General features: G+C 38.6%; 3 protein-coding genes across 6 annotated transcripts in view; 1 reads left to right on the top strand and 2 right to left on the bottom strand.

The window, feature by feature from the left end:
- The window catches only part of slc25a42 (solute carrier family 25 member 42), a 19,043-nt gene extending 5,311 nt beyond the window's left edge, over positions 1–13,732 (bottom strand). Inside the window, exons 1-7 of the mRNA XM_084410985.1 lie at positions 13,517–13,732; positions 13,348–13,376; positions 6,151–6,304; positions 2,632–2,743; positions 1,639–1,664; positions 753–919; positions 123–239 (exon numbers count right to left, since the gene is read on the bottom strand). Of these exons, the coding sequence (XP_084267111.1) occupies positions 123–239; positions 753–919; positions 1,639–1,664; positions 2,632–2,743; positions 6,151–6,246 (518 nt within the window). The 5' untranslated portion in view covers positions 6,247–6,304; positions 13,348–13,376; positions 13,517–13,732. The remainder of the gene's footprint in view (positions 1–122; positions 240–752; positions 920–1,638; positions 1,665–2,631; positions 2,744–6,150; positions 6,305–13,347; positions 13,377–13,516) is intronic.
- A 4,016-nt stretch (positions 13,733–17,748) lies between these two features.
- Positions 17,749–29,540, bottom strand: armc6 (armadillo repeat containing 6). 4 transcript variants are annotated; one of them, XM_084411875.1, is made up of 8 exons: positions 29,351–29,540; positions 25,478–25,610; positions 24,690–24,775; positions 23,990–24,557; positions 23,422–23,567; positions 23,201–23,332; positions 20,683–20,820; positions 17,749–18,671 (listed from the first exon to the last, which is right to left on the bottom strand). In XM_084411875.1, exons 2-8 carry the CDS (start codon positions 25,596–25,598, stop codon positions 18,459–18,461), a joined length of 1,404 nt encoding a protein of 467 aa, XP_084268001.1. In that variant the 5' UTR covers positions 25,599–25,610; positions 29,351–29,540; the 3' UTR covers positions 17,749–18,458. The 4 variants fall into 4 exon arrangements, with proteins under 4 accessions (XP_084268001.1, XP_084267999.1, XP_084268002.1 ...); XM_084411873.1 differs by lacking the exon at positions 29,351–29,540 and adding an exon at positions 25,960–26,037; XM_084411876.1 differs by lacking the exon at positions 29,351–29,540 and adding an exon at positions 25,802–25,960.
- On the top strand, positions 27,822–47,458 carry eef2b (eukaryotic translation elongation factor 2b). Its single transcript, XM_084411871.1, has 13 exons — positions 27,822–27,967; positions 29,887–30,101; positions 30,895–31,076; positions 32,766–32,977; positions 34,191–34,369; positions 34,900–35,005; positions 36,130–36,382; positions 36,740–36,935; positions 40,573–40,939; positions 41,932–42,285; positions 43,578–43,760; positions 46,612–46,744; positions 47,050–47,458. The coding sequence occupies exons 1-13, from the start codon at positions 27,965–27,967 to the stop codon at positions 47,241–47,243; spliced, it is 2,577 nt and encodes an 858-aa protein (XP_084267997.1). The 5' UTR covers positions 27,822–27,964; the 3' UTR covers positions 47,244–47,458.
- Positions 47,459–72,089: the final 24,631 nt, after the last annotated feature.

Below are 72,089 nucleotides of genomic sequence, written 5' to 3'. Positions count from 1 at the left end.
AGAAAGTCATATACATCGGGGATGGCATGAGGGCGAGTAAATGATGAGAAAATTTCATTTCATTTTTTTTAAAAAGTTCATTTTTATCCCTTTTTCCCCTTAAGATAGATGGATAGTCTTACATTTCCTTGGGTGTGACGGCCATGCGTGCGCGGACCATGTCCAGTGGGTACGTGATCATGGCAGCCGTTGTTCCCGCCATTGAACCCGCCAGCAGCCGCGGCACCGGCGGCAGAGCTCTGGAAAACAGGACACTTTCACCATTAAATATAATTCATCCAAAAAACGGCTTGTTTGGATATTGTGGGATCTGTGGAATCATTTGCATATGACTGCCTCCAGAGCAAGACATCAACCAATAGATTTACATCATTGTACCATAGGCCCCGCCCACCCTTGCGTAACATCTGTAATTTGCGTACACTGGATATGAGCGTTGAGTCATGTCAAAAGCATTATAATGAATGTCTACACTGGATACAGATGCGCGCTCACTTTCTGTCCACACACTCGAGTCTGTCGATAACAGGACAAATGGAAGAGCAAATGAAACATTCGCTTTGCTCGTCCAGCTCATTTCTGTAGACTCCAGAAGGATCCCAGCATCAAAAACGTGGATGGTTTATTTTAATGGCGTCCTGGATCGTGTTGGAGGATTGCATGTTTGTTTAACTTCTCATTTGTAAGTCGCTTTGGATTAATAAATGTAAATGCCCATGTAAATGTGCCGTGGTGAAGCACCAGTGACTCACTTGCCCTGGAAGCCGTAATGCTGTCCCAGAATCCTCTTGTATTGTTCATGTGCGCAGAACTGGATGGCAGCGTATGGAATAACGCGCACCATAGTGGCCGAGTTTCCCCTCCACAGACTGAAGAAGCCATCCTTGAGATATGTGCGGTAAATTAACCTGTACGCCTCCTGGAAATGACAAAATTGATATATTTGTGACCCTGGATCACAAAACCGAAGTCACGAGTCGCACGGGTATATTTGTGGCAATAGCCAACAATACATTACAAGGGTCAAAATTATTGATTTTTCTTTTATGCCAAAAATCATTAGGATATTAATTGAAGATCATGTTCCATGAAGATATTTTCTACCGTAAATATATAAAACATTTATTTTTGTGAGTGAATGCAGCACAATCGCCAACATTAATGAACAACTTTAAAGGAGATTTTCCTCAATGTTTCGATTTTTTTTGCACCCTCAGATTCCAGATTTTCATAGTCGGACAAATATTGTCCTATCCTAGCAAACCACACATCAATGGAAAGCTTATTTATTCAGCTTACAGATGATGTATAAATCTCAATTTCAAAAAAATTACCCATGTGACTGGTTTTGTGGTCCAGGGTCACATATATGCATTTTATTCAAAGTGACTTACAAGTATTATTCATCAAGTATATCAGTTCATACATTCCTAGGAAATCGAACCCATGACGTTGGTGTTGCAAGCGGCCTGATCTACTGTTTGAGCTACAGGAATACAAACATGGCATTCATCACAAAATACATGAAGTCATCTGCAGACTGACAGATATATCAAACTTTTAAATGTATATGCAAAACCACTGACAATGTTAGCGCAGAAAAAAAAGTTGATTCACATTGAAAAGTAAAACACTCACCTTAGCGGAGAATCTATTCGACGACACTGAAATGAGGAGATGAAGAGGAATATTTAGTTTCACTTGTTATTTCAGCAAAAAAAATATGAATAAACAAGAAATAAAGTACAAATATGAATTCCTTTGAAACATTTATTGTGCAACTACAAGGTTTATCTACAAAACTAGGGGATTATTCTTCAAAATGTCTGAATTTCAACTTTAAAATGTGGATTTACGTTTATAGTATAAAGATAAAAGGGTAAAAAAATAACCTTTTAGAGTTTAAAAAATATATATATTTTTATTTAGTTGTTTTTAAGGAACCCATTCAATATGACTATGCAATAATAATAATAATTTCTATTATTATTTTATGATTATTGTTGTTATTAAATATTATTTATAAGTTATAAAAATTAAACAAAACAATAAAGAAATACATTACTATAGTAATAATATCATTGCACTGTAAAATATATTATTTAATCAAATCATTTTACAGTAAAATGACACTAATATACATTGTTTTCAAATAAAGCTTTTATTTTGGCGGAATTTGTGGATTTTTTGGGGGAATTTTCAAGCTTCATTTTTGCTGACAACAGATTTATAAACAATTCTCATTACAAATTTGGGAAGTTGGTTGGCGCGTCGCATTTTCAATTGCACGTTATAATTGACCCGAACTCATCGGACCAACGTGAATCACACAAATGACCTATTTTTGGTGAAAGGTGACAAGTTTGCACCCCTGTTAGGTGGATGATGTATAAAATCAGTTCTCCTCAAGTTCACACAGGTGACATTAATGATAATTGAGATCTTATAGTGTGACATTAATAACAGCTGAGATCTTACAGTGTGACATGGCTTAGAGAGAGGATCTTGTTCGCACAGTCTGACAAGCAACAATCGTAAAGGATGATAATAAATCGCCCGGCTTAAGTGTATTTAGTGCCCTGCTAATGTGTAGTCAGTCCCTCAAGGAAGGTTAATAAGAGTTGTTCTTGCCTTGGAAGATAATCTTGGTTCTATCCAGTGGGGCGACAGCGGTTTTAGCCACGGCTCCTGCAAACGCCCCCGAGAGCAGAGAGTTCAAGACCGACCGGCCCTGTTTAAAACCCTACACACACACACACACACACACACACACACACACACACACACACACACACACACACACACACACACACACACACACACACACACACACACACACACACACACACATTAGTTATGATTCATGAATATTTTCACATATAACCAAATAAATACCTTAATCCACATCTTCTAATAGTTAGACACACCCAGTGTTAATCAGTAAGAATGTGATGGAGTAATAAACATGTCCAGGCATGACCACATACTGAGGCTTCTGGGAAGGACTCAAGCCTTTCCTCTAATCTTTATAAAGCAGAACAGGTTTATATTCACGCTCTTAATCCGTTTCCACACACAAACCCATGACCTGAATAATTGCCTGAATACCAAGTTTTATCAAGCCTCAAGTCCCAGCATGCCGAACGACTACAGACTACAGATTCATCCGCCCTGTTCATCATAATATGAAGGATCCAACATTATCCTGAACCTTATATAAAAGGTTCTCCACATGCAACAGTCAAAATTATTAACAAATGCATGCTTTATAAATATTGCACATGTATCTTATAAAGCTCATGGATAATTGTGCATGCATTTGTTAATAATTTTGAGACGAATTTCATCCCATTCTATGGCAATTTTGGCAAAATGGGGTTGTAATCGTGTTTAGGGCTGTACAATTGGCCAAAGGTTTGTGATTATATATCAATATGGCTAAAAAATTATTATTATTATTACTTAAAAAAATATAAAACTGTCTAAAAGGTCATATTTGATAATTGCACTAAGCCATAATGTGATTTTGGTTTAATCCAGACCTGTGAACCCTTGTAAAACACTGATGGCTGATGGGATTTACTGTAAACGAGACGATCAGCAGCCCACATGGAAATAAAAACAAAAATATCATGCAAAATAATGAATGATGGTCATGATAATGACTATAATAACAGCTAACTGAAATAGAAACTGACTCTTAATCTAAATATAAAAGTGTATGACATTATTTTGAGCATGAAATCGTCCCACATTTCTGGATAATCGTAGATTAAATAAAAATAGAATCACAATATTCTCTCTCAACACTTCAGATTCACATGTCTTATTGTTATTATAAAACATTCATAACATGATACAAATATTAAAGTGCATTACAAATGTTACTTTATTGCATTACACATGAAGCTGGTGCTACATCACTACTGGAACACTGGATTGACCAATCAGAAGACAGGAACACAGGACTACATTAAACATTAAAGCACACAGCAGTGACTCTACAGGACCCGAGAGAGAAGAGTCACCGGTTAAAGAAAACACTGGAAAACACTACGGTTATCTAGAGATGGAGACGACGAGGAACTTTCTTCCAACAGACATCTGATCCCAAGATCACTGATGGAAAGCTGAACTCATGACTGAAGCTCTCAGTCAGCTTGTAAATAGATGATGAGGTCACACACTTTCCACTGATATAATGGACAATCCGTCCAATTCAACGGGTATTAGGTGTGCCATCTTAACTCTACTGCGTCATATCTGATATGCAAATTTCGAAGGCCTCTAAATGATCAAAACTTTGATTAAAAACCGGTTGCACACAATCTACTACAGTCCTTCTGATTGACAGCTCATACTTTTCAAGTAAAAGCCTTTTAGTATAATTGTAAAAACGTCCACCTTCAGCTCGTGGTTCACGTGTCCTTTTTTCTGTCAAATCTTTAATGATTTAATAGAGTAGACGTAAAAACTTTGATATTGTCAGTAATGTTTTTAAGATGAACACTTACTGGACTGAAGCAACTTCGGTTTACTTGATTATCCATACATCATTTATTAAATATCATGTTCAAATGTGAGTCTCAAATATGATCATCAGGCTTTTGAGGAAGGTTTATTTTGTTCATCTCTCAATCATTATTGTATTGCATTGCATTATATGCTTTAAAAATACAGAGCTTTGATCATAAAACTAAGCATTTAAATATCATCTGACTAAGACACTGGGAGATATCGAGTGACGACTGATATTTATATGCATTTTATGCAAGTATTTTGTCATGATGTTTTAAAGACCTCATTGATGAATTTCATCTTACGTTTTGTACATATAAATATCACTATCTGCACTAAATTGAATATTTTTGCTAAGTTTTGGGCCTGTGAATAAAACTGAGCTGTTTTTTCCTCCATATTCTCACTATATCAGACTATATGAGCCATAAAAGCTGATGTATCAACAAAAAAAAAACACACACAAGCAATAGATTGTTTTCATATTTTGTCTAAAGTTGCAATAGACTATTATTTCATTTGTCAGGCTTTACAGGGTTAATCTCAACTATGAGTAATTCATTTGTGGTTTGACTTCCTGTAGACTGTAAACACTGCGACTCTTTCAATATAATCTTCTGTTCTTCCTGTTGCACAAATAAAGGCCAGCCTGAAACACCTCACAAACCGGTTTTTACTTCTGCATTCTTTAACAACACAATGAATGTGGATTGATATGGTTAATGTGCAATTATTTCTACAGAAATACAACGGTTCTGTCATCATTTACAGGCCCGAATCCTCACGGATAAAGTCATACGGCTTCAGAATGACATGAGGACGAGTCAATACATTTATAATGTAAACGTAACCCTTGTGTTGAAAACCCTGCGACACCTTTGGTGTTCCCGGTCAAAAATGACCAGCCTTTCTTGTAAATCTCTCGTTATGCTTTATCATCACCAAATATTGCATTCAGTCTTCGTCAAATTATTTTCATTCAATTAGCACAGGTTTTGTATTCATTTTTTTAAACTGACTGATCGTGGGCCTCACTGATCTGAGCTTATGCACCTCAGTTTTTGAGTGAAAAAGGCATTATTTGTGGATAAATGTGTCAATATTTGACAACATATGGGAAAAATGTCCAGTTTATCACACTACTGTGGCTTTATTTATGTTTAACCAGGAATTTTGTTTTTAAATACTTTTATTTTGCACAAAATGGAACTGTAATTCCAAAAATCTGATACATTTTATTAAATATTGCCAAAATAACCCACAAATAATGTTTTTTTTTTGGTCAAAGATTTAGGCTCATAAGCGCAAATAAAGGAGGCCTACGATCAACAAGAGCCAAAAAGAAATACAAAACCTGTGATAATTGAAAGAAAACAAGTTGACAAAAAAGACTGGATCCAATATTTGGTGATAATATAGAGTAATGAGAGATTTATACAAAAAATAATAATTGTAGGCCGGTCATTTTTGACCCGGAACACCAAAGTGTAACAAGGTGAGGGGGACAAAAAAAGTATAAAATTCTCAGTACAAGTACAAAAGTATAAAATGGTCAGAATCAGTCGGAACCAAATGGTGCAATCTTACTGGCAGTTCTCTGCTGTGGGCGTGTTCAGAAGTGAGTGTTCTTACCTCTGATTGGCTGGAGGCGGGGCGTGGCAGCACTTCACCCGGTGCCAGCGTCCCCTGGCGTTCCTGAACTGCATTACCCATGCCAACCTGATCCATTCATACACGCCAGCACACCGGGGGCTCGCCGGCCGACACGCTGACACTCACACCACAGCTGGAGAGACACGAGATTAATATTAGAATGTAGCATCACATCATATCCACCTTCTTCCTAACAAGCCTACTGCGTTTTAGATGATCTGTCAACTCAAATATTAAGTTCAACTCAAAAAGACTGAAACAAATCATTTCAAAACATAAGGTTGCGCAACAAATAATCCTGATCCGTCAGCGGTGAAACTTCCTTCATGTTCTCGTGTTCAGACTTCCAGAGAATAACGTAACGCTTGGTATTTTAATGCGATGTGTAATGAATGCAATCGCTGAAATCTATTCCTCCTGATTATTTTCTCTTTTTTCCCCTTTGTATTCCACTGTAACAGTATGAAGAAAGACAACACAACATATACTAGGCATTAGTGATGCACGATATATTCTTTTTTAATGTTATCGGCTCGATAAGAAAATTTGGCCGATATCTTAAAGCTGATTAATAATGTATTATTTCCTTCAGATGCGCACAGTTCAACATGATGGTTTTAAATGCTTGAAATAAGTTTGTCATATGTGACCCTGGACCACAAAACCAGTCACATGGGTAAATTTTTTTAAATTGAGATTTACACATCATTTGTAAGCTGAATAAATAAGCTTTCCATTGATGTGTGGTTTGTTAGGATAGGACAATATTTGTCCGCCTATGAAAATCTGGAATCTGAGGGTGCAAAAAAAAAATCTAAACATTGAGAAAATCTCCTTTAAAGTTGTTCATTTATGTTCTCGATTGTGCTGCATTCACTCACAGAAATACATGTTTTATATATTTACGGTAGGAAATTTACAAAATATCTTCTTGGAACATGATCTTTTCTTAAAGGAGCTGTATGTGAGAAATGTATTTCAATTAATCATAAAATGGTCACTGATATGTCACTAGACATTAAGAAATCATGTTCATTTCAAATACTTATATCACTGACAACAGTAGACCGGCCAGGATATTGTCATTTAAAAAGTGAAGTTGCAGTCCTCAACTGATGTTGATGTTGTCATCTTGTGTTTTGGCCTGATGCCCCACCCTCCACCTATCTACCAATCACGAAGTCAGTAGTGTTTCGGCATCGGGGTTGCCAGCTCTGCTCTAGTTACCACAGCTACGTAGCAGCCTACTTTCCTGCTGGATCCTGAAGCCTATCTGGCAACCTCGAGTCAGGGGGGAGGGGGAGGGGATACACCGCTCTACAGTAATTTGAAAGTGATTGCAGTACCGGTTTTGGCCACAATCTTACATACAGCTCCTTTAATATCCTAATGATTTTTGGCATAAAAGAAAAATGGATCATTTTGACCCATACAATGTATTGTTGGCTATTGCCACAAATATACCCGTGCGACTCGTGACTGGTGACGTCATCCAGGGTCACATATAGGCTACATAAAATTATAATGAGAACATCATTATAATTGTGTGTTTGGGACATGGTGAGACTTTTTGTTTTTGTAATCAGGCTCTCAAAAATTATATAAAATTTGGATTTAGATTTAGATTTATCGGCCAATCTGCAAATTATCGGGTATCGGCCAAAACTTTAATATCAGCGCATCCTTACTGGGCATCTGTGTTCTGCTCTGCTTAACTTATATTATATCCCATGAATAATTCACTGCACTAAGTAAGAATCTTTCATTTTTCTCCCCAAATCCTCACGTCTCTTTCCAGGTTTGTTTTTCACACGGATGCTTTTAAAACGTGATCGTCTCCTCTTTCCACTTCTAATATCAGCAGCGTTACTGGAATGTTTCTAAAGCTGGGAAACACAATGTTTATTCTCTGTCAAAATTACGGAAATCATTTTGAAATATTATCAATGATCCAGTTAATGAACATTTTTGATTATGGCAACGTATGTTACATAATACAGACATATATTAATTACACAGTTATATTTAATATTGCTGAAGAAATAAATCAAGCGTTTGGTTATTCATGGTCTAATTTGTGAATGCTTTTACAAGTTTTTTTTTTTTTGCACAAAAAAAAGAAGCAAATCTTGCCAATAATCCTACAAAATGTTTAAGTTTGTTTATGCAAAATATATAATCAGATTTTTTCTTTTGATTTTGAAGTGACACGTCTTTTTATGTGATTATCTATGTGTATTATCAATCATATTCACAAGATTTTCATCACATGACTGATTAAACATAAATGGCAAATACTGAATTATTAATTTGTCTGTGTTCAATGAATATGAAATTCACTCATTCAGCAAATAAAAAGTGAACTGATCTGCAGAAGCAGGTCAGAGGAACTGATATGTGACGTGCCTGAATCCAGAAGTGCCTGGATCAAATCTCATCTGAAAGGGTCACACAGATGGACCTCTAATAATAGCGCGAATGCTGAATTATTCAAGGTCCTGAAAGCCTGTGAGACGAACAAGGCCTGAGCAACACAGCTTAATATAGCATACAACTTCTTCTGAATGTAATCTATGCATGATTTATTCTGCTAATGGTTCTGTGACACTCGTTAGCAGCACAATAATAACAGAAGTGATCAAGAGGACGTTAATAAGGTGTTGTCAAAGACTACTTTTATGATTGATAATGCGCTTTTTGGAGCTACAAAAACTCGGCCACTATTCAAAGCTGGGAAGAGCCAGGATGTTATTAAAGGGGTGGTTGATTATGATTTGACTTTTCTAACTTTAGTTAGTGTGTAATGTTGCTGTTTGAGCATAAACAACATCTGCAAAGTTACGACGCTCAAAGTTCAAAGCAAAGGGAGATATTTGCTTTTACAGAAATCGCTTTTTAAGAACTACAACAAACGGCTGGTAGAGACTACACCACATTCCTTCCGGGTTAGTGACATCACCAACCCTAGAATTTACATAAACTCCGCCCCCGGAACACGATTTATAGATTATCAAGAGAGAATATGCTAATCAATGACTAGAAGATAACTACACATAAGCTACATAAATTCATCAACTAACTATTCAGAAATGTTGTCACTTCTCGAGTCTCTCCATCTTTCTGACTCCGGTTTGAACATAAAAGGCTAAAAGTTTTTTCAATGTTCAGTGCATGTGTGTGTGAGGTAAAAGAACACGAGCTCTTGAAGCTCCGCCCCCTGTGCCGGGAGCAGCAGCTCATTTGCATTTAAAGGGACAGACACAAAAACGGCGCGTTTTTGCTCACCCTCAAAAAGTGACAATTTTAACATGTTATATAAAAATATCTGTGGGCTTCAAAAACTCGGGCACTATTCAATGCCATTACAAAGCTGGGAAGAGCCAGGATATTATGAAAAGAAGAAAATCATACACCTAGGATGGCTTGCGGGCAAGGAAATTATGGGATAATTTACATTTTTGGGTGAACTATCCCTTTAAACAGCATCTGTTAGGGCTCTTAGTCAAAAAGTGCACGTATTTGGAGAAATATTGATTTATCATCACATGTTTGCAAAATATTTAATCATACAGAATACCATTTCTATTCATGTTTCACTGAATTATGCGATCTGAAGAGCGTTACTCTCACATTACTGGTTTGATCGAATGTTTATACAAACACTTGATGGTGGTTTAAAGTGAGTTTTGAGTAAAAGTGTAATATTATTTCAGATAATAAGTGGATTAATGTATAGTGGGATGAAAGTGGTAATAAAGTAGCCTGGGAAAACCCAGACAAACTTCCGGCAAATTTAGATTTGCTCTGCAAGTAGTCTGGCAAAGAGCTCATTCAAGCCCATTTCTAATCCGTCAAAATCGCGGCACCAATCAGAAACGTTGAGGCGGGCTTTACACGATGATGATCGCTCTGATTGGTTGTAGGTCTATCCAGTTGCACCCAGAGGCATTTGAGCGACGTCCACTGGTGAAGCGCACCAACTTTTAAATGCATTATTATATTCAAATTGCAAACACATGAGGACAGTCTCCATGAAAGACCCACTGGCAGATTAACGTGCTGCTCGATTTCTCTGCGAAACGGTAGGAAATTAAATTAGATTTAATAGAGGATTTTAACTGTGACAAGATGATTGACAGGGCAGTTTACGTGACAGGATGCACTCGACAGATCCGTCCGATAAAGATGACGAAGTAGTATGTCCCAAAACCTTTTTGCTACACATTCAAAAGTAAGTACCTTTTCTTCACAAAAAGAGTTCATACTTTTATGGCGTAGTGTAACTTAGGCGAATTGGGACGCAGCATATGGCTTTACACGATGACGATCGCTCTGATTGGTTTTAGGTCTATCCAATTGCGCCCAGAGGCATTTGAGCGACGTCCGTTGGTGACGCCCCTTTGGAAATGAGTTATTAATGAAGCTTTGCCAGACCATAACTCAGTTACTACTGAGAATGGTCTGGTTTTAACCAGGCTAATAATAAAGGCTAATAATGGCTAAAATACAAACAAAAGAATAACGATAAAAGAATAATGAAGATTAAGTCTCATGGCAGAGGAGTGAAAGGTTCGTCGAGTGAGAACAATAGAACGTGAATTGATCAGATATTAGACAATCACTTACAAATGTGTGTTTAAAGGGCAATATAATATTTTATTAGCATCTTATCAGCCTTCATATGCTTCATAAAATGCATAATTTTTGAGATATCATCCTCAGATTTGAAATGAAGCATGAGCAGACTTGTGTCTTCAGCTTAATTGTGGTTATAAGTTGTTATACCACACATACACATGATATTTTTATACATTTAAAAACATATATTAATTCATAATTTAATTTTATGCTTGAGCTTATATATGAAAGAACGAACGAGGCATTTGTATATATCTCCATATTAATAATAGTCTGAGTAATTCTTGAACTGTAAACTCTCAAGTGTTAACTTTCTAAATATATGAGTATGTGTCAACTCAGAATTAATTATGAACAGCAAACCTTTTTATTTTGGGCATGTCATTTACGTCCCACTTGCCAAAACGGGGGGTGTTTGGTAATGGGCTTAAGACAGGAGAAACCCTGCGGTCTATTCTGTGTGTCGAGGTGAACTGGAGCCAGAAGATCAGTGTGTGAAAGGTCCTTCAAGCTGACACACATTCAGTGCACACACACACACTAAACCCCTGCAGACGGCATGTCACATGTGACGCGCTCGATCACACCTGACTATTCAGAGTGACTTTAGTATTTCACGATTAGATCTTTCACGCTACAGATTAACAGCTTTTAAACCCTGGGTTAACCAACATTTCACAATTGAGATTGTCATGCATGAAACTGCCATTTAATCGTCTGCAAATTGTTGAGAAATCTGCAAACAAATTGTTGAGAAATCTGCAAACAAATTGTTGAGAAATCTTAAAAGTCCCCCTGTGGTGGAAATCAAGCTTTTAATATTGTCTATGTGGTGTTTTTAATATGCTTTAAGATAAAAAGTGTGTAAATTCATAAGTCGACAGCATTGCTGAGTATTTCCTCCTTAAAACTGCAGTGAACCAAAGACAGTCTCAAAAACACGCTTTGAAATCACTGGTGTTTCTGACGTCACAAACTACCTTGTAACCAATCAGATCAACGTGTGATCGTCAACCAGTGGATCTCTGAGCTGAGCTGAGTGGAGGCGGGGCTCATTTGCATATTCATAGTACAACGCATACTAAATGAGGCAAGGGTGTCGAGTTACATTCAAGATATTTTAAGGCATGAAGAATTTTTTTTTCAAGGAAAAAACTTTTAAATATGTAATTTTGGTGATCACAGATAAAATTAGGCTAATGACTACAGGGGGACTTGATGTACCTTGACACAAATCTATACAATAACAATAATCCTATAACAGTAACTAATTAAAGTTAAATTTAAAACAACATATGTGGGAATCTGTTAATCTAAAATGGGTTTTTGTATGTAGATTCAATTTATATTTCTTAGTATGTGCATCTCAAAAGTTCCTGTAAGCTGGAAAATGTTGTTATTTATATTTTTTTTTACAGTGCATCACACTAGCAAGATAACCTAGGATTGTTAACCCAGGGTTAAAAATGAATGACACCGGGTTAAAGGATCTCAAGTGTGAAAGGGTTTTTTTAACGATTAGGTCACCAAAGCAACTGATCTGTTTTCTCATTGGGTTGAAGTGTGGGACGGTTTCCAACACCCCTCCCGCTCGCCTCGCTCTATCCCAGTCTTTTATGTTCCCAGAGGATCAGATGACAGACCCACTGAAAGCCTATTGTGATTCGCAAAGAGTGAAAATACAGACAACCAACAAAAATAACGACAGTGTTTAACAAACGGCGACGGTACAAACACAAGAAACATCTGCACACAGTAATGCATGCATAAAAATGGCTTAAAAACTGATGTTTACATGCGAAGATGAATATGATCCTATTCCAAATATGATCATTCTTGTGCATGGAATCCAAAAATTGATACTGCCTTCATTTTCATGTAGTTTTTCTACTGGCTATTTATCATTCCATTTTAAACATTTTAATATTTTATTTTATCACTATTTTTATTATTTATTTGGTTTAATCTTGTTTTTTTACACTGTTTTTCTCACACATTTTGGTTTCCCCCAGTTTGATGTGTTATTTATGACACATTACATAAGATTTCTCTTGTTGGAAAATCAAAACAGATATCAAATATAACACCAACATCAGCCAAATAATACTTATTTATGAAACATATCAATCATTTTACGTTGTCTATTTTGCCAAATCAACCAAGGATTATAATCCTTACCAAGTAAAAGCATCAAATACTAAATACCTGTCATCACCAATGGACCATAAATGCTTGTTTATGAAACGTATCCAGATTCATTTACAACCCCTGAGCATGTAAAGCCATCAAATAAAACACTTGTCAACACCAAAACAGATCATAAATGCCTATTGTCCTCTAACATACCATGATTGTTTACGTTGTTTGTTTAGCAAAATGACGTCAACTGAAAATGGGCCATTGTTAAATATTTACTCGGAGACAGATATGAACTCATGACACAATTCTCAAAGTCAATATCAAAGTGCTTTAGCCTTTTTAGCCAGTTAGCAAAACGACTGTTATTAGCATTACATTTCAATGGAGCTTCTGGCTTACCTGACAGTCTGACAGCACCTGTTGTGGCTCTGCGGAAAGATCGAGAACAAAAACACCAACTTTAATGGAGTCTGATAGCAGTCTTCTCAAACATTCCCATGGTGTTGGACTACTGAACTCATACACAAAAATATGATGAAGTGATAAACTCCAGTCACCATCCACTTACATAAACAGTAACGTTAGCCAGTCACCATCCACTGACATAGAACAACAAGCTCGCGTCAAACCACACGAGTCAGTTCTGCAGGAAAGCTGGTCAAACACATTTTACTCCACTTTTACTGCTGCTGCTGTGACTTTGAGCTGGTTTACTTGCACATTTCACGCGTCTGCTGTGCTGTCACACACTAGCATGCGAGCGTTGAAGGGCGAGTCCGCGTGCATTGTGGGAGTTGTAGTCCAGAACGGGAGCGCGCTTGACGTGGATAGGCTCGCTCGAGGGGCGTCAAAAGCGGGTAAACATTAGAGAGGGTGGGGTTTGAAGTTTGAGCGAGAACAATGCTTCATTTTGCCATAAATAAGATTGTGCCGATAGATAGGGCAAGAATAAACCTGCTGTCATCATGCTTCCCGTTCTTTCCGACAATAAAGCATGCGACGTGCTGGTAATCACGACTTAACAAGTGGGAAAGTAGGAAGTTTCCGATAGCACGTGAATGCAGCGTAAAAGTCTGTAATGCTGAGAAAGGCGTGGACATTTTTTGGACATGATGATACCATGGTATTATCAGGGCGTGGCATATAATTACTATGGTAATCAGAACAGTACCATGGTATACATCAAATACAATCTTATATCAGATCAGATGTACTATAATACAGAGTGCGAATTACCCCACCATAATTGGGGGGTACTGCTCCTTCACTTCTTCTATGACCATCATGGTCCACTACCATATCAATCCCCACCGCGATCGCCAAGTGCAACATGTGTTGTGCAACACACAGTCTTAACATGCGACAAACTGATAATCAGTAAGAATATCTCATTGTTATTATACATCCAAAAGAGAACTGTTTTGATCAACTCCCAAAAGTTAAGTTACGTGCACTGAAATACCTTTCTAATTACTAGTAAAAGTAATACCTTTACAAGAAGCCTATTGCCTATTTCAGGGTTTTTCCTGGCTCAAAAACGAGGCGGAGGTAGTAAAATCATAATAATGTATTTTAATAATAAGCTAAGTAAATGTGTTTTTTTTTTGTAGATCATCATATAGCCTAATGTGTTTCCCACATTTTTTTGTGGGTGGAGCTTGGTATCTCTAGGGGGGTCCGGGGGCATGCCCCCCCTGAAGAAAATTTTGTACATTTTAAAGATAAATTGGTAACAATTTACTTGAAGGGGTGTGCATAAGACTGACATGACACATGTCATAAATATGAAGGAGGTCTTATGCATGTTTATGACAACTGTCATTAAGTGTCATTCGCTCAATTATGACATTTTTAATGCAAATATGACATTGTGTGAGATGTCTTTGTTATGGCAACTTGACATTACTAAGACAACACAACCTGTCATAAATATGTCATAAACATGACATAGCAGATTAATTATCAAACTTCAGAAACCACTTAGCTTTATGGGTTAGCATTTCATTAAACTGTCAGGTGGTTGGTTTTGACATTGGCTGTCATGAAGCCATTATAACATTTTAATGACAAATTAAATTTGTACCACTGTACTTGAGGTCAAGAATGACATTCATGACACAGTTATAATGGCTTCATGACAGCCAATGTCAAAACCAACCACCTAACAGTTTAATGAAATGCTAACCCATAAAGCTAAGTGGTTTCTGAAGTTTGATAATTCATCTGCTATGTCATGTTTATGACAATTTATGTTGTCTTGGTAATGTCAAGTTGTCATGACAAAGACACTGACTGGTTATGATGTATTGGTTTATGTCAAGTTGTCATAACAAAGACATCTCAAACAATGTCATATTTGCATTAAAAATGTCATAATTGAGCAAATGACACTTAATGACAGTTGTCATAAACATGCATAAGACCTCCTTCATATTTATGACATCTGCCATGTCATGATTATGAAGGTGTCATGTCAGTCTTATGCACACCCCTTCAAGTAAAGTGTTACCGATAAATTCATTAATCTGGTGCACTTTGAGTCACCCGAATCCACTGTTAAAAATAAATAATCCACCCACAAACCGCCTATATTCTTTGATTTAGATATCTGCATCTGATCATCATATTACAATTATTCAAATTCTTAGAGTTAAGCATGATAATATGGTAACATATCACACTGAAGTAGGCTGATTTAAAATGAACATTTATTTAAAATAAAAGTTCTTCTTTTGGAAAAAATTACATTTCCTTAATAGCGTAAACAGAGGCTTTACTCCCTTCAAGCTTAAATTGTCAATGTTTCATTACATCACTGTTTGAAAACACTCTGCATAATTTTTTGTACCTTTATAAAGGGCATTTTCCCCTAATTTTATTAAATGTATGCTCCATCTTTCATTTCAAATTCTTAAATTTGATAAATATATTCAATTAAAATAATTAGACACTAGGCTGTTACCAATAAAATTAAATAATTTACATTGAAAAATTATAACTGTATTAAATTAGATTATTTTAAATATTTTTGAATATACAAATAAGGAATGTTGAAAAGAATGATAGGCTACTTCATGAAACTAGCGTTTTGTCATTCAACGTTGACACTTGCTTGAGAAGTTGAAGTCGTTCTCTATCTCCGTTGCTTCTAGCCACGGTGGTTAAAAATGGTACGGTCCACAATAGGGGTGTCTGAAATCGCTTTACATTAAAATGTTCCTACAGTGAAAACAGGAGTTGACTTGTATTGTAACTGTAATTATATTTTTTCACAATATCAGAAAAATGATCTGACCCCCCCCAAAACTGATATTTCTGTCTCTTCATTGGGGGGTATAGTACCCCCCAGTACCCCCTGTAATTCGAACTATGCTATAATAGTGGCACTTTATTTATTTATATGCACTGAAGAAACTATTCTTTTGCAGAAAAGGGTTAGTAGTTTGTTGTATATTTTTTGTCATTTTAATTACTTTAAAAAAAATGTATGTATTTTTTAAGTTTTAGTTATTTTCGTACATCAAGTTAAACTAAATGAAATAAAACTAGCTGAAAAAAAATAATATTTAATTTGAGTTATTTTAGCACATCAAGTTAAATATAGATGAAATAAATATTAAAATAACTTTGATTTTAGCTAGTATTATTTCTAAAATAACTAAGATTACATATTAAAATAGCTTTTTAGTTATTATAGTACAAGTTAAACTACATGAAATCAAACAAATTAAATGAATGAGCTGAAATTGAAGTTATTTTAATATTTAATTTTATTTATAATATATTATTTTTAAGGTGATTTTATTTCAGGTAACAAAAGTTATTTTTGGTTTTGGTTTTAGTTTTAGTTAACTATTAAAAGGTGCTCAAGTGTCTTATATCGTTAGAATCCTTGGCTGAAAATGAACAAAACGTGGATTTAATCGTCACTTTGGCGAAATTTTCCGGTATTTTGGATTTTTCGAAAAACCTACTTTTGCAGTCCTAGTTTTTTTTTTTGCACGATCGGAACCAAACCAACGCAGAAAGATTCTCAGGAATTTGATTGGCAATAGTAAACAAAAAAAGTTGACATTTCGATTCCGCAACGCCAAAATGGTCGAAGTGGGCGTGGCCAATTTTACTACAACGGCTATCCGTCTTGAACGGAATGAGATAACTTCACCAAACTCGGTACACCTATGTACAGACTCGGTCTGAGGTCGCATGGAAAAGGATGCAGCGACTGGCCACTTGATGGCGCTATAAAATGAAAAAAACATAAAAATGGCTAAAGCTATGCAACAGTCAGTCCGATTGACTTGAAAACTGACTGCCGTCGGCCAAAGAAGTTCGAGCGGCTGTCAGAAAAGGTTAATGGAGGCTGATTGTAACGAAACTCATGAGCCTGTTTGACTCGCGGATCTACAGGCCTGTGATACATTTTTTTTGAAGAATCGGCCACCAGGGGGCGCCTTTACATCTTTTTCCACGCAAAGGATTTGCATATCACCTGATTTTTTTGCACATACCTAAAGTAGAACTTATTCTAAGCAATTTTGCCTTTAGAACTACCGCTGTCAATCAAACCGTTCGTTAAATATTGGAGATTATTTCAACAACCCATTTTCGTGAACTGGTCCAAGGTTTTTGGCTCAACCGCAAAAATTTATAAAAAGCTTTAAAACATATATTTCCTAAGTAAATGACCTGATTTGGCTGTAAATGGTCTTTTCCATCTATGATGTAGTGGTTACAGGTTTGCTAAATAAAACATAATACCTTTTTATGCATGAGCTTAAAGGCCTTAAAGCACTTGAACCCTGTTAATTGCTGCTTGCAGCTATATTTTATTTGATTTTGCAGTTGCAACTATAACAACAATAACCTATTTATTTTAGTATACATTTACAATGGTACATTTTTGTAACGGAATATTAAGCTGGCCACTGTAAAATCATAAAGATGTGTAATATAAACATGCCAAAGTGCCTCTAGAGCTGCTTGGTTTAATCAACAAACACAATCGGTTCTAGTACAGAGCAGGTTTAAACAGAGCATCAAGTACTGCAACACATACAACTGAGAACACATAAGTGGCTCTAAATTTAGCTCACCATGTCTTGTTGTGTGCATGAAAGGGTGTTTTGGCATAAGCATCAAATGCACTGCAGTGAACGCACATATGGGATACGGCGCTGGATTGATGGTCTTAACATTAAATATACTAAGGGTTAAATGCAATCCAGAAATGCACTTCTGTTATCGTCAGCTCAAACGAATCCAGACCAAGAACAGTGGTCATTCAAGGTTAAAAAACATTGTACAAACTATAAATAGCTGCAATAACATGTTTAGACACAAAAAAACAACTGTAAATTGTAATGCATCTAATGCACGTGGTCTGATATCACTGGAAGGATGTTTGATCACATACATCTAGCACGACCTCCACAGTTAGGACATGTTTCCACATGACTTAATCGTGATTGTTTGAGTGTAGCAGACGTTTGGTTTGACAACACGTTGGTTCAGTGACTCAGGCTTCCCTTCGTCCCGGTCCAGAGTTCCCGCAGCTCCACCTGGCAGCCGAGGTCTCTGAGAGCGGCTCGACCCACGTCACCACAGTCCCTGTGAGCCGCCAGAGCCTGCGAGATCAGCGCCTCCGCTCCCATCTCCAGAATGGGCTGAGTGTAGTCGCGCGAGCGGGCCACCAGGTTCCTCAACAGCATGCAGGACTGTTTCTGAAACAGCAGGAGACACCACATCACAGCAAACACAGAACAGAGCTTCATAAAACAACACAGCCTGAGGAGAGACACGTCACTACAGCATCTGAAGAACATGTGATCAGTTTTTTGTTTTGGCTTTTTAAGAAAAAGAAAAGAAAGGGAACAGCAGTACTTAGAGAGTAAATATATGGTTCAAATGGGTTCAAAGTATCTGTCAAGAAGCAATGTAATTATATATATATAATTACATTTACATTTATTCATTTAGCTGACGCTTTTATCCAAAAGCGACTTACAATTGCTATATATGTCAGAGGTCGCACGCCTCTGGAGCAACTAGGGGTTAAGTGTCTTGCTCAGGGACACATTGGTGTCTCACAGTGGATTCGAACCCGGGTCTCTCACACCAAAGGCATGTGTCTTATCCATTGCGCCACACCACCCCCCATTTGATATATATATATATCAAATACAGTATATATAGTATATATAGCAAATGTATAGAACAGAAATTGTTATGAAAAAATAGGTTTGATTCAAAATCACTATGAGCCAGTGTTATTTTTGAATTATTGAGATACTATTATAGTTCAGTAATATTTTTAATTACTTTTTATTTAATATTTTTAATTATTAAAATTTTTGTTAAAGTTTTAGTAATTTTGTTGAGATTTCTTTTCATTATGAATTTTTTTTTAAAGTCTATAATTGTATTAATTTTTTGTGATTTGTTCATTTGTTTTGTTTATTGAAGTTAATGTCTATTGTCAGCTCCCGACATTCAACTGTAAAGGCACGACCCTTACTGCTGACTGGAGCTGATTGGATTACTGCCCCTAACTGCATCATGAGTGGACACACCCCTTCCTGCTGATTGGCTCTCTCCCCCTCTCTCCTCCCCCATCATGAGTGGACACACCCCTTCCTGCTGATTGGTTCTCTCCCTCTCTCCTCCCCCATCATGAGTGGACACGCCCCTTCCTGCTGATTGGCTCTCTCCCTCTCTCCTCCCCCATCATGAGTGGACACGCCCCTTCCTGCTGATTGCTCTCTCCCTCTCTCCTCCCCCATCATGAGTGGACACGCCCCTTCCTGCTGATTGGCTCTCTCCCTCTCTGCTCCCCCATCATGAGTGGACACGCCCCTTACTGCTGATTCTGTCTCTCTCTCCTCCCCCATCATGAATGGACACGCCCCTTACTGCTGATTGCTCTCTCCTCCCCCATCATGAGTGGACACGCCCCTTCCTGCTGATTGGCTCTCTCCCTCTCTGCTCTCCCATCATGAGTGGACACACCCCTTACTGCTGATTCTCTCTCTCTCTCTCTCTCTCTCTTTCTGCTCCCCCATCATGAGTGGACACACCCCTTACTGCTGATTGGCTCTCTCTCTCCCTCTCTGCTCCCCCATCATGAGTGGACACACCCCTTACTGCTGATTGGCTCTCTCTCTCTCTCTCTCTGCTCCCCCATCATGAGTGGACACACCCCTTACTGCTGATTGGCTCTCTCTCTCCCTCTCTGCTCCCCCATCATGAGTGGACACACCCCTTACTGCTGATTGGCTCTCTCTCTCTCTCTCTCTGCTCCCCCATCATGAGTGGACACGCCCCTTACTGCTGATTGGCTCTCTCTCTCCCTCTCTGCTCCCCCATCATAAGTGGACACACCCCTTACTGCTGATTGTCTCTCTCTCTCTCTCTCTCTGCTCCCCCATCATGAGTGGACACACCCCTTACTGCTGATTGGCTCTCTCTCTCTCTCTCTGCTCCCCCATCATGAGTGGACACACCCCTTACTGCTGATTGGCTCTCTCTCTCTCTCTCTCTCTGCTCCCCCATCATGAGTGGACACGCCCCTTACTGCTGATTGACTACAAGTGTGTTTTGGTGCTCAGTCTGATCCACTTTTCAACAGTGTTTTTCAAAAATCGTTTACTGCACCTAGATCACAGGCCTTGAATGCAATGCAAGTCTCTTAGGATAAAAGCATCTGCTAAATGCATGAAAGAGGACGTGCTTTACCTGCACATTAACGTTAGATGGGTGATTCTTCATGGCCTGCAGGGCCGCCAGCGCGCCGCCACACTCCATGATGACTTTACAGTTGTTGGGTTTGCGGAGGGCGAGAACACACAGCGCCGCACATCCCTGCTCACACACCTGACCCAGACACAGGAAGAACAGAGCAAAACACATGAGGAACTAACTGGGTTTATGAGGAGCTTCAGAATTAGCTTAGATTAACAAGTGATTTTGAGCTGAATTAGTTTCCCAACACAGTCACACAGAGGAACTGTATTAGTGCAGCACCAAACAAAAACAAAAAAATCATTGCACTATTAATTGTAACGATAGCTGATGATTAGACATTTTTCTCTTCAATACTGTTGAAACAATGAACACAGCCAATAATCTAGACTTTCATTTTGTTGTATAGAAGCGCAAATTGTTTTCAGATTCATTTATAACAATGCACTACTGTTAAACGATTTGGGGTCAGAACACATTTTTTTTATTCAACAAGGATTTATCAATTGATCAAAAGTGACAGTAAAGACATTTATAATGTTACAAAAGATTCTTTCAAATAAATGCTTAATGAATAAATTCAACAAAGAATCCAACACAGCAATATGAACTGTTTTCAACATTGATAATAATCATAAATGTTTCTTGAGCATCAAATCATCATATTAGAGTGATTTGTGAAGGATCATGTGACACTGAAGACTGGAGTAATGATGCTGAAATGATCACAGGAATAACACTTTACTGTATATTCACATAGAAAACAGATGTTTTACATTATAATAATATTTCACTGGTTTTACTGTATTTTTTGTTAATAAAATAAATGTCGCCCTGGTGAGCAGAAGAGACTTTTTTTTTTTTTTTATGTTAATAAACTTCTAACAAACTTTTGAATGGTAGTAACACTGAAAATGTGAATCTATAGATTAGTCTAAACTTCCAGGCCAATTTCCTGGTAATTAGCAGCATTTAATTATATAATTGATCTTCTTTAGGAGGGCATTTTAAATACTGAACATTATTCATTATTATTTTCATCAAATGTTTCTGGAAATAGCCCTTATGTTGAGTGTATGAAGTATTCACACAGTAGTCAACATTTGAAGTGGATCAAAACCTTTCATCAAAGTTATACATGAATTTTAAACAATACCATTCGGTAATACCATATACATTCATTTGAGTTTACCAGACATTCTGGATAATAATTAAAGGGGTGGTTGATTATGATTTGACTTATCTAACTTTAGTTAGTGTGTAATGTTGCTGTTTGAGCATAAACAACATCTGCAAAGTTACAACACTCAAAGCTCAAAGCAAAGGGAGATATTTGCTTTTAAAGAAATCGCTTTTTAAAGGGATAGTTCACTTTGAAATAAAATTTTGGTATGTTTTAGCTTACCTCAAGGGCACCCAAGATGTAGGTGTCTTTTTTTCCGCAGTAGTTTCAATTTTGATATTTTTAGGTCAAACCGTTCTTGTCTGTCAGTCATATAATGCAGGTCTATGGTCACCACCTCAAAGAGCAAGCACAGAGTCCAAATTAAAACAATTCCCCGTCAAGGCGACATCTAGTGTATATATCTATACCCGCCCGCGCCGTCAGATCATTTGGACGTGTGCTGTTTTCAAGAGATAACAACGATATAAATACTGTTCGTTTTCCCACACAAACCGCTCGTTTCGTGTCTTAGGCCATCAATGTGTACTTACGATGGGGAATTGTTTTAATTTGGACGATGGGGAATTGTTTTAATTTGGACTCTGTGCATGCTCTTTGAGACAGTGACCATAGACCTGCATTATATGACTGACAGACAAGAACGGTTTGACCTAAAAATATCAAAATTGAAACTACTGCGGAAAAAAAGACACCTACATCTTGGATGCCCTTGAGGTAAGCTAAAACATACCAAAATTTTATTTCAAAGTGAACTATCCCTTTAAGGACTACAACAAGCGGCTGGTAGAGACTACACGACATTCCTCCCGGGTGAGTGACATCACAACCCTAGAATTTACATAAACTCCGCCCCCGGAACACGATTATCAAGACAGAATATGCTAATCAGTGACTAGAAGAGAACTACACATAAGCTTCATTAATTCATCAACTAACCATTCAGAAATGTTGTCTACATGTTGTCACTTCTTGAGTCTCTCCATCATTGTCTGACTCCGGTTTGAACATAAAAGGCTAAAAGTTTTTGAAATGTTCAGTGCATGTGTGTGTGAGGTAAAAGGACACAAGCTGTGTAGCTCCGCCCCCTGTGCCGGGTGCAGCGGCTCATTTGCATTTAAAGGGACAGACACAAAACTGTGTGTTTTTGCTCACCCTCAAAAAGTGACAATTTTAACATGGTGTATAAAAATATCGATATTTTGATAATTTTGAGCTAAAACTTCACACACACATTCTGGGGACATCAGAGACTTATTTTACATCTTGTGAAAAGGGCATTATACCACCCCTTTAAATAATAATCAGCACTGTTTAAAAGGGACACACCTGTGCATTACCCATGTGCCGGTTCATCGCCATCATGATGAGTTCCCCCCCGCCTGCATTCACGACAGCGTCTTTAACATCATCATTTCCAGCGATGGCCTTCAACGCACTGAGCACCTGCTTCACGAGCTCCTGGAAAACCGTTCCACAAATCAACAGATCACATCAACTGTTCACAGTGCTGAGACTCTCACTGACAAGCTGGAGATGCAGGAGCTCACCTGACTATCCAGACCGTCGGCCAGGAGTGTGATCATGAAGTTCAGGCCTCCGAGGTCCACGATGTCCTGACAGAACTCGTTTCTCACGGCCAGACGGGACAGAGTGGCACAGAGTTCACTGAGAACTGAGGTTTTATCTGAGTGAGCTGAGATCAGCAGAAATAAACATCATCATCATCACCGGTCATAAACTAATACACACTGGGGGTCAATTAAAGGGATACTTCACCGATTCGGTGCTAAGGTTCGTTAGTTAACATTAGCTAACTACATTCGTTAACATGAACTAGTAATGAACTGCATGTATACAGCATTTATTAATCTTTGTTAATGTTAATTTCACCATTTACTAATACTTTATTAAAATCTTGTTAACTTTATTTAATGCACTGAACTAACATGAACAAACTAACGTTAACAAAGATTAACAAATACAGTAACAAATGGATTGCTCATGCTTAGTTCATGTTAGATAATAATACATTAACTAATGAACCTTATTGTAAAGTGTCACCATTTTATTTAATGATTTATTGATTATTGCATGCCTAGTGGCAACTTGGCTCACCTTTAGCAGCTTCAACAATGACTTTCAGTCCGTTCTGCTCAACCACGATCATCCTGGCGTGTTCATGAGCCTGTCCAAAGGGAACACGCACGTCATCGTCAAAGGTCATGACCCTGAGCGCGGCACAGGCCTCCCTCACGACCTCGGGATGTTCGGTGTGGCGTGTGATGCTGCGGGTGAGCAGCGGCAGCACGCCTGCCTTCACCAAAGCCTGCCTGTTGTTCTCGTGCTTCAGACTGAAGTGGCGTACGATACGCACACACAGGCAGGTGAGAGAGGGGTCCGTCTGGTGCGCAGTTAAAGCGCCGATTAAAACCTCTCGGCCTTCGGCGTCCAGGAGATCCGGCTGGCCGTCTGTCAGCGCTGAGAGAGCGGAAAGAGCAACAGAAAGCGCTTCTTTCTCTTCACCGGCTCTCCGGCAGCAAGCGAGGATTGTGGGATACGCCTCCTTCTGAGCTGCCAGGTATCGCTGTGCGAAGCCGAGAGAACACTGTTCGGTGAAGACTCTCAGATCCTCCCGGACACATGCGGACGGGGACACCAGTGCAGTTTTGAGCGACTCTAAAGCCTGCAAATATGGCACCGGTTAAATAGAGGAATAATGAAAAGAATAATGATTTAGATAGAGAACATGCCAGTCTCTGTGGAAGTGAGGTCGTGAGGTTAGTTTAGCTGCTAAACACCTCATATGAAGATATACCTGAAGAACCTCATGAGTTTGAGCTTCTGCGTTTTCTTCAGAACTGACTTTCGGCACCGCTTTAACGATGAAGGTGAGATCCACACCTGTGAGTAATAATCAAACCACTTCAATATCATGCATCATATGCATATGTCTCATATCACACATCTACAAAACAATGCAATAGTGTGAAGTAAAAAAAAAAGTTGTAAAAAAGTACAAATATTCCATGTAGACTCTCAATTTATATGAGCTATATGAGATACCTAAGTAAATGTTGTTTGAACTAGTTTTAGATGGAGTTCAGCATGTTGCACTGCAGTATGTGTGTGTGTGTGTGTATATATATAATTTTTTTTTTTTTTAAATATGCATTCATATACATACATGCATGTATATCTATACATGCATGCATGCATGCATGCATATACATGTTCATATGTCCACATGCATGCATATACATATTCATATATATGTCCACATCCATTCACCTATACATGCATGCATATACATGTTCATATACATGTCCACATGCATGCATAGTATACATGTTCATATATATATATATATATATATATATATATATATATATATATATATATATATATATATATATATATATATCCATGCATTTACATAATATATTCATATATATGGACACATGCATGCATATACATATATATATACACGCAGGGTGTACAAAATAATTAAGCAGACACATGAATTAAAACTAAATGCAGAGATGATTTTTCATTTGTTAAACAAGTTGGGAATTGAACCTCGACTGGAATTATTCCATAACTCACCCTGAGATTCAAACTGCTCGATGGCCTCTTTCAAAGCTTCGCTGCCCTCCATGTCAAACTCCTCAATGTTTTCTCTGACCACAGCATCAAAGGTCTCCTGTGTGATCCTGCGTTTCGCCATGATGAACTGATGCTGAATAAAACATCACAGAAGGGGTGCAGTTTCAGTGCTGCTGTTTGCCTTTTATAGTCTGTTTCTTAGGCATGTACCATGACAATACCATGGTATTCAGTAAAGTACCTTCGAGAAACTTCAAATACGATAGTACATTTGGAAATCGTTCAATATTATAGTATCACAATCTGATAACGTCACTAACGTACCATTATAGAGACGCGGTACACTACAATCAAGCGTGACTAACACAAAAACATTGTTTATTAACGTAAAACACTCGCTGTATGTTACAGTACTTGAAAGTGACATTTATTCGTACCCAAAGCGATTTAAAAACAAAACTGATAATGATCCTGAAACTCACCAACACCCAACCTGGACCCTGATGATAAAAGCCTCCCTGGACTGGAGATGAGAAGACAGTAGGCAGTACGCAAACAGCGCAAGTGTAGAACAGCGGCTGAGCCCAACGGAATTTAAGTGACGTAAATGCTTCGTGAATTACGAGTTACGACAAAAACCTGCGTTGTGTTGTCTTTAATGTGGCTCGGGTGAGATCTGTGAGAGAAATAGGTTCCGCCTCATGTAATAGTGACAAACAATATATTTCTTTAATTTTTCTAAAAGTGTATGCTATATTAACTGCATTTTTTCCCCACGAAGAAATTATATTATTATTTAAACTATTTAAACACACCTCGCATTTAATTCTAAAGGGGCATTTGACCACACATACTTTTCAAAGTTATGTAATTGTTTCACAAGTAAAGCATTAAAACATTAATATACGATTGAATGAATGAATGAATGAATGAATTCACGAATGAATGAATTATAGATTAACATAAAAGTAATACAATAGACACAAAATGTTAAGGAAATTGAAAATTGATAGTGTTTATTTTGTATGTATTTATTTACTTAAACATTATACAAATAAATAACGTCCTATTTAAGCAGTTATATGTGCATGTATTTTACTGTTTATTTATTTATATACTTATTTAACGTACCATTTAATTAATTAATTAATATGTATTTGTTTGTTTGTTAGTTTATTTATTTACTTAAATATTGTACAACTTGCGTCATATTTAAACATTTATATATTCATGGATGTGGCGTTTATTTATTTATTATATAACTAACGCCCCATTTAATGTGCATGGATGTGGCATTTATTTATTTATGTATTTTATGTACATAAATATTGTACAACTAGCGACCCATTTAAGCATTTATGTGTGCATGGATGTGGTCTTTATTTATGTATTTGTTTGTTTGTTTGTTTGCTTGTACAATTAGCGTCATATTTAAACATTTAAATTTTAATGGATGTGGCATTTATTTATTTACTTAAATATTGTACTACAAGCGTCATATTTAAGTATATATATATATATATATATATATATATATATACACACTGCTCAAAAAAAAAAAGGGAACACTTAAACAACACAATGTAACTCCAAGTCAATCACACTTCTGTGAAATCAAACTGTCCACTTAGGAAGCAACACTGATTGACAATCAATTTCACATGCTGTTGTGCAAATGGAATAGACAATAGGTGGAAATCATAGGCAATTAGCAAGACACCCCCAATAAAGGAGTGGTTCTGCAGGTGGTGACCACAGACCACTTCTCAGTTCCTATGCTTTCTGGCTGATGTTTTGGTCACTTTTGAATGCTGGCGGTGCTTTCACTCTAGTGGTAGCATGAGACGGAGTCTACAACCCACACAAGTGGCTCAGGTAGTGCAGCTCATCCAGAATGGCACATCAATGTGAGCTGTGGCAAGAAGGTTTGCTGTGTCTGTCAGCGTAGTGTCCAGAGCATGGAGGCGCTACCAGGAGACAGGCCAGTACATCAGGAGACGTGGAGGAGGCCGGAGGAGGGCAACAACCCAGCAACAGGACATATATATAATGTTATTTATTTAGGCCTACTTAAATATTGTACAACTAGCGTCATATTTAAACATTTACATTTTAATGGATGTGGCATTTATTTATTTATTTACTTAAATATTGTACAACTAGCGTCATATTTAAGCATTTATATATGGATGTGGCATTTAATAATTTGTATGATTTATTTCAGCCATGCCATATGACTGGTAAATGCTGTATTTCAACTATTACTTTGTTTGACACATTGGATTTTGCTTCTGTGTGACGCCGCTAGGAGGAGCTATAAAAGTCAGCGTTGTCTCTGCGTCATGACGCTAGGATGAACGTGTCATCTGAATATAAGCGCGCCCCGCGCGTGACGCGTCCTTCTCCCCTGCCTGTCCCCACCAGCGGAAGGCAGCGTGCTCTCTGTTCCAATATCAGTGCTGAGTGAATCCAGAACCATCTGCCAAAATGGTGCGTATCATATATTTTGCTTGATTAGATACCGCTGTGCGGAGAGCGGATTCAGGTGTTTGATTAATCATTTTTGTGTTAAACGGGATTTTCGGCTCGATGTTTAAGGGAAAAGGCCGGCTAGTTTTCCACAAAACAAAATGGCAGCGGCTGTTTTGCGGCATGACTCATTTATTAAAACACTTTGCAAATTATTTGTCGTTGTTTTGTAAATGTGTTATAAGTAGTTTATTACATTCTCAGCGTAATGACTCAAACCTCGGCCTTATTGTTACATTTTGAGTCGTTAAGTTTGGTTTTCCCGGTTCCGTCAGACCGGGCCGGGCTAAGTTAGCCTGTTAGCTCACGATGCCACGTATTGTGAAAAAAAAAATCGTGTGTGAGGAAAATCTAATATATAACTCGCTGGTAGCCCTTTTTGTAATTCTGTATCTTCATATTGTATTTCTACTCCTAGTTATTAGGTTTTCCGCCTGTTTGTGAGGGTCTGTGTGTGGTTTTATTCACTTTGCCGGTCGGTTTAACGGCAGGTGTCGGGAGTGTTCAGACTGGCCGCACGCGCACCGGCACTCCGCAGTCACATGTGACCACCAGTGACGTAACCAGTGCGTGTCCCGCATGTGCGGTTAACAGCGTGGCCACATCATCATCACGCACATGGCCGCCTATTGTTTGCGCAACGGCTTCCGGGAGAAAGGGCGCAAAGCGATTAATATTTATGGAAGTTAATTTACTCGGTGCTTTATTCGCCATTGCGTTTAATGTTACACCGCGGCAAAGTAATGCTAAACAACCCATTAACACGTCAGTGCCAGTTTATTATACTTTTGACAGGCTCTGCTAAAAGCACGTGACACTTTTGATATTGAACATGACACCTTTGATGTTTATGTGGATGGCACCATTTGCATCGTACATGTTGTGTATGTGTCTCTCTATCTATCTCTCTATCTATAATATGAGACAACATACTGACAGTAAAGCGTTGGCGCTTCCTGGGTTTGATTCCCAGGGAAAACAAGAACTGAATGTAAATGTGTACCTTGAAATGCAATGCAAGTCGCTTTGGATAAGTGTCTACCAAATGCATAAATGTAAACATTTGAAGTGGATCAAAAAAAGAAAGTTTTCCTAAGACAAGAACGGGTATTCAAAATTCATGTATAACTTTGAAAGGTTTTGATCCACTTCAAATGTTGACTACTGCGCATATTTATTTATTTATTTATTTATATATATATATATATATATATATATATATATATAGTAGTCAACATTTGATACAGTATAATGTATTGTCCCCTTAGGGAAATTTATCTTGGGCTTAGTGTATTCTGCACTGCCAAATCACACAAAAAATGAATAAAATCACATGTATCTCACCTAAACAATCCATACACTGAAGCAGAACGTGTAGATGGGCGTCATATTGCACTGGTTATTGCACAAATAACGGCTGCATAAGACCAGCAATAAATAACCAACACTAAATAAGAATTATAATATAAATAATGTTAGATCGGGGTGCCGAACCCTGCTCCTGCCACTCTACTGTCCTGCACAGTTCATCTCCAACCCTAATCAAACACACCTGAAGCAACCAATTAAGGTCTTCAGGATCACTTGAAAATTAAAGGCAGGTGTGTTTGATTAGGGTTGGAGATGAACTGTGCAGGACAGTCGAGTGGCAGGAGCAGGGTTCGGCACCCCTGTGTTAGATAAGTGCTAACCAGAGACTATCATATTATGCCTTTGTCCATGCCATTCAAGATTCTAATGGAGGCACAAGAGTTGTTTAACCGGTCGACATTTGGGCACTAAGTAACTTCTCCCTGAAGGCCAGAACCACATACTCCTCAGGATAAAGGATGTGAGAAGGGTCACAATTTTATATATAATATCTCACTGCTCTCTTCCAGGTGAACTTCACAGTCGACCAGATCCGTGCCATCATGGACAAGAAGTCCAACATCCGTAACATGTCCGTGATTGCGCACGTAGACCACGGGAAATCTACACTGACCGACTCTCTGGTGTCCAAGGCTGGGATCATCGCTTCCGCCCGCGCCGGAGAGACCCGCTTCACTGACACACGCAAAGATGAGCAGGAGCGCTGCATCACCATCAAGTCCACGTAAGGCGTCTGGAAACATCATGGAGTTTTAATATCGCAATGCAATTGAATGCATAGAAACATTATCATGCATAACTAAACCTGGAAATATCAGGGAATTTTAATGTTGCTTTTCTGTAATCAAAATTCAATCAAATAAACTATCATCCATGTTATGACTATAAATGATATGCTGTAGGGAGTGGTTCCCAATTCTAGTCCTCGTGACCCACTGCTCTGCACATTTTGTAGGTCTCTCTTATCTGACACACTCAGTTCAGTTCATGGAGTCTCTACTAATGAGCTGATGATCTGGTTCAGGTGTGTTAAATAAGGGAGACATACGAAATGTGCAGAGCAGTGGGTCACGAGGACTGGAATTGGGAACCACTGCTGTAGGGAGTGGTTGTGATGTGCATGAGGGCAAAGTGCTGTTTACCTGCCGTGTCAGTGGTATTATAATGGTATTGAGTCATACATTTATTTCCCACTCTGGAATAAAATCTAATATTTGTGCTACACCCTGTTATGACTAAAGCCCTGTTCGCGCGGGATAAGCATTACCTGGTGACCTCTAGTTATTAGTAATAATTGCGGAGGTCATCTGTGATCTTATCCCCGTGAGAATCGGCCATGATTTGGCGTACTAAATCACACCTCAGATAATACTAATCACTGCGAATAGTGCTAAACATAACCCAAACCAATTATCTGTGACATGCTTACTAGAACAGAAACAAAAGCACAGTCACGTGTCTAACACTGATGTACAGAGTGTGTTGTTGAGTCCTCTTCTGTTGTGCCTCTTCAACAGCGCCATCTCCTTGTACTACGAGCTGAACGAGAATGACATGGCCTTCATCAAGCAGTGCAAGGATGGGCTGGGTTTCCTCATCAACCTGATCGACTCTCCCGGCCACGTGGACTTCTCCTCGGAGGTCACGGCCGCGCTGCGTGTCACAGATGGAGCTCTGGTTGTGGTGGACTGCGTCTCTGGTAAGAGTTTTACTATGTGCATCGTACTGTCAATGATGTGTAGCACTGAATGAATCCTCAAATTCGGTCTTAAAAAGAACTGATTTCATACAAGGGATCATACAAGGCTGTTGAAGGACTTGAATTTGACGTTTTAAGTCCTTGAAAACCCTATTTATGAAAAGGTACTTGAATTATTGAAAGGCAATATATGTGAAATTATTTATTTTGATACAACAACAGACCTGCCAACCTGTACGCATTTTGCGTAGCGGATACGCATTTTGACTTCAAAGTACGCTGGTACGATTTGTCACTCTAAACTACGCAAAAAGCTGGTGACGCCTCTGTGCACGCAGTTCTCAAATCAAGCAACCGCAAAAGAAGAAGAGTTCGACCAATCATAGGGCTGAGTTCATTCCCCAAATACTGACGGATTTAAGAGGACCGTAGGCTACAGTAGTCGCGGTACTTCTGACTCCTGCAGGTAAACGGCCAGGGGTGGATGTGGAAAGTTGATTGTATTGAGTTAATCTTATGGATTCGATGATCGCATGGATTATTTTAAAATACTCCGTTATTTATGGTCACTCCAAAAAGAGGAAGACCTCATTCAGCCATGCAAATAATAAAATGCTCAAGTAATGCTGAACAATAAGTCTTAATAAATTTGAAATCACTGGATTATGGAAGTGGTGTGATTTGTGGATGACTGTAAGCGCGTGTCTGGAGAAACAGGCGTTTATTTATTCATTCTCGGTGTTGAGAAACGTAGCCTTCATGCGTTACGTTATTGTGTTAATTATAACTAAAGTACCTAATTATGTTACATATTTATTGTGTATGAAAACTAGCGCGTTAGTTACTTATGGATTAAAAAGTACCGTTGTTTCAGTGCTGAGAGCGCTCACTCGCAAACACGGACGCGCACACACAGAGAGAGAGAGAAGATAACTGTAAAATGAAAATTGATGGGCTAAGTTTAAAATTTGTTCTTGCTTTTTTTCTTCCTTTTTTTGGTCAGTGTCAACGCATTTTGTATTATCCATCCGTGTTTATAAAATCCATTAAATGACGGACGTTTTACTGTTAACAGCCCTCATTATACCATGTCGGTTTCGTCTAATTTATAAGCTACTTGATATTCTTATTAGAATAAGTGATTCGTTATGCTATTATTGGACTCCTGTCTATTTATTGTCAACTGTTCTCTATAAATATGTTTGTATTGGCTAACATTTATTCAGCTAATGTGTGTCCTGTTTAAAATGGGCAATGTTCAAACGCAAAGACAAAGCCATTTTTTCTGTGGTATTTAGTATCATATTTGGATATTAGAATAATACATTTAGCCCATCTAATTTTATAAACAATGTTCCTATTATATATTTTTTTTTGACTGTTTTCCAGGGGTTTCTTAATTTTAGACTAGTTGATCAGCACACATTATATGCAATGCAATATATAATGCATGCGTGTCGTCGTCCCCGTCGTTATTTTTACGTTTGATTGAGTTTCTGTTGTTAATAACCCTAATGTAGGATAACCTGAACCCCGTGGCTTACGCTGATGTTAAAATAACACTTCTTATGCGACAGTAAAACACTGATGCTCACTGTCAGAAGTTCTAGAGATGTTTTCTTGTCACAAAAAGAATTTAAAATGTGCCGTTGCTGAATCTACAGGATGCTGAGTGTGCTTTGTGCCCAGGTGTGTGCGTGCAGACCGAGACGGTGCTGAGACAGGCCATCGCCGAGCGCATCAAGCCCGTGCTGATGATGAATAAGATGGACCGGGCCCTGCTGGAGCTGCAGCTGGAGCCTGAAGAGCTTTACCAAACCTTCCAGCGCATCGTGGAGAACGTGAACGTGATCATCTCCACGTACGGAGAGGACGAGAATGGACCCATGGGAAACATCATGGTGAGAACAGGCACTCCTTCACTTAACCTTTGACATGCTGAAATGGTCTATGAGGAGAAATCATGCACCACTCTGATGAGCTGACGAACCACTACTAACCCAATATCTGAGACCTGCGCTGATCCTGTCGGGATGTTGGTAACACTTTACAATAAGGTTCATTAGTTTACGTTAATGTATTAACTAACAATGAGCAATACATTGTTCATGTTAGTTCACTACATTTTTCCAGGCATGATGCAAATATGCTATTTTCTAAATTTCATAATCATTTGTTAACAAACAAGTATTCATTACTTCAATGAGCTCATTGTTTCTGCTCTAAATTATTACATTGTTTAAATTAATGTTTTTTGCTAACTGTGATTTTGATTATGTACATTTCTGTAATGCATAACTTAGACAGTTTCCTCTGATAACAGATCACGCTAAATTGACCGTTCGCGAAGACCCGCCCCCTTAGTTACTGTTGCTATGTCCGACAAGCCACAGACTACACATGTTCTCACGCAGTGAAACACACATCGGAGCAGAGAGGACACTGACAGACAGGACAGACCAGGGTACTTTTGATATAAAAAGGTCTCAACCTTAAAATTTGGTTTTCAAAAAAAGAAAGAAATTAACAAATACCATTTTGTGGCTCTTAAATGTGTCTTACAGATCGCTCCGTTAAAGCTGCTCGTGAACCGATCATCTCTTCCTTCTAGTTTATAGCATCAAATAAACATGAATGAACATCAGAAGGAGTGTTTTAACCGTGGAAAGACGTCAGTACACTCCGCTTTTCAAGTTCAAATCATCCAACGTTAATATAACTCTCCTGACTGCTTTGTCGGACAAAAATGGTGGATTATGATTGGTCAGATTACCTGTCAATCAAACTCCCTGCAAAGGGTCGATTGTAATATGGACTCGTGCACTTTCTGTAAAGCTGCTTTGAAATGATGTATTGTGAAAAACGCAATACAAATAAACGTGAATTGAATTAACTAATGTTAACAAATACAACCTTTGGTTTTAATAACGCATTAGTAAAGGTTGAAATTAATATGAACTAAGATTAATTGATGCTGTAGAAGTATTGTTCATGTTAACTAATGAACCTTATTGTAAAGTGTTACCGTGATTTTTAATAGCAATAGCCAATGATGTCAGAGCAGTGATGTAGTTAGGCTGATTTCTGATCCGTGTTTATTCTGCGTTCTCTCAGATTGATCCCGTGATCGGCACCGTGGGTTTTGGTTCCGGTCTGCACGGCTGGGCCTTCACTCTGAAGCAGTTTGCTGAGATGTATGTGGCCAAGTTTGCTGCTAAAGGTGAAGGTCAGCTGAGCCCGGCTGAGCGCTGTAAGAAAGTGGAGGACATGATGAAGAAGCTCTGGGGTGACAGGTGAGGTTCACCAGGATAACATAACCAAATGAACCATAAATATCATTTTATTCATTCATGTGAATTGAATAATCGTCAAAAGTTCTCGAATGCTCAGCAATGCTGTTCATTTGATTTAAAAAAATAATAAAAATAAAATCTATATTATGAAATATTATTGCAATTTCAAGTTTACTATGTGAATATATAGTAAACTGTAATTTATTCTTGTGATCAAAGCTGAATGTACAGCATCATTACTGCAGTCTTCACTGTCACATGATCCTTCATCAGGTTTGTATAATATGCTGATTTGCCGCTCAAGACACATTTGATTAAAAATATTTCATTTTTTTCAGTATTTTGATGAATGGAAAGTTCAAAAGATTTTAAATTTAATCTTTTGTAACATTATGCAGGCTTAACCCATCATCTGATTAATGCATCTTGCTGAAAAAACTTGTAGTGAACCCAAACATTTTAACTTATAAATTACTCGTGCTTATTGAACTCAGCGGTGACGTGTTACTCATCCTGTGCTACTCTTCCAGGTACTTTGACCCGGCCAATGGTAAATTCAGCAAGTCCGCCACCAACCCTGAAGGAAAGAAACTGCCCCGCACCTTCGCCCAGCTCATCCTGGACCCAATCTTCAAGGTATAAATCTGTTTGCCAACCGAACAAGTAGGGTTGGGGACCGTTCACATTTTAACCGGTACGGTGCCTGAAATTTGGTGCCGGTACCCAACGGTACTATAGGCATGTTTACCTCAGTAACTGTAAAGAAACTAAGTCATTTGTAGAAGTGTTATTGACATTATGCCAGAGCTTCCTTGGTCGCTGTCTGCCAATGTCTGTGATGCTTGAATATTAATAAAAACAACCATTTTAGTAAAAAAATAATAATAATAATTTCTCTGAAATGTTTTGTTTTCCACAAATTCGGTTGTGAATTTTCTAGTAATCAAATGAAGACAAAACATTTCATTTAAATGATCTTTTATATGAAATTAAACTTTTTTTTTTTTTTTACATAGTTGATTATTCCTTAAAATAAATTTTTATTAGTAGTAGTATTATTAAATTTAGATAAATCTAAAATCTAAATTCTACTGTACAACAGTAATAGTTAAACCGAACTTTTTATTTTGAGGGTTGTGGTGAAGACCTTTGAGTTTTCGTGTGTTAATGATATACCAATAGTTTTTCTTAAATTAAACTAAAATGCTGATTAACTTCAGTGACTCTCAGAGCGGCTCTGGAAATGCGTTCATGTTCTCATATAGTGAGACTGAAGAGGCTGAAAAACACAGAGCGTTTGTGTGTGTGGGGTAAATTAACCGCGTGTCTATGCCACTCATTAACACACAACATGCAGGATTCGTATTTAGTCTCGCGTCCAGATGCGTTCTCAGGTACCGAAGTTTGACACCGATTGATTTTAATGTGAATTGGTAATCGCTAGTACCGAGCCATTAAAAGTACCGAGTTCGGTACCCAACCCTAGTACGAAGAAGACTCAAATCTGTTTTTTCAATACTCTGGTGATCATACCTCACTTCCTCAATCTCCAGGTGTTCTTTAGTTATTGAGGTAAACATCCCTTAAGTACCTAAAAACTTATAGTTGGGTACCAGCACTGATTTTCAGATACCGGTTAAAATGTGAACGGTACCCAACCCTATCGCAAATGCGATTAATCGTTCGGCCCTATTGCCAACCGAAGCCTCGAATCTGTCTTCGATACTCTGGTGATCATACCTCACTTCCTCCATCTCCAGGTGTTCGATGCCATCATGAACTTCAAGAAGGAGGACACAGCCAAGCTGATCGAGAAGCTGGACATCAAGCTGGACACCGAGGACAAGGAGAAGGAAGGCAAGCCTCTGCTGAAGGCCGTGATGCGCCGCTGGCTGCCCGCCGGAGAAGCTCTGCTTCAGATGATCACCATCCACCTGCCCTCTCCCGTCACGGCCCAGAGGTACCGCTGCGAGCTGCTCTACGAAGGACCCGGAGATGATGAAGCTGCCATGGGTACGACAGTCGTTTTATACGTTTCTCTGCTGTGTGCAGGGAAGATCACGTCACTCAACTCTCTCGATAATTAATGCTATTTGTTCAAATAAATATCTTGCGCGCTACTTTATCAGTGTCTGATCTAAAGCCGGGAAAATGATCCGCAACTGATGAAAATAACCGTAATTTTGTCAAATATTGTGCTACAAACATTAATAACAGCTTTAACTTGTCAATGCTTGTAAATGATGGTATAAGTGGGAGAATCCAGAGCTAGGTGTGCAGTAAACCATTTGAAAGCACTCCATGTCGGATGGTTCTTTGCTTAGCCTTTGACTATCTCTTGCATGTCTGATTTGGTTGTTCTCGTCACAGGTGTTAAGAACTGCGACCCCAAGGCTCCCCTCATGATGTACATCTCAAAAATGGTGCCGACCACCGATAAGGGCCGTTTCTACGCTTTCGGCCGTGTGTTCTCCGGTGTCGTGTCCACTGGGCTGAAAGTGCGAATCATGGGACCAAACTTCACCCCTGGGAAAAAGGAGGATCTTTACATAAAACCCATCCAGAGGTTTGTAGCGCTCCAGATGCATTAACACTACTGATGCACTCAAATAATGTGAGGTTTAGTAGGGCTGGACAACGATTAATCGCATCCAACATAAAAGTGTGCGTTAACATAATATACATATAATAATTTTGTATGTATAAATCAGGGTGGCCGCGGGTCCTTAAAGTCTTAAATAAAATTTTCCTAATAAAAGGCCTTAAAAAGTATTAAAATGTCTTAAATTCAGATTCGATAGGTCTTAAATATTTCTGGTCACGTTACCGCTAAAATTTCTCCAGTCTGACGGACCTAATGTCCGTCAAATAACCAAGCATCGAATCGCGAGAATGATTCAGATTTTATTACATAAACAGCTATTGATAATGATAATGTAGGCTTTTTCTGGTAACGCTGTTTCGTTATTTCAAATGTAGGCGCGTTGCGCGTGGCAAGCGCGCTCATAATGTAAAAGACGCCGGCGCGACCACAACATTGCCCAACATCAAATGGCAAACGTAAAATGCAAGCGGAACGAAACTGCTCGTTATTGTGTGGTTGAAGGACCGTTTATCAGTTTGGACCAGTGCAGCGCGAGCCGATCGTGACCATGCGACACTGTTACTACACAGCGCTAATAAGAGATGCAGTAAAGAAAGCATTTTAATTCGCCACAGAACAGAACTGACAGAAGTAATAACATCGCTGCGAGATCTAGTGAGAAGCATTCATATTTCTCCGTTATTAACGGATCAAACAGCGCTGACGTGGAAACCAGGAAGAAACATTGTGCCATGAATGAACTATCAGTGTCCACAGATCCACAACATTTACCATGGATTTACTGTAGTAACACTAACTGCAACCATGGACGTTTGGTTAATAGTAGGCTATAATGCCTTCAAGTAACACGTCGATTTTATTTTGACATTATGAATACAATTGCTGCCCTCAAATGTTAATCAGAACTAAAATAAACGTTTGTTTATAACTACTACAATATTACATTTCATTTTTTCCAAGGAGCTGTTTTGTTTTATATGCTCCTAAGAAGAGTCAATTATAGCTCTAGAATTGCTCAAAGTAAAAAAAAAAAAAAAATCATACTTTTATGATGTTAGTTTTAATATAAAAAAGAATAAAAAATTTAAATCAAGGAAATCATTTATTTCTTTATGCTGTATCAAAAACGTACCGAACCGTGACAAGTGTATCGTATCGAACTGAACCGTGAATTTTGTGAACCGTTACACCCCTAATATATACGCATGTAATATAATGTGTATTTCCATCACAGGTTTGGTCTTAAATTTCATTCAAAGTGGCATTAAAAAGGTCTTAAAGTCTTAAATTTAACTTGTTCATATCTGTAGACACCCTGATAAATGCACGTGCGTGTATATATTTAAGAAATATTTGCATGTATATACTGTAGGGGTGTGACGAGACGCTTACTCCACGAGACGAGACACGAGATTGGGTTCACGAGAACGAGACAAGACGAGATTTTTACACAATTTTTAAGAAATCCTCAATGATGAAATATATGAATGGAAAATAGTGTTTTATTCAACTGAAAATCACAAAATGCAAAACAATTTAGGTGCATTTTGAAATCAACTTGTAATAAATGTTATTTTACTTCTATTTTAATTAATTCTATGCAGTAAAGGACATGCAAACACTGCTAAATGTTTTGCTATAAACTCTACCGTCTGGCTTCTCCCCTGTACGATTTCATATGAGAAATCTAACTCCTTTCCACAAATCGAACATAAAAAAAAATAAAACAGTATGAATAAAATAAATATAAATAACTGAAATAACACTTTAAATGCAAACAGTATCCATAATCAAAGTACTGCTCTCTCAAATCTACAAGTTCAAACAGAAACACATTTTTTCTTCAAGCATGAAACAGATAAATTAACTACACAGAACAGTAGACATATAAGCATGTCTACGATTGCTGGCAGCAGTTGAGACCTTTTTGAGGGCTGCACGATATGAGGAAAAGCTGCGATGTGCGATAACATTGTTTAATATTGCGATGTCGATATGACTTGTGATATATGAATGTTAGCTATACTGTTCCCATGTCTTAGTGCTTTAATAGGTTCTTTGCGTGATAGGTCAAATGTTTATTACCTGCCTGGTTCAGATTACACTATTTTAGCGCGATTTTGGCACGATCCGTTTCGTGGAGATTAGTAAAGGACAACGGGCGTCGGGACGCAAGATTCGATCGTTTCGTTTCGTGTGTGATAGTGGGCGACAACCTACGCGTCTGCAATGCTTCAGGACATCACGACAGAAAGACTAGCATGTTTAATTTTAACGGTCCTCCACGACGGGTTGAGTGTGTGCGAGAGTGAGTGAGAGTGCGAGCAACAGTCAGTGAGTGTGCGTGTGTGCGCGCGGGAGTGAGCGTGCGTGTGTGTGTGTGTGTGTGCACGCGAGTGAGCGAGGGACAGTGATTGTGTGTGTGTGCGCAGAGTGTGTGTGATTGGCCCGGCACACAAATGATTTAAAAGTGGCAGGGGCATATTCAATACTAATTTCACCCTCATGCTCCATCACGCTGACATCACAACAACTCACGAGACAAACTTTCACCTTGACGAGAAATCTCGTCGCGTTTTAATCTCGCGAGATCTCGTGTCACACCCCTAATATACTGTATGCAATAATTTATATTATATATAAATATTTTATATTGTAACAATCGACCAAATCTGTAGAGTTACGTGAGCTAAAAATGGGGTCAGATTAAACTTGAGTTTAAGTGTTTAAAAAGATGAGACGACGACAGAAATAAAGTGATTAAATGAAGTGCATTTACAATTTCTACCAGGATCTTAAAACAACACAATACAACAAAGAAGCCTTAGGCTGTTAAAAGCCATTGGTCCATACCATAAAACAGTCCTTAAGAGTCCTTGCGTGCTGTAAGGGTCCACCGGTGTGTATACAATCCAATGAAAAGTGATGTGGTTTGCTGGAATGGTAAGTCCTTAAAAGCAACTTCTCGATCCAGCTTTGGTCATCTTGACCGAGACCTCGTTTGTTTGCCATGCTGCTTCCTTTATGCTGGCTATTTCCTGTTTCCTGTCATGTGATTACTCGCATGACAGGCAGACCCGTAATCATTTAAAGACATACACACATAAAACAGATAAGAGGAATAAAATGGACTAAAATGACAACATGTAAACCTATTAAAACTCTAATATACATAAAAATCATTATAATACATAGAGTGGTTAAAACGCGTGTGATGTGTGACAGTGTCACTATCTATATATATATATATATATATATTTCTTAAATGTATACATGCATGTGTATTTGTATATTCAAAATTATTATACACAGTACACACACACACACACACACACACACACACACGTAAACGCACACTTTAATTTTGGATGTGGTGAGTCGTTGCCCAGCCCTAGTTTTTTGTTAACTGAAAAATAGTTAAAATCAAAAACTCAAACAGAGCTGTATATAATGCATTAAAAATATGTGGCGTTTGTGGTTTCAGCCGTATATTTACATTTATTTATTTATTGCCAAAATTTCTGATTAACATGATTAACTCTTAAACCAGGTATAAAAAAAAGTGTATCTCCTTTCTGACCCTGAATGTCAATTCCAGGACCATTTTGATGATGGGTCGTTACGTTGAGCCCATTGAAGACGTGCCATGCGGTAACATCGTGGGTCTGGTTGGTGTGGACCAGTTTTTGGTGAAGACCGGGACCATCACGACCTTCGAGCAGGCCCACAACATGCGTGTGATGAAGTTCAGCGTCAGCCCTGTGGTGCGAGTGGCGGTGGAGGCCAAGAATCCTGCTGACCTGCCCAAACTGGTGGAGGGACTCAAACGTCTGGCCAAGTCCGACCCCATGGTGCAGTGCATCATTGAGGAGTCTGGAGAGCACATCATCGCTGGCGCTGGAGAACTTCACCTGGAAATCTGCCTTAAAGATCTGGAGGAGGACCACGCTTGCATTCCACTTAAGGTTTGTGCATGAACAACTGTGTCTTTAACCCTGGTGCGTCACTTTAAAGTTACACATGAGTCCATCGAGGACAAAAATGTCCGTGTCAAAACTCATTAAATTGAGACCAAACTTAAGTCTGTGCTCCCAAGCTTCACATTTTTAAGACCCTTGACCGATTATTGTTGAAGTAAAAAAAAAGTTTGTTTATGAAAATGATTTAACTATTTTAAATCAAATATATTTTATGAAACAAACTCTAAAACTGCTAGAAAATCAAAGCCATAAATCTAAATAAGTTGATATATGAAAAAATGAGATTACAATAAGTTTTTGTTTGTGTGCAGTACCAGATTTTCCCCAGTAGATGGCAGCAAAACTCACTGGGACACAGTGGCTGGATTTGTGATTTGCTGTAGTTTTTCCCTCCAGTTACACACATGCACAATTTGTTTTATTACACTCATACAAACCACACTCTTGACATCCATAGCAACACACCCACACAAAATTATAGCTGCATAATTCGCTCCATAATATACAGAAGCAGAAAACAGGAATAAAACGAGTATTTGCTTTATAGGCCAAATCTGAGAAAATTGCACATCTGGTTAAAAAGTGGAGAACTCAAAGCAAAGAATTGTCTGTTTTGAGCATATCGTTGTCGTGTAAACGTACCCTAAAGCAGTGTTTCAGGCAGTGCTGCAGAAATAGGCTATACAGTTTATAAAAGTGTTTTTTTTTCATCTGTAAATCATGTAAGTATATTCTAGCAGACGCCAAAAAATGAAATTACGAACTTGTACATGTGCATAATATGGGCACTTTAACTAACTAGTTTCTTTAGTGATGTTAAAAACTTGTTTTATAAGATGGACCCAGGAAAAACTGGTTAAATTTTAGTGTGTGTGTATCTGTCGTATTCCAATCAGTCTGTGAAGCTGATTTAGCAGTAAATTGAAATGCAACTATCCTGATGTAACCCATAACCCGTCGATCTGGTTCTCCAACAGAAATCGGACCCCGTTGTGTCATACAGGGAGACGGTCAGTGCAGAATCGGACCAGATGTGCTTGTCCAAGTCCCCCAACAAACACAACCGTCTCTACATGAAGGCCAGGCCGTTCCCAGACGGTCTCGCCGAAGACATCGACAAGGGTGAGGTGTCGTCCCGTCAGGAGCTCAAGACCCGCGCCCGTTATCTGGCCGACAAATACGAGTGGGAGGTCACAGAGGCCCGTAAGATCTGGTGCTTCGGACCTGACGGAACCGGACCCAATGTCCTGGTGGACGTGACCAAGGGAGTGCAGTACCTGAACGAGATCAAGGACAGCGTTGTTGCTGGGTTCCAGTGGGCCACTAAAGAGGTGAGAGATGCTCAGAATCAAATAAGATTTGGTTTGCGTTAGGGCTGCACTATATATACACACACACCGGCTGTGTTGATGTCCTGGCTGGTCTATGATGAGAAATCATGCACCACTCTGATGAAGTGATGGATAACCCCTACCACTAATATCTGAGACCTCCACAGACATGAACACAGTCAGATCTACAGGGTTGTGGCTTGAAGGACAAGTGTTCCTGGACATTCATTATTTTATTATAATTAGGGGTGTCATGATGCATTCGTCACGATTCGATACAAATACTGAACTCACGATATGATAATCACAATATGTTTAGCCTTCAATAACATGTTAAAGCCTTTCTGTCTCAGAAGACTTGGATTTGGATTAGACCTGATTATCTCACAATGCCTTTGACACTCCTAATGGACTTTAAGTGGAGAGACTGAAATCTCTCGGGTTTAGATTTTATAATAATTAGGGGTGTCACGATAGATGAGCAACGATTTGATACAAATCTTGATACTGAACTCATGATATATCGCAATATTTCTTAGCCAAAATAAAGTTTTTATTACTATCAGGACCCACAAATATTCCCCCACTGCATTATACATTATATTCAACATTATATCTAATATTATAATGTAGTAATGTGACACTTTGAAAAAGTGCTATTAATGCACTTTACATATAAGAATAAATCATCTAAAATGCTTTGACTAATCATACTTCTAAAACTAAATGTGATATGGTGATATAAATTGTTTGCGCTTTTATTTTGAGGGCCGTTCCAGCGCGTCGTCCTCAGAGGATCAATGCAATCAATCAGTTGTAATTGCAAGAAAGCATGTCAAAATGACTTCTCAAACTCTAAAGGGTTTAATTCATCCAAAAAATAATTTTCATTCTCATTTATGATGTTTTTTGCACGTCACTTAAGCATTTGAACGTGCATGTTATCTACAGTATGCGTGTTGTAAATCTGTTCATCATCTTAAGCCTTCGTGTCTCTTCTGAAGATTTGTATCAGACATGATTTAATAATGTCTTTGAAGAGACAAATCTGAGCCTTGCATAAAATTAGTCAATCACGAATCATCATCATCGCATTTTTATATTGTGATATAATGATGTATCATTACACCCCGAATTATAATTCTAATAAATCTTAATGCTAATATTTTAAGACTTGTTTCCTCCCTGTGCTTTTACTTTCTTGCTCCTGATGTTCCGCTTGATTTGCTGAGATATTGAAGTGTTGCGAGTGAGGAGGACGCATGCTCACGGTCCTGTTTCTCTCTCCTCAGGGTGTGCTGTGCGAGGAGAACATGCGTGCCGTCCGCTTCGACATCCACGACGTGACTCTGCACACGGACGCCATCCATCGCGGCGGTGGCCAGATCATCCCCACGGCCCGCAGGGTCCTGTACGCCTGCCAGATCACAGCCGAGCCCAGACTCATGGAGCCCGTCTACCTGGTGGAGATTCAGGTGAGATTCACCTGCAAGAATCATGAGCTGTATGAACTTCATCTAACGGTTCTGTGTGTCAGGGTTCCCACGGGTCCTTAATCTTTGAAAGTTTGTGAAACTGAGAGGGAAAAAAATTTGTGACAATAAACATAAGGCCCTTTCTATGGAAGCTTGTTTCCGCCACAGAATAAAACATTTTAAAATATAATCGCGACTTTCTCACAATTGCGAGTTTATATCTCGCAGTTCTGACTTTATTTCTCGCAATTGCGAGTTTATATCTCGCAATTCTGACATCTTTTCTCAGAATTGTGATATATAAAGTCCAATTCTAAGGAAAAATAAGTTTCTTTTTTTTCTTTTTTCTTTTTTTTTACCTTAGAATAGTTTATATCTCACAATTCTGACTTTATAACACGCAATTCTGACTTTATATCTGCCAATTGCGTATTATAAAGTCGAATTGCGTGAAAGTTGCAATTGCGTATTATAAAGTCAAAATTGCAAGAAAAGTCAGAATTCTGACTTTATAATACACAATTGCAACTTTCACGTAGTGTTGTCACGATACCAAAATTATTGTTTCGATACCGATACCAAGTCAAGTATTGCGATTTCGATACTTTTCCTGAAAAGGGAGAAACTCTCAAATATCATTGCTGTGCTTTCTTTTAAAACCGGGACAACATTCTAATCATAATACACACTAATATGAACAGCAGATATATTAAACATTTGAACAAAATATGAAATATCAAAATATAAAAAATAAATTAGAGCAATGACATTCAAGGTAAAAAAAATATATAAATTAAGCAGCATTATCTCAGTTATCATAAGAAACATAAGAGTTACCGATAATAACTTTATCTTGATTCTGAACTTTGAATAAAAATATTAACAGCGATTATATTAAACAATGATTAATATTGGTAACATATGATCATTGGTGGTGATATATTTGACATATGGGGAGAGAGTTGTGGAAGGCCTATACTTCATGTTAAACATAAATATATAGCAGCAAAGACAACGTCGGCAGTGTTGACGGCAAAATAGGCTACAGAATATTTTGTTCTGTATTGAGAGGTGCAGTATTTGAAAATCGATCATATTTTTTTTATTACATTTATATTGTATTTATGTCAAAACCTAGAGACTTTCAAACATCAAAATGTAATTTATTAATATGTATTCGTGTCAAAATGACATAGAAACATCTTTTCCTATTCTATTTTGCCTGGAAACGCTTCCAACACGCTTGTGTGACGCGTGAAAAATAGGCGTCGGTTCTATTTCTAGCTTCCACGCGTTTTCCGCGCGTCTCGAGCTGCGCCTGAAACTCGTGTGTCACGCAGGCAGTTAACATGGGAGCCGAAATAAAAACGGACACGCCATGCATCCAGTGTGTCGCCGGCCTTACAAATCTGGAACGCGGTCATTCTTAGAAGTATCGATACTAATAAATTTAGGAATCGTGACGTTTTTAATTTCCGATTTACTTTTGAAGTATCGGTGCACCGTGCAACAGAGCAAGCCAAGGTAGGCAAAGTACTTCCATATGTCAGTCCCCGCGTCATCTTTTTCTACGAGTCGTGGACAACTTGTGCAACCATCTCGCTGTAGTGTTTTGTTACATGACACTGACAGCGGCAGGTTCTTTGCTGCGTGCGTCAGGAAAAAAACACAGACGTCCATAGGGAGGCGTTTTTATTTTTTGTTGTTTTTTATTTTTTAAGTATCGATACTGATAAATTTAGGTATCGTGACATTTTTAATTTCCGAGTATCGCGATACTTTTAAAGTATCGGTACACCGTGCAACACTACTTTCACGCAATTCTGACTTTATAACACGCAATTTGCGAGATAAAAAGTCGCAAATATCTTTTAAAATGTTTTATTCTGTGAGATTCCGGAAAATGCACGGATAATGCGTCCCAGGATCGTTTCATTTTGGTTCATTCACTCTGCCAGTTTTTTTTCCGGAATCTGTGAGTGTGTTCACACACATCCCATAAAGACACAACGTCAGGATAACATGTGACGTGTAACGTACGCGTAAAACACGTGGTACAACACGCATCGCATACCGTTCCACAAAGCTGGTGCATGATCTCAGGCCCTGGAAAGGTTTTGATGATAAACACGCACAGATACAGGTCCTCGAAAGTGCTTGAATTTGAAGTTTTCTGGGGGAAAAATACAAATTTCCTCCGGTCCGCTAATGTTATGTGCCAACCTTTCGTGGCCTACGCACACTAGCTAGCATGCATGATTGATTTACGTTAGTTACTCGCATTTACGTGCTACGTTAAGTGTTTCCCGCGCGAGGTACTTTGTGTTGTACGTTGCTTTGACGTTCACGCGCGCATGAAACTACTACAATAGTACCTCGATGTTTTACAAACACACTGTGAAACATTGCAAAAATAGGCTGAAACGATGTAACCTTGCTCACTTGTAATGTGTCCCCACATTAAGTCCTTGAATTTGAGGGTATCGGACCTGGAAAGTCCTTGAATTTGAAGTTTGCCGAGGTGTGGGAACCCTGTTGATGTCCTGGCTGGTCTATGATGAGAAATCATGCACCACTCTGATGAAGTGATGGATAACCCCTACCACTAATATCTGAGACCTCCACAGACATGAACACAGCCAGATCTACAGGGTTGTGTCTTGAAGGACAAGTGTTCCTGGACATTCATTTTGAATATTAAATTATAATTAGGGGTGTCATGATACACTCGTCACAATTCAATACAAATACTGAGCTCGAGATATGATACTAGCATATACTCCATCACTATATGGTTGTGCGTTTCTCACCCGCATCTCTCTCTCTCTCTCTCACACACACACACACACAGTGCCCAGAGCAGGTGGTCGGCGGCATCTACGGCGTGTTGAACAGGAAACGAGGCCACGTGTTCGAGGAGTCACAGGTCATGGGAACACCCATGTTTATCGTTAAGGCCTTCCTTCCCGTCAACGAGTCTTTCGGTGAGTAACCGCTCCGATTCCTCTTCAACGGCTGCTTTCTTCATTGCATTTAATGAAGTTTTAGTATTAGTATTAATATACTTTATTTTTTATTTTTTAAATAATATTTTAATAAAATTTTAGCATTTTAATTTAAAAGTGTATTTTTATTTTTTCATTTTATTTTTTGATTCAAACAAAAGCATATTAGTAGATTTTTACCAAAATGCACTTTTTATTGACAAATATTTAACGACTCGTTTAAGTCACATTTTATCAATATAAAAACGTATGTTTCTTTGCTGATGTCCTCTGTCTGTGTGCAGGTTTCACAGCTGACCTGCGCTCCAACACCGGCGGTCAGGCGTTCCCTCAGTGTGTGTTCGACCACTGGCAGATTCTGCCCGGCGACCCCAAAGACGCCGCAACCAAGCCTTTCCAGATCGTCGCCGATACACGCAAACGCAAGGGCCTGAAGGAGGGCATGCCGGCACTCGACAACTTCCTGGACAAGTTATAAACCGCTGAACGACTCGTCTCCCACTGTTAGCCCAACCTCTGCGCTTTACTCTCTCATTCCCGTCTCGTTCCTTCCCTCCTGCACTCGCTTCCTTCCCTCAGAGTACACGAGAGGGACTGGACTGTACAGGGCACAAACATCACTTTCTCACATGCAAACAGGGAAGTTAAGTGGATTATGTAAATCTAAATAAAGAAAATAAAAATTGAAAATTACTGGAGTGTGTGGCGTTTCATTGCTGGTCAGTTCATGTGTTTATGGGCTTTAGGTGCAGTTTTGCCTTTTCTAGTCTGCTAAACATTTCTATGGTATAACTTTAAGTTCAAATATGTGTGTCTTTATGAACCATGGTCACAATAAGACAGAAATTAATGCCCTAAATTTAAAGCCTTTAAAGTTCTGGTGATTTTAATTACAGTAATCAACATTTTGAATGATATCCTAGTCAAAGTCATACCTTGAATGGTTGTAAAGATTTACACATTTGAATTATGGTCGTCTGCCCTCTTTTTCCAATTGAAAACCTGAGAAAATCGCTTTGAACGTTTTTTTTTTGCCTGTTTTTTTTAGTTTATCTTTCAAAATCCATTGCATTTAAAGGGATAAACTATTTATTTTACAACTTAATTTGACCAAAGACATTAATATATATAAATGCTATTAAACCAGGCTGAAGCTCAAATTATTTTAAAGTTTATATTTGAATAAATAATTTAAAAGGCACTTTTACAAAAATTTACTAAAATCAGAAAAATTTAAGAGGTACTACATTTTTTTGATTGAGAGAGAGAGGGTGTGTGTGTGTGTGTGCCCTTGTTTATATTACATTGTGGGGACCAGCCAGCGGTCCCCACTTTTCAAAAGGCTTATAAATCACACGATGAGTTGTTTTGAGAAAGTAAAAATGCAGACTGTTTCCTGTGATGGGTAGGTTTAGGGGTAGGGTTAGTGTGTGTGTGTGTTGGGTAGGTTTAGGGGTAGGGTTAGTGTAAGGGGATAGAATATACAGTTTGTACGGTATAAAAACCATTACGTCTATGGAGAGTCCCCACAAAGATAGTGAACCAGACATGAGTGTGTGTGAGAGAGAGGGTGGGTGGGTGTGTGTGTGTGTGTGTCTGTGTGTGAGAGAGAGGGTGTGTCTGTGTGAGAGAGAGAAAGTGAGAGAGGCAGAGAGACAAGGAAACCGAGAACAAATAATGCTAGCCTATGCAGTCATATCTTTGTCTAGGCTAGTTGACAATAACAGTGTAACAAATTCATAAAGGAGATACCAACAGTTAAATATTGGGTTAAAATAAATCAAACACATTGTAATGGATTCTCCTTGCAGATAAATACACTCATTCAGATTAAAATTGCACATTAAATTCACATTTCAGCTCTTTCCTTCTTAGCTGGACAGGGAGAGGGACAACTTACTTTCTCAACTGGCGGTTTTGGGCATGTAATGTCCTTTGTATTTCTTTTGGTACAGATAAGTCTTTCTGTTCGAACCCAGGCCAGGGGGCTTGATGACAGGGGGTCTCTGGATTGGTGGTGCGTCCTCTTGGAGCAAGCATATTCCTTGTTCCTCAGAGGTGGCAAAGGCCTTGTAAAGTACCCAGCCAGGATGGTCACTGCTCATTCTGAAAAACACAGAAGATTGGGGAAAACTAGTTGTAAAAGATCCATTCACTATTATATGCAGATACCCATGTAACACAGAAGCACACACCCACACACACAGCACTTGAGCATAATAGATACGCCATTAGTATTATAGTACCATAAATTACATACCGATAATGCTGGTGTCGGGTTATTCCCGGGAGATGTCAGAAGAATGGCTTCAGGAATGACTGCCTATCACGCTGCTTCACTATGACTTCCCCATCTTCCCGTCCAACCAGTTGCGGGATGTTAACTCCAGTCAGTGTGCTGCTTCGAACAACATCAGCAATATCGTCCAGACATGATACCATCTTTCGGCGATAGCTTTGTTTCACCAAGTCAAATGCCCAATCTGGTGCAAACTTTGTATGGCCCACAATGAGAAAGTTCAATGAAATTGTTTCATGCAATCCATGAAGAACTCTCCATAGCAGGTACTGTAGCACAGTATCGTTCTTGTTCTGGCCTACACAGTTGTCACAATGTAGCTGGACATGCTTTTCACCCATGCCATATTGAGTGAAGAAATTTATCAAGGAATGACACCACAGCAATTGGCCCTTTGGTGATCGATAAGGTAGTTAACCTGTCTTGGAATAGCCTCACGGTTAATGCCAAACAAGACACATTTTCGAGGGGTCAAGAAGTACACAGGACCGGGCTGAAGTGGATTGGAGGGAAAATGCACCTGCTGGGCAAAATCAAGTGAAAGTGAAAGTGACACGTGACGGCCAAGTATGGTAACCCATACTTGGAATTTGACCTCTGCATTTAACCCATCCAAGTTAATGCACACACATTAGGAGCAGAGTAGTGAGTAGTTAACACACACACACTGCAAACGTGGATACACACACCCAGAGCAGCGGGCAGCCTTTGTGTGGCGCCCAGGGAGCGATTAGGGGTTAGGTGCCTTGCTCAAGGGCACCTCAGTCATTTTCCCACCGGTTCTGGAATCGAACCAGCAACCTTTGGGTTACCAGTCCAACTCCCTAACCACTAGTCCTTGACTGCCCCGAACGAGCAATGCAAACGAGTAATGCATTGTGATTTCTCTGGAGCATGGATCACAAGGACCGAGTTCATGAATGCCATGATCTTTTACAGTATCCTTGGCCTTCTGAACCATGTCTTGATACAGTGAGCGTTCTAATATAACTTTCATGAGGTGGTCTTCCTGGTTTCTGCATCGCTCGGATTTCTCTGCTTCGGTCAGGTTGGCAGACTTGTAGATGGTCGAGTTGTTTTTTTGGCATTCCCAACACAAGTCAGTCATTGGCTTCGTCCGGACTATGAAGGGCACAAGGGTCTTCCACAGGCGCCGAAAGTTGTTCTGATAAAACAAAGTTTGGGAAGAACTTCCTCAATTTGGTTTTGATGCACTATTAATGCACTTAAAAAAATTTCCATCAATTACAGTCTATCATTAACTGACAAGCCTTTCACTAAAGATCACTCAGCAGGCATAGGCTACATGTGCAAACTAATGAATGACATTCATTATCACATTGTTAAGTTATTTTTCAGCATAATAGGTTTATCAATTCAGCACTGAAATGCTCATTAATAAAGAATACCTACCTCCTGACATAACTGTCTGTTCATAGGCACGAAAAACTGTGGCCTTGGTGTAATGAGAGGGCATGCAGCAACTTGATATCAAAACGTTTGTAGCCAGGGACTCGACCTGGAAGAACCAGTCCGTGAAGCTCCGCGAAGTTGGCGATGAATGATACCACACGACAGATGTCATCATACGTGAGCAGGCGCTTGTCTGATTTCTGACGGCCACCGGATGTTTTTACACGGGGGGTTAACCCATGTTCTTTGTAATGCTTCAGGAGAGCTGTCAACTTTTTTTGGCTTATGCTAAAATAAAAACAAGAACAACCCACTGTCACTAAAATGCAGAGCAATGCATTTCGCCATAATAGCTAGTTCTGAATTAAGAGCTGCGTACCGTTAAACGTTATCACGTGGATGAATAATCATATGCAAATGATATGCAGATGAGGATCTGCATAGTAAAACTAGGCGTTGTAAGCTCCATATATGGTTATTTCGGGGAGGAGACGCATGTACGCACAATCTTCCGCTGACTGGGATTTATAAAGTGAATTCAGCGCAGGTTCTGGCGTACGAACGGTTTTATAAATCTGAAAACTTTTGTGCGTACGCACACTTTAAGGATGAAATCTACGCAAAGTTTTATACATGAGGCCCCAGGGGTCTCATTTATAAAACTGTGCGTAGGAACCTTACTAAAAGTGTACGTGCGCCCGAAAGCCAAAAATGGCGTACGCAAAATAATATTCGGATTTATAAAACCGTTCGTACGCCAGAACCTGCGCAGAATTCACTTTATAAATCCCACTCAGCGGAAGATTGTGCGCACATGCGTCTCCTCCCCGAAATAACCATATATGGAGCTTACAACGCCTAGTTTTACTATGCAGATCCTCATCTGCATATCATTTGCATATGATTATTCATCCACGTGATAACGTTTAAAGGTACAAGACACATTACATGAATAAAAATCAAGTAGTTGCCTATATCTTGCCTTGTTTTTGAATACATAAATCAAATAGTGTAAAACACATTTCAGAGAAAGTTTTTCTCAATCTTTTCCAGTGGCCGAACTGTATTTTTAATACTTTTAATGGAAACAGATAGGCCTTGGGCATTATTTGCACGAAACTATTTTCTCAGACAATCTGGTATTATCATGATAAGCAGTTATCTCTGTGGTTAAAACATTAAAACAAAGCATGCCAGAGGAAAAGTGTTCAAAAACACCGCATTAACAACAAATATTTCTATTGACTGAATTTGAATATAAAAATGTTGTAACTTCTCAGTAATGATTTCATGTTTAAGTGCTTAACTCCATTAGTTTAAATCATTATTTTATTTATTTAAACTGTTATTTGCGTCAGTTTCACTAAACGGCCCAACGCGCTCGCTGGCGCGGACATTTAAGAAGGGATGGATATTTGCTTCAAGTGACAGGCTTGGTGAGTGAAATTATATCTGTATTATCTTTCTGTATATGTTAAATTTTCTTTAGATTGTCTGTCTAAAAGTGACCAAAAAGACACTTAACTCCAGCTCACCATCGGTGTCGCCAATTCCCTTTGTCTCCAGAATGTGCGTACGCACGGCTCAAAGTTTGCTTAAAGGTGCGCACATTCTCCCGTCAAGTTTGTTTTTTATAGATCACAACCTTTGCGTGGGAACTGGCGTACGTACGTTTCCAGCCCCGTTTTGTGCGTACGCACGCTTTATAAATGAGACCCCAGGTCTTTCTCGTATTCGGTGAGAGAGGCCATAGACAGACGTATCTCATAAACGAAATCTTCATCAAATGACCGAAAACACGGCTCTCCATCGTTGAGTTTACACCCTTTACAGCAAAATGCACGTATTTTTGCTCGTCATCTCGCTCACTACTTCACAACTAGACATGATACTATTAACTTCCCCGACATCAGTCAGAGGCTGTTCAACGTTTTCATCATCGTCGTGATCCTCTTCCACAGGGCTGTCACTTTCGCTGTCGCTGTCATCAGTGGATGACATGTCTCCAGATCCCAAAAAATCACTGACTAGCCTTAGCCACTCTTGCTGACCAGCAGCAGAGCTTAGGTTAGAAGCCTCTAGTTCAATGCTTTGGCGACTTTGCTCTCTTTTGACAGCGACATTTCTCAAATGAATAATATTTAATCTTTCTGAGGAGATCTGCTAGCTTGTTTACACAGAGCGCTGCGAGTCTGACAGGAGGATGGCTGGACCAATCGCGTGCCGGTCAGTCAAAACGGGGCTTCCCATTGACAAATGATCAGCGTTTGTGTACATTTCTAAGCTTTTTGATTGGTTTTATACAACGTGTAACAACATATTTGGCAGAGATGGGACCAAGTCATACATATGCAAGTCTCAAGTAAGTCTCAAGTCTTAACCTTCAAGTCTCAAGTAAGTCCCAAGTATTTTTTTTCTTGGGCAAGTCAAGTCAAGTCAAGTCACAGGCTATGTCAAGTCAAGTCAAGTCAAGTCCTGTAGTAGGTCAAGTCAAGTCCAAGTCAAGTCACCTTATTATTGTAATTTTACCTGCAGAATCTGATCTTAATAAAGTGAAAAGACAAGATATCAGTTACTGTCAATAAATTACAATAATTTGGATTTGCATTGTAAATGCAAATAAATTGCATTGTAAATGTTCAGTAAAATACATCATGGAATCAAGCAAAATTGTAACTTCATAAAATTAATTATTTTTCACTTCTGCCAACAGTGTTTAAAATGTAACAAAGTTTAATGTTGTACGTAAACTGTGTTTACAATAAGTGTATTGTAATAGTCAAAACATTTTAGTAACTAAACTGAATTGTATTCGGTTTAGTGACAACATGTTACAATGTTTACATGGTACAATTTCTGGTAAGCTACGCTTTTTTATTATTTCAATTCAATTATTGTGATCTGACTTAATATTGACTCATTTGGATAAATATTAGGTAGGCTACACAAGATAGGCACTAATTTTTCTCAAGAAAAAAACAACTCACCTAATGCTGTAATCATACAGAGAGATATAATGCGTTTTTTATTATAATAACAACTTTATTTAATGATAAGTAAAAATATAATAAATATGTAATATAGTACACATATTTAGCAAAATACTTTTTCTAGCCAACTAACGTGCTATAGCCTATATGGTCATCAAATGGCTTTCCTGAGGTAAATGTTATGTGACATAATTGTTCTCCAGCTGTTTTATTGACCCATTTGTTTGATTGATTGGTCGATATTATGTATGAGGAATATACATTTCGGTAAGTTCAGCTGTAGGCTACTGTATCTTTCAACATTGTTCATTCGTGTTTATTTACTAGCTAGAGATGATCGGTTCACGTGCTGCGCTAGGGATCTGCGTCACATTTACAAGCGCCAAAACGGTATTTATTGTTTGAATTTCGTAATAAAAATGACAGAATCTGAGAGCTGAGATTTTTTTATATCGTAACCTGCTCTTGTGTCACGATTTTTCTGTGCGTGAGAAAATGAATGAGAGCGTGTGAAAAGTCAGTGTCGCGTGTGTCTCACGGTGAATGCGTGAGAGTTGGCCGCGCCCGCGATGTTAATGGTGCATGTCTTGCAAAGCGCTGTTCGTCTTTTGCCATCTTGTGAATAATTCTCGAAGCCGAAAGCGATGACCCTCAGTACCCCTCCGGCTGACATGTTGATGTGATATCTGATCTAAGTGGGCGTGGTGTGCAAGGTACGAGAGGGCGCGAGTGATGATAGTGTAGTGATCCAGTCATGACCACGCTATTCTCAGCCTGCGCTCCAGCTGGGTAATCAACTTTATTTTTTAAAATAATTTATATATTTTATATTCAAACTGAAAAAAATTATGTGATTAACACTCAAGTCATTCAAGTCATCGTGTCTCAAGTCAAGTCAAGTCCCGAGTCTTTAACTTCCAAGTCCGAGTCAAGTCTCAAGTATTTTATTTTTTGTCAAGTCAAGTCACAAGTCATAAAAATAGCGACTCGAGTCCAAGTCACCAAGTCACAAGTCCCCATGTCTGATATTTGGAGAGCAGAGATAGTGACGTTTCAGGGTATACCCGGGAAATGCTCAGAGGTGACGAGAGGAGTTGAGAAAAGCAATGTTCATTTCCAGCGAAAAATTCAGTGAAACGGCTTTTTCCACGCCTGGTGAAGTTGTGAATCGTGAGCTCATTAGCAAGGCTATTATTGGTCATCTCATCTGGGCTCCTGTAGGTGACGTTAGATTGTTTAGCATCTATTTTGTATACCAAAACAATGGCCGCGCCAACGCCTACAACAACCACGCCTGACGAGGAGTTCGAAATGTACACTCCTGACAATTTGAAAAGCAACGTGTGGCTCTACTTTGGGTTCCCAAAGAAACAGGGAAAAATCACAAGTAAGGACAAAGTGATGTGTAAAATATGTAGGACCAAACTCACATACCACGCGACAGCGTGACTGAAAACGTGACCGTGTGTTTTTCTAAAAAACGTCATTGCCTGCCTATTGACATTGATTGATACACTGCCCTCTGGTGGACAGAACATATACAACTTACGTTTGATACCAATATAGGTCTTACTGAAGGCAAATGGTCAAAATATTGTTAATAAATATTCAAATATATTTGAATATTAATAAACAAACGAACTTCGAATATGATTTTTGGGCAAAAGTCAAAGCCCTAGTGCATACATGTAGCCTGACGTCGTCATACTCAATTCTAGTCAGAATGTGAGTCTGATACTTCTCCATTGAGCTTTGATTATGGGGCGTGTTTCAACCGAAGCAGGAAAAAAAATTCCTCTGCACTCAATTGGATAGACCTACAACCAATCAGAGCAACGGAGTAAGTGACGTATGTTTTTCATTCATGTTTCCGATCGCGGTTCTCTGTTCCTCTTTTAAAATTAATGCGCTGTCGATATCTTCTATAACAGACGCGATGGCGGAATCTACACATGATGTTTTATAAATAAATTTCAGGAGGAGCACATTCAAATAATCAATCCAATCAACCGTCTATCAGCATGAGAGGAAAGCATATATTTATTCACTCGGTCAACTCACCTAACATGACAGTTTTCAGCATCCCTGCACTCACTCTTGGCTTGTTCTTCCACAGCCAGGAATACGGGGGGAGTACTGTGGGTTCGGGCCGAATACCGAGCCCGAAGCCTCTCCTCGGACAGCACGCCAAATATGCATTTATTCTATCTGACTTATTTGTAAGCGTGAACTCGTGAAATCTCAATTCTTCAGCGGCAGTCATTTGAATTCAACCCAAGCGCTCGTTGATGACGTGGATGATGACGTTACCGTTGCTTATCTGTCCATCATCGTATAAAGCCCGCCCTGACAATTTGATTGGTCCGAACAATTTTTGTTCGGGCATAATAGCTCCTCAACGGAGCGAGTCCAGACCGAACTTCCCGACCAAAAAATATTGTGGGCGGGGTTCGGGCTGGCACCCAGGCTAGCATACATGTGGCGATTGTTTACATCAGAGTGCGTACGTGTTTTGCGCAGCATATACGCACTGTTTTTGAAGCGGTCGATGGAAAATAAGCTAATTGTGCGTTCTAAAAATCTAAATTCGGATCTATTATTTTACACGGTATTTTGAAGTGCCAGCGATAACAATATTGAGCATATTCATTACCGTGATTTATCGCATTACCGAATACCGGCACATGTCTACTCCGAAGTCCGAAGTCTTTTGTATTTTACAATGGGTAAATCTCCAGTTGACACTGGTGATTGTTGTTTGAACCTTTCTGGATCCGCCATCAAATTGATAAGTTTAATTATGTCAAGTGCTGTGAGAAAAGGCTATAAATCTCCACCTCCAACATCCTCACACTCATAGCCTACTAGCCGAGACTCTTCTTTATGTGGACAGATGTGACGTAATGACGCAAAGACATGCTCAAATTTACCGCGGAAATCCACCAGTACCACTGGAATAAAAAACTTTATTACAAGCATTACCGTTTTGAGCTAAGGCAAGCAGATAGTTTTGAACACTGGCTGGTTATGTACTTGCTCACATTTATTTTGGTAATTTTTAACCCAAAAAAGTTACGGACTGCAGCTTTAAGTAAGAACTTGTGAACAGCTGGTTGTTCCATAAAAGACGCTTAGAAAAGCGGGAATTAAACTCCAAAACCGGACTTGAATGAGCCTAACAAATAAGTTGGGGCTAAAGTGGTTCCATAAAAGGTAATTGAAGTTCACGCAATCTCACTAATTTGATCCAGGTTTATCAAGTCTAGATAATTGCGTGTGCACGCGTTTCTGAAGCAGCCCTAGAGGTCGATCGTGGATCAAATCGATCCACCATCACACAGCGTATATTTTGTGCTGTTTTATGCGTTTGTGACATGTTTTTTTTTCCCCCTCAGTGCAAAACTTACATTTTACAGTTATATTCTCCATCTGTAAATGTTAGAAAGTCGTGCAAATGTATCCATTTTGCTGCTAATCTTCATATTGAACAAGCGCTGCTGCGCGCATGCGCGCCAAATAGGAGCACAATAATTCTGACTAAAATATACATTTTGCTTGGAAAATTAATATGCGATATTTTATAACAATAGAAATATCTTCTAATTATAATAATTTATCTTTAGGATGTTGGATAAGTTGCCGTAAACTTCTAGTGACAGAAGTACTTCAGTGAACAGAAGTAGCCTAATTCAGGGAAGATTTTTATTAAGAAACTAAATATATTAAGATACAAACATATAGTTTTGGGTACAGGACCTATGCTACTTAATAAAGATGATGTATACTTATTTAGAATGCTGAGAATTACAGCTTTTAATGCACTAATTTTTTGGAGAAAGCAAGAATCCCCAGTTTTAAATGAGTGGTTAGAGTTAGTTTCTAAAGTACATTATGGAGAGGATAACATGAAATTAAGAGCAAATGTATACATTTTGAAAAGATATGTGCAACTCTAAAATCAAAGAATATTCCATAAAATAAAGGAATATATATTAGCCTACATTAACTACATTTTTATATAACCCTCCCTCCCTTTTATTTCTAGCCTAGTTATTTGTTATTTTATTTATTTACTTATTTAATATTGAATATTTGATATTCAAATAATGTTACTTGAATGACTATTAGGAATTATGTGTCATTATAAGAGTTTGATATAAATATGTGAATGTTAAATTTTTATTAATATTTATTTATTGTTTTTTGTCTTTCCCCCCTTAAATCATATGTAAAAGTGTCTAACTATGTACTTTTTGGTTATTGTTCTAATCATGTGTTTTTTAGGCTATGTGTTGGTGGGTATTATCACAAAAGAAAAAAAAAGTAGAAGGAAAAATAAATAATAAATGAATATTTATTGGGGGAATATATGATGTCTTTAAAGGAACTGTCCATTTGTATAATTGTGTTAAATGTGTTTGAATTGAAAGTCACAATAAAGTACATAATATATACATATATATATATATATATATATATATATATATATATATATATGCTAAAATATTTGTTATTTGGACATTAGATGTGCCTTATTTAGAATTTTAAACCTACAAGTGTATTTTTATGATAGCAATAACTTTAAAGGGACTATTGTAATGGGGTAAATCAAATGTAGGTTAATATACTGTCAATTACTAAGCTCAGATTCATCTTACCAGTTCAAATTTATACTGTGCTTTTCTAATTATTATTATTTTTTTAGATTGTGTTCTAATGTTCTTCTAATCATAAACATGTACTACAGCTGCCAAACAAAACCAGAGAGAAATGTATTCATAAATCTTTAAAACAATCTAATTAAATCTTGGGCACAAAACATTCAGCCAGTAAAAAAAGAAAACCTGTAGTATATATATTGTATTTATCTATCTATCTATCTATCTATCTATCTATCTATCTATCTATCTATCTATCTATCTATATATATTTAATATATATATAATATATATTAATATATGAAACTTGGCAAGTTCCTGATGATTTTCTACAGTTAAATCTACTTACGCCAGATGGATATAATTATCTGTCCAGAACAATAACTCCAGAACTCCAGAAGACCCCATGGTAAAGGGGGTGGTCTCGCTATCATCCATCGTGATAACCTCCGAATCAAGCAACTTGACTTTCATGACACCAATACATTTGAGTACATGGTTTTGAAGGCTGACTCTCTCATAATTATTTTGCTCTATCGACCTCCTAAGGTCCTGTCTAACTTCTTTTCTGAACTCAGTGAACTGTTGACCCTTGCCTGCTCATTGTCATTTCCCATTCTACTGCTTGGTGACTTTAATATTCATGTTGATGCTGTTTGCTCTAACACCAACCAGTTACTTTCTATCTTTGAATGTTTTAATCTAATTCAGCATGTTAATTTTCCTACTCATACGCGTGGTCATACCCTTGATTTGATTTGTACATCAAGGGCCAATATCTCTTCCATCATTTCTACCGACACTGGTATCTCTGATCATAAATTTCTTGATTTTAGCTTCAGCCTGCCTATGCATAAGAATTGTTCTACAACTGTCATATCTTACCGCAATCTCAAAGCTGTTGATACTGCATTATTTTGTACCTCCATTTACTCTTCTAATCTCTCTGATGTCTTTGATATCTCTTCACCCTCACTGATACTATCTAACTATAACTCCGTAATCTCGGATATCTTGGATAAGCATGCTCCTGTCAAGACCAGAAGTGTCCCTTCCACACATTCGTCTCCTTGGTACACTCCTGAGCTCCGTATCTTAAAGGCCACTGGTAGACGGCTTGAGCGTTACTACAGGAGAAATGAAAGCTTTAGCATAAGTTCTGCTGGGAAGACTCAATTACTACGTCACTTATTGCCTTCACTTCTATCCAATCATATTCTTATGCTCACTGTATAAAAGCACGGTACTTACACATGTTTGAGTTCGCAGATACTGAAGCGACGATTAGTTCGCAGATGCTGACGCTTCAATTCAGTTAGCAGTTGCTGACGCTTCAATTCAATGCGCAGTATGACACCGGCGTTCCTTCACTTGCGTTCGAATCCAATCATATAACAACACAAGTCATATCGTTGATTTGATCTCAGCCATTTTCGCGGTGCGCGAATGCACCACGCTTGCAGAGGAAACAAGAATGTGGCGGCTTTAAATCTCACGAGAGACGATCTCCTAACAGGGTTTTCAAGTTCAAGTTCCATTTTCAAGGCTTTCACGTTGAATAGCTTCCCGCGGCCACTGTTTATATCCCTATTAGGCTACTATGATTAAATTCCATTCAGGTAAGTATATTAATTTGCTACTCTACTGCTCCCTTCATCAGCGGTAAAGTTCAATTGTGACTCTGGAGACACGGTAGTTTTCTAAAAAAAAACACTGCCAATACATAGCCTACAGTCTGCACCGCAACATACTGTAACGCTTTAAAAAGAAGGGACTGGTGGACACGTATGATATCCACAGCGCAGTAGCTACTAATCTATTTCAGCGTTGTTGATTCCACGCTCTCATGGTTAATTGCAAAATATTAACAGCTGGGTTGCTGAAAATAATTAAATCAAGCTTAAGAGCAACTTTATCAAATTGGCTTTATGTATATGCCATTTGCAGCTCGCGCTCCTCATCTGCTCACTATGACGTGCCTTTCAATAAAGGAGCATACCTATTCAACTCGTTTACGCCCTTATCTGAATTCGTTATTGCTTCGGCCTTCATGGAGACGTTTGCTAGTCACTTCCCGACCGCCGGTAAAATTTCGACTTAAATGCTGCGCTTTAACAATAAAGGGGGAATTTTATCTCCGTTCATTTTCTGTAAATATAACTATCTATTATTCAAACATAAAACAAAAGCAATTAATAGCTACTGTTAAATTAAAAATAAAAATAAATACATAAGTTATAAATTTATAAAGGGTTTGTAAAAATTTGAAAGTGATATAAATATATGTCCATATCAGAAGCAAGTTGTTTGTTGGACGTTATACGTATGCCGTAGTAGACATGGTTATGAAGGGTATATGTAGGGTATGTAGCAGGAGTGTTTAATACAAAAGAAGTAAATCATAAATTTACAGTGCTAATAATTCTCTATATCTCTATCAATTCGACTTGTTGCATATAGGCCTACAATGATATGATTTTTCATATCACGATCTTTTAATTCTTGCATTTAAGTTCTTCACTGACAGATTTATGGTACAACCGCCATAACCCAAATTTTCTTGGCGACTACTTTAATCCACCGATATGTGTCATAGAAATATAGACATTATAAGGATTCGATATTAAATGTACAAAGGCAGACTAAGGATGCTCGGGTCAAGGTCACAGACTTTGCCAAAACTTGCCTAACATAGTAGAACTAACAGTTATAAGTGTAGACTATATAATTCAACCAATCACCAGACGAACGTCAGTCAAGAAGACTCGAATGACATTATATTTACTTATCTGTATGATTTAATTATCTGTATGATTTAAATGTTCACCTATTTTTCTATTCAAGGGACTCACTTGGTTGCCATGGCAGTGATCTCTCGGTCGTGAATAACTTCATTCATATAACTTGAGAGTAATGTCAGGTGTACGCTGCCAGCTGAGAAAGATTCTATGCTCAAAGTCAACAACAGAATATCAAGTGTGATTGAGGTATCTTTTCGGTATGCAGTCACCTTACTACAGGTAAGTATTGCACTGAGTTAAAAAAGATTAAAAAAAAAAAAAAATTCTAGTATAAGTATCTCTTTAAGGCAGGGCATTTATTTCTCGTCTGTTAACACTGGCCATAGTCGAAGGGTGCATATCCATTCAGATTTGGACATTTGGAATACCAAAGGTCAGATAATTTACCAAGCCTGCTCAGACTCCGTTCATTCGCATTTCATCGAATTATCTTATAGCGGCTGCTAACATCTCTGGGTTCGAAGTGGTGGCAAAACTTATGTTGTACGTGCTAACGAAGCTCGGTTGCATTCCTAAGGCAGATCGTGTTAGACGATCATGCTATTCCCGAGACGTTCAGCTGGCAATCAGTAGTCTCCAATTTCATGATTAAGGTCCCGCAAGCACATTCCTGACCACTGCAATGCATAGCTACGCACTGTAGTCTTCAGGCGGCTCTGCCTTCAGCAACCCTTATCCATCACCCTGCCCTCCTCTAACTGTGATCAAATAAATTAGTCACTCTGCTCAATCCAGCTAGACAGTATATCACTGAAGATGTGGCTCCCTACACCTTTAAAGCTTGTATTTCTGCAGAATTGATTTTGTTTCGCTTTTCTTTCAGATTCCTAATTTCTTATCCGGATCACGGCCGGTTGTTCCTAAAATTGATGTGTGGTGGGTCTCCTGTGTCCCCATGGTGTGTGTGAGGGGTTTGGCTTGGAATGTCCTAAATACATTTCATATCCTATGCTGGAATTGTCATTGAGGGTGAGTAAAGCGCATGGTTTTTGTCGTCCCTTTGGATGCAGTCGAGCTGCTGCTCCCGGAACAGGGCTGGAGTTCAACAGCTCGTTTTGCAGCTTTGATTACCTCTCACAGACATTTCAAAACTTTTAGATTATATTCAAACCAAGTCAGCCAAAGATGGAGAGACTCAAGAAGCGTCAACATGTATACCCCATTTCCGGATGGTTGGTTGATGTATCATGTAGCTTATGCGTAGTTATCTTCTAGTATTGACAGCTCATTCTGTTTGTTATGCTATAAATCATATTCCGGGAGCTAAATATATAACTTTATGGTTTGTGATGCCACTAATCCAAAGGAATGCCGCACAGTCCCTCTCAGCATTGTTGTAGTCCTTAAAAAGCGATCTCTTTAAATTAAATCTTCAATGCTTGAACTTGTGCATTGTAACTTTGCAGATGTTGGTTATGCTTTAACAGTAACATTACAGGAAAGCGAAATCCATTTAACCCCCTTTTATTACCTCCCATCCATCTTGGTTACTTTTCCTATTTTCATATTCAGATCGTATCCATGTTTAACTATGTTCATGGCTCATGCATCCAGGGGAATTTTCTTCAGATCTAACACTCCGATCTTGCCCTAGGTCCTTTTTCTGATTCACCTTCTCCCCTAATTTCTTTACTCTTTCTTAAGCACTCCAACCGACTCAAGTTTCTGGTATCATATCAACAATTTCTAAAATTAGCAATACATTTTGTCCCTTCTCATCTGATTACATTCCTAAAATCGGCTCTAGATTCTCAGATCACTTTCCCCATTTTCCTACCTACGAAGCATCTCTCTCTAAATCCTGGTTCAGGACTCATCTAGTTCTGTCCTCAAAAGCTGCAGTTATCTCCCCTCCAGTATAATGGTCATTCATTTAGGATTGGGGCAGCCACTACAGCAGCTGAACGTGGCATTTCTACTTCAGCTTTCAAGATCCTGGGCAGATGGTCTTCCTCTGCATTCAAGTCTTATATAAGACCAGATTCTAAAACTATTCTTCAAGCCCAGCAAGCTCTACAATAACCATAAGGTAAAAAACTATGCAACTACTGGTGGTGGTGTCAATCTTATTTCCTTCATCCTGTTATTATTCTAGCCAGCACTCCTCAATGACTATCTAGTCATCTATTCTGTGTGGCTTAGCGGCTCTGTTCAATGTGGCCTCGTCTCTATGTGGCTGTAGCAGCCGTTGTGCCTTTGTTACATGTTCGTCATTTAATTTAAAAACAAAAATAAATAATAATAATTATAATTATATAATAAAAAAAAAAAAAAAAAAAAAAAACAGTGACTATTTCATGCGATATTCATGTTCTATGTGGTCTACTGTGACCGTGTAGCCTAATGTGGCTGTCCCGTGGTCTTGTGGCCATTAAGTATGGCAGGTTCTGTGTGGCCTAGTGGCTCTGTCTCGTTGGCCTCGTTCAGTGTGGCTTAGCAGCCTTGTGGCCCGGTGGGCCTCGTCTCTGTGGCGGTCTCATGGCTTCGTGGTACCATGTCGCCATGTCCTATGTTCGGCCTCCAGGCTGTGGCCCTATGGCCTCGTTCCGTGTGGCTTAGTGGCCGTTGTCTGTACGTCTCGTCTATGTGTGGGCTTATGGTTTGGAACCCTTTATGTTCTGTGTGGTCTACTGTGACCGTGTAGCCTAATGTGGCCTTGTCTCGTGGTCTTGTGGCCTTCATGGCATGGTTAAATGTGGCCTAGTGGCCTTGTACTCAAGTATGTCTGTCTACGTGTGGCATTAGTGGCCTTGTGGCCACGTGGGCCTTGTGTACATGTGGGGCTTGGCGCCTTGTGGCATATGTTTGCCTTGTCCTTTTAAAAAGATGCCTGAATGGCCAGTGGCCCCTTTGGGGCAGAGGTTTAATGTGGCTTAGATGCCGTAGTCTTGTGTGGTTTGTCTTTATGTGGCTCTAGTGGCTCGGTCTTGTCCTTAAAAGATGCAATGGTGGCCAGTTGCCCCCCGGGGCATAGGTTTCGTGATCTTAAAGCTGTTGTATCCTGTTTAAAAAAAAAAAAAAAAAAAAAAAAAAAACCTTATGTGTTGTCCAGTCTTACCTCGTCTCTTTGTGGCATTAGCGGCCGTTGTGGCTTAGTAGCCTCGTCTCTGTGGTCTATTGTGGCCGTGTGGCTCATTAAAGCCTCGTCTCTGTGGTCTATAAAGGCCATGTGGTCCAATGAGGCCAGAGTCTGTGTTATGCTCAGCCCCAGGTGGCTGCTATATGTGGTCCAAGGAGGCCTGTTTATTATTTTGCCAAGGCGGCTGTCTGTGTGGTCCAATGTGGCCTTGTCTATGCAAGCCAAAAGCGGCATTGCCGGTCCAATGAGGCCTTGTCTCTGTGTTTTCCTAGGAGTGAACTGGCAATTAAAAAATAAATATATAAATAAATAAAATAAAATACTTTTAATTTAACATATAAAAACATAGTTATTTTAGAATTATCTGTCCTTCTCCCCTATTAAACTTTAGGCACGCTGTATTTTCACATCTAATTTGTATCTTCACCATTTGTTTCTTCCTTCTCTATTTTTCAGGAACCCCAGGACTCTAGACTGGTGGGTATACTCAGTTACCATCTTTTGGGGGTTGGCGTGCCCCGTTCCAGCGTAGTCATACTCCACCTATTTTTGGGGGTCGGCTGCGCCCCTGCCTTCATCTCTAGGCAGGAATTGCAGATCCGATACTCTCGGATTATGCACTACGGACGGGGCCTACGCCAAATGACTTTGTAGTTTATCAGCTTGCTGAGCTGTCAATAAATGTATGGTTTATTGAAATAACTCTCCCGAGTCTTTCTGGTAGAAATGAAAGCTTTAGCATAAGTTCTGCTGGGAAGACTCAATTACTACGTCACTTATTGCCTTCACTTCTATCCAATCATATTCTTATGCTCACTGTATAAAAGCACGGTACTTACACATGTTTGAGTTCGCAGATACTGAAGCGACGATTACCCCCATCCTCCCCACCACCACCAGGATGGTCCCGTCCATATCTCCCAGGGGGGTCGGCTGCGCCCCTGCCTTCATCTCTAGGCAGGAATTGCAGATCCGATACTCTCGGATTATGCACTACGGACGGGGCCTACGCCAAATGACTTTGTAGTTTATCAGCTTGCTGAGCTGTCAATAAATGTATGGTTTATTGAAATAACTCTCCCGAGTCTTTCTGGTAGAACTGGCTTGACTGTTCACCATTTGGCATTTATTGAACATATCAAAAAGTACAAATCAGCCCTGAACCTGGCTCGTTCCAGTTTTGTATCTGCTACAATTAATAAATCAAGTAACAGGCCAAAAGCATTATTTAACACAATAAATAAACTTACCAAACCTCCATCTCATGTTGCTCTAGCCTCTGATGAACTTTGCACTTCATTCTTGACTTACTTGCTAGAAAAGACAGATGCCGTAAACCAGTGCCTCTTTAATGATGCTACTAACATTAGTTATCTGCCGAATCAACCTGGTCAATCCTTGCCTCTCTGTCTACTCCTTCTTCTGTCTCTGAGTTAATCTTGAAATCCAACCCTTCATCTTGTCATCTTGACCCTGCTCCTACTACTCTTCTGAAATGTTGCCATTCAGTTATTTCTGCACCTATCTCTCACTTCATCAATGCATCTCTTACCTCTGCTTCATTCCCTCTGTCACTCAAAACTGCAGCTGTTACCCCTGTTCTCAAGAAACCCAACCTTGATCCCTCAGTTTTATCGAATTATCGTCCCATTTCAAATCTCCCCTTCATAGCTAAGTTACTAGAAAGTACTGTTGCCTCCCAGCTTCAGTCTTTTCTAGTTGAAAATAATCTTTTTGATCCTTTTCAGTCTGGTTTTCGCCCTTTGCATAGTACTGAAACTGCACTAGTTAAGGTACTGAATGATCTGCTTCTCTCTGGTGACTCTGGTTCTCTGTCTATGCTCCTGCTGCTCGACCTCAGCTCTGCCTTCGATACGGTCTCCCATCAACTACTCATTTCTCGCCTTTCAGATGTGGGTATTTCTGGTGCTGCTCTTTCCTGGTTTTCTTCCTATCTCTCCGACAGACTGTTCTACATTTCACTTCAGAATTTTCGCTCACCTACTGTCCCCCTGAAGCAAGGTGTCCCTCAGGGATCCGTTCTTGGGCCATTGTTATTCATAATCTATATAATACCTCTTGGTCAGATCCTCCGCCGTCATGGTTTTAATTATCATTTTTACGCTGACGACATTCAATTATATACTACCTGTACATCAACTTTATCTCTCACAACTGACAAAATCTCTGCCTGTGTACATGAAATAAAAGATTGGCTTCATTCAAATTTTCTAAAACTTAACATGGACAAAACTGAGATTATTTTCACTGGACCCTCATCACTCAATAATAGAATTCCTACCAACTTTACCTGTGAGATCGCTGGCTCTCTTATCAAACCATCTAGTACTATTAAAAATCTTGGTGTAATTTTTGATTCCTCTCTATCTTTCCACTCTCACATTAATTCTATCACTAAATTGGCATTCTTTCATCTACGTCGTATCGCTCAGCTCCGTCCCTTTATCAGTATCTCAGATGCTGAAACGGTTATCCATGCATTTGTCACCTCACGTCTTGATTACTGCAATGCACTTTTCATTGGCCTATCAGCTAGCTCCATTTCCAAATTACAATACATTCAAAACTCTGCTGCCAGACTACTCACCCACACCAAGCGTTCTGCACATATTTCCCCAATTCTGCATGATCTTCACTGGCTTCCTGTGGCTTACCGTATCAAATTCAAAATTCTCCTTCTCACTTTTAAGTCTCTGCACAGCCTGGCTCCCCCCTATCTCTGTAACCTACTCCTCCCCTACACCCCTACTCGCACTTTACGATCCGCTGATTCTAGCCTTCTCGTCGTCCCTCGGCATCGTCTTGCTTCAATGGGGGCAGATCATTCAGTGTTGTTGCGCCCAAAATGTGGAACTCTCTCCCCCGATCACTCTGTTCTGTTAACACTACCTCTGAATTCAAATCCATGCTCAAAACTCACCTATTTTCTGAATGTTATAATTCTTAATTTTCTTTTTTTATTTTTTATTTTTCAAAGTTATATCTGTTTGTCTTCTGCTGGTTGCCGCCCCATCTACTGCCTGCTGTTGTTCTGTCTGCTGTCTTTGTCAACTGCCTTTATTGTTGTTTGTTTATTGTAAAGCGTCCTTGAGCCCTGGAAAGGCGCTATATAAATAAAAATTATTATTATTATTATTATTATTATATATTGTATAATTTATCATTGTAGCCTTATTTAAGTTGATTTTCTGTATACTGTGTATTTACTTTTGGACTAATAGTGGTTAATAAAGTCCAATAATGGTATGAGAGAGTGTCAGTGGTAATATTGTGTTCTTGTCGGTCAGTGTTAGAGGATCTGTGTAACAGCTGAGGCTTAGCCTGACAGTTAGCCTGCCCTGGACCAGGCTAGTTTCCCAGCATAAGTTGCCAGGGTAACTGAGTTTGAACTATTTTAAGTTTGCTTTATGAAACAGAATCCACCGACAATAAGTCTGACTAACCAAAATAAGCCTGGCTTGTATTCTAATCTTGTTTTATGGAACAACTCTCTGGTGTTAACTATTCAACCACTATATTTAGGCCTAATGGTAAATACACTTTATGATAATACAATGAGAGGGCTGCACTATGTCGGTTCTGATGCCAAACTTTATTTTGGCTTTGTTTCAAGTATGCTGAGAGCATTGTATCGTCATTTGTCGTGGAAATTCTTTCTCAACTTTAAATAATAATTGTAAGACAGTAGGACATCTCAAAGGTTAATAAAGATCTTTATTTCTTGCAAGAAATAGACATTCACATACAGAACGCATCTGGTATGGGAAGGCCCCGACTTCTGCTTTTTGCCCAGCTTATATACACAAAACACATCCTGGTTAGGCTTCACCATTCGTTTACCTTAAAAGGAGGCATCTCGTCCAAAATCTTTGTCTTGCATAAATTATATCCAAACAGAACAATATCATGCCTAGATACAAGTTCCTGTTTTTAGCTGCTGCTCAAAATTCACACCTTTTGTCTATCGTTATTTTGATCTGAGCTGCGCACATATTTTTACACCTAAAGTCCAACAATAGGTCACTTGAGTACTCTTAGTCTCTTTGCTACTAAGTCTCCTATAACTCAAAACATTTTGTCACTCAAAACATTTTGTCCCTGCAAGCTTGTCTTAACTTATGCTTTTCTGAAACACTTGATTACACATCTTTAATAAAAGAACACATCTAAATGTAAAATTTCTATCACAATCCTCCATTTGTTCATTCAAAGAACATACACAAAATTTGACATTTACTTCTCCATAATCATAGTAATTTACAACAGGTAAATTTTCTTAGTTTCTTAGTCAAACTCATGTTTGCTCTCGTTCTCGTATACCTCACCTTCAGGCACTGTAACCTCAACTTCATCTTCTTCCCAACATTCTAATTCTAGCAATCTAATTCTATTTTCAAAAAAAACTAATCATACCATAGTACATTGCCTTTTAACTTTGAATCAAGCTAAATTATCCTTTGCTAAATTTCGAATCACATTGATCTATTAGGCCTTTAACAGGCTAATACTGCTGATTAACCATTTTTCTTAACCATATTTTACTAGCTTTTAATTCAAGCAGGCGATTGTTTTACTTAGTCAGATCTATTTAAGGATCTGTGTAATAAAATCTAACCAAAAAGTTCTAGAATACTTTCATTTTTATCCTTAACACAAATAACAATAATTATATTATTTTGTTTCAAACAATGTCATTAATTTTAAAATTAACTCTCACCCAGCTGTTGCCATGAGAATAGCTTTAGCTGCTGATATGTCATTTAATCTTTTATTATCTATCCTAAAATCCTATTTTTCCAGAATTAACATGTCCTGCCTCTATTTGTTGGCAATGCGGAATAATTCATAATGGATCCATTGATCCAGATCATTAAATCTGTAACTTCATTCTGAATTAAGAAAGCTTTTTAGAATTTTGTTTTATGAGCAAATATTCTATTTCACTGAAATGTCTTAACTGATTAGATTCATTTCAGTTTAAATTTGACATGTTTGTGTTACATTGTTCTTGGTCTTGGTTTTAACTTTGTGATACATATATATATATATTTTAACACGTTGAAGACCTTTCTCAACAAAGCAAATCCATATTTCATTTCTGGAAGCCGGGCTAAATAAGCAAGCACTGTTACTGCATTCCTAGATAGACTAGACCCGCAGTCACCTCTCAGATATCAAATACAGACATTAGACAATACATGAAAGGAACATTTCAATAATCACACTGGTAACTTCTTTAACTAATAATAATCCAGAAATTAAATATGTTTCCCAAAATCAATCTCCTTTTGAAAGTTTTTCTTTTGCATTTTAACAAATGGAAACACCTAAAAATATTTAATTTAGTCATTCATCGCTATAGAAGTTCACCCTATTATCTATTCGGACCTAGTCCGGCAAAGTAACTTATTCTCTCTTATTAGAGAACAACTATTACAACTATTATTTTTTTTTTTTTTTTTTTTTTTAGCATCTATGATATCTGAATTAGGGTTCTAAACCCCTTAAGTTTCTTCAAAAATAGTCCCTAGATTATTTATTATCTTTACAGTAATGTTAATGTACCTAGTTAAGAGTCCCTATACTCTACAGAATTAAGAGATTTTCCTCTTCTCAATTTACGAGTACCTGAAATATTTTCAAATTAATCAGTAATTGTTCAAATCATGAGATCTAAATACTCAAGTCCTACAGTATAGTTTTATTAAAACAAATAAAACATCAATAAACATCACACAAAATTAATTCTTATAATAAGCTTAAAACATTAGTTGGTCCACATCTTCCTCCAGATGTGTTGATCATCTCGTTGCCCCATGGACGTTCCATCTTCACCAGGGTGATTCTTTGCGAAACGTTGCAATGGGCTCTCCCACGTCGGCAAGGGAGGAAATTTAAACTAGCACTTCCTTTGTCCCTCACTTTATGCGGTGCGTTGTCGTTGGTGTCTGCGTTTGGGGTTGCTGAGGGCTGGTTGGCGTTTGGCTCAGGCTGGTTGGTGTAGTTTAAGTCGATATGCTTGGGCGGAGGTGTCACCGCACCCCAGATGGGACCTTGTTTGTGGAGTGAAACCATAAGAACAACCTGTGAATGGAGACCTTAAGTATTTTTGTTAGTGACAACATGTATCATGTCGCCAGACTCATCTGCTTGTCTGGCCGGTCGTCCTATTTTGATGAGACCTGTAAAATTTCATGTTAAACAGTAACAAGACAATATTTTATACATTTGGAACAGAATCAGTTCTGTTCGCTGAGATCCATCATGACATCCTGTAAAAAGTAAAACGTTAAGTATTGGGTGGACAGGGCAAGCTAGCTTGCTCTCTTCCTTCCCAAAGTTATACGCTGTACGTGTGTGGCATCGTTTATTTTAGGCATGTGCCGGTATCACATTTTCATGCTGCGATTAATTGAGTGAGCTTTTATCACGGTATACGGTATTATCACGATATTTTAATTGCACATGAGAAACAGATGGATTGGGGGGGTGATGTAAAAAGTAAATAAAACTTGCATCACAAGGTGTAATTGTGATTGTCAAAACATTTGGTAACTAAACTGAATTTTATTAAGTTCGATTGCTTAACACAAATTTAACGATTTCAATTCAATACTTGGGATTTGATTTAAATCTTGATTCAATATTGACTAATTTTGGATAAATATCAGGAAGGCTACAGTAGATAGCCCACGTTATTTTTTTCTCATGAAAAAAAATATCTCACATAATGCTATGTAACTATATAGAGCCCTATCAGCAGGTATTGTTAAAGGTTACAAATAACGAATTAAATCAAATATAATGTGGTTTTCATTATAATAACAATTATGTAATGACACAAGTAAAAATATAATAAATATGTAAAAAAGTGCAGTGCACATATTCAGAAAAATACTCCTATTCATCTATTTGTTTTAGTCATCTAACATGCTGCTGGTCATTAAATGGTTTAAATGTAACGTTCTGTGACACAATTGTTCTCCTGTTTCATATCAAAAGTAACCTGCTCTGTCTTGTTTGACGGTCTTCGTGTCCTCTTTGCTTCGCGATTTTTCTCTGCGTGAGAAAACGGATGTGTGGCGTGATCGTGTGAAGAGTCTCGCGCTGAATGCGTCGAGTTGGCAGCTCTGCTTTTAGAAGCGGGATGGATCCGGATAGATCGGCGGCGGCCATAGACTGTAGGCGGCGGCGTTCCTCCTTCCACCATGCTGCTTCTCCATGTGAGGACTGTTTACATTAGACTAGAAGTGCGCACCGGCCGCATGCTTATACACGTGGCGATTGTTTACATCAGAGTGCGCACGTGTTTCGCGCAGCATATACGCTGTGTTTGTTTAAGCGGTTGATGGAAAATACGCTATAATGCGCATTCTAAAAATCTAAATTCGGATCTATTATTTTTCACGGTATTTTGAAGTGCCCGCGATAACAATATCGTGCATATTCATTACCGCGATTTATCGCATTACCGAATACCGGCACATGTCTAGTTTATTTCTACCACAACAATAACCCAGCTCAGGATAGTTAGTCAAAATCATCCATGGTTGTTATTTTATTGGGAATATTTTCTTCCCTGTTGGGTCATTTTTTAATTTTTTTAGATACAGCTGTTTTGATTGACATCATTTATGTCTCTCAACACCATAATTCACACACCCACTTTCACACACTCCACACACACCTCTCTGGCCAGAGATTCATTCATTCATTCATTCTTGTCTGCCTTAGCAGTTTATGAACTGAATGGGGAACATATATTAGGAGTGGAATACCACCAAATATGAACGGTAACAAAGTTCGACGGCGACAGAAACTACTGAACGTAGACACACTGTGGCATTCCCCTTGCGACAGTGTCTACTCTGTACGTTACGATATCAATTCTCAGTTGTCCGATGCAGTCGTCATGTGTTTGAGTTTAACACCGTGAACGTAAACCTAACTTTTCAAAATCAAATAGATTAAACACTTTAAATAGAAATCGTATAGACCTACAATTGCAGTTGAGAGAATCCGTTTTAATTTCTCAAATGCAATTTGTCATTCTCTGCACAATT

This window comes from Rutilus rutilus (genome assembly GCF_951802725.1).
Source record: "Rutilus rutilus genome assembly, chromosome: 6".
NCBI classification, from domain to species: Eukaryota; Metazoa; Chordata; class Actinopteri; order Cypriniformes; family Leuciscidae; genus Rutilus; species Rutilus rutilus.
The sequence above is the reverse complement of the archived record's forward strand: the minus strand, read 5'-3'. Positions and strand labels throughout refer to the sequence as shown.

What these genes read in the sequence shown, in the direction of transcription:
- eef2b (XM_084411871.1), top strand. An exon ending in AAGAAGCTCTGGGGTGACAG is followed by an intron (nt 34,370 to 34,899) that starts GTGAGGTTCACC and finishes CTACTCTTCCAG; the next exon opens with GTACTTTGACCCGGCCAATG. An exon ending in TCCTGGACCCAATCTTCAAG is followed by an intron (nt 35,006 to 36,129) that starts GTATAAATCTGT and finishes CTCCATCTCCAG; the next exon opens with GTGTTCGATGCCATCATGAA.
- armc6 (XM_084411876.1), bottom strand. An exon ending in CATTGTTGAAGCTGCTAAAG is followed by an intron (nt 23,568 to 23,989) that starts GTGAGCCAAGTT and finishes TGCTGATCTCAG; the next exon opens with CTCACTCAGATAAAACCTCA. An exon ending in CCGACGGTCTGGATAGTCAG is followed by an intron (nt 23,333 to 23,421) that starts GTGAGCTCCTGC and finishes ACGGTTTTCCAG; the next exon opens with GAGCTCGTGAAGCAGGTGCT.